The following is a 72,089-nucleotide window of genomic DNA, read 5'->3' as shown; positions in this document are numbered from 1 at the left end:
TACACTGGAGATACACCTGGAGACACAGCAGCGCAGTGCCCTGCTCCTGCTGCACCATGGCTGGGCAACTGTGTGGCAATGCTGTGGACCCCCACCAAAGCACTGCTGGTGCAACCCTCTGCAAGCCTGAGGGCGTGGCCAGAGTTAGCCAGCTCCCTAAGCCACCACAGCCTGAGAATACACCCCCCCCCCAAGAACTGGTATAAAGTTATGCCAGCAAAAACTGAAGCATATCCCATAAGTGCCCATGCAACAGAACAGGCACAGCATCCACCACCACCCTGGCACTCCTGTATGACCTGCCCACAAGCCCTGGGATAGCACAGGATGCTGACTATGGCCACAGCCAATCACACCCCTTCTAACAGTGGCCAACCCCCCTCCCCTGCACCTAATCCCACCCACCCCCTAGCACTACATAAACCTGGACTAGTACACCATGCAGTTCTTTCACATGCACACTTAGAGCACACAGCATTTTACTCTGGTGGCAGGAATTGTACATAGAGGTCAATTAAAACAACAGAGGAGGCACTTAGCACTTACACCCAAGGGGAGAGCACACCTTCTTGTTGAATGTCTCATGTCAGAGCCCTCACAGGAGATCCACACTGAAGGAGCAACCGCACACTCACAGGTGATCAGGAGCAGGGATCTAGCAGACTTGACCCAGGACTCGGAGTTTGCACTCAACTCCCCCTGCCCCCTCACTCACATCCTGGGTACCACCTCAACAATGCAGGCTCTTACCATCAAAGCTATTGATGTGTGTGTAGGGGTGCAACCTGAAGCAACTGCACCCAGCAGTGTGTCCCATATCATGTGGCTGGGCATAGTCCCGGTAAAGTGTACCTAGTAATGCTGGTTATGATGCCAAGTGAAGGATGGAGCACAACACAAGCTTTTGTGTGTAAGCATGTGTGTAATGGAAGGAGCTTGATTTTCTAAATATATATATATATATATATATATCCAACAACATTGACCTGTTTTCTGTTTCTATGCTCACATTAAAACTGCTTCCTTCCCAGTCCTCTTAACGCATGCACAGGTTGCAGTAGCCCCTTGATAGGTTCCTTCTGGACCACTCTACTCCACCTAGAGCCAAACCCAAGTATTATACAAAAGCAAATCACATATTTGAACAGCTCAATAGACCTGAGAGTGACTAGGGCTCCTTGAGTTTTGTCCCCACACTCTCTGCTCTCTGGCCCTGATAGCTAAGATGGCCTTTGCCATCCATAAATAAGAATTAATTGATAGTGACCAAAATATACCAAAGCTAAAAGGTAGCGGCAATAAAAGGTAGTGTGGCAATAAAATAATTGCATATAGAGAAAATCAAAGAGAACTTCTAAGAAGGTAGGTTTTGATTGAAAAATGGACCAATTTGACTTGTGGAATTATGGGATTTTCTATACTGAAAGTTAAGAGCATCTGCAGGATATACTTTACAATGGAAAATTACACCCCCTCCCATTGCAATGTCCCCCTGGCCAGCCTATGGGTATATACTGTACATTACAGGATGACTTGACTAATGAGGACTGGACAATTAGTCACCTGGAAGGAATTGTTGTTTGCTTTACATAGGTGGACAACTGGTTGATGACAAGATTGAGTTAATTCTAGGGAGCCCACTGTCAGAAATGACTGGACAAATGACTATTTCCCTCTCAATTTTTGAGACCCCCCCCCAAGAAATACCAGCCACCTTAGACAGACATTTCAGTAGATAATACCAAAGGGAAATCACTAAGGGTTTGTTATTTGGCCTGAAATATACAGTCTACTGATCTGCAAGCTGCAAAGGTACATTTTAATTACCACTGTGAAAGTGGATGTAAAATCAATAACCTGTTTTATTTCTCTCATTGATATGTATACATACATACTTTAAACCAAGGTTAAACTGAGTTTGCTATCATTAAGTAGTAGGATTAATTCAGGCCATTCTAACTGGGTTAAAGCATCAGAGAATAGCATGACCCCCCAAGCTAAAACTTGCCCCAAAGCTCCTGAAAGAGATCATTTGGCACATTTGCAATCAGATCTTCAATTTTATTGTACAATCTGTGTCAAACCCCTGATATGTAGTTCAAACTACAAGCAACTGTGAGAGCCATTCAATTGCTTATAAAATATGCAAATACATCTTTAACATTTACATGGTTGACCTAAAGGGGCAGATGGGATTCAAAGGAATGTGACCCAATCCCCACACTAAAGATTACAATTCCAAGCAAGGTGGAATCCTTCTGAAAAGTTAGGTTTATGATGAGGCACAATGTTCTCTGTTTTGTGTTAAGCTTCGGAAGTGTGCTTGTCCTTTGCAAGCAATGGGTTCTCTTAAAATCTGCAAAAAATATGTGGAAATCTGTTTTACCATCCAAGTCAGGAGGGATTATTTGGGCACATTTATGGGGCTGGTTACATTAATCTCAGAGCAGAACCCATTAAGCTTCCTGAAGACAATGTGTTGAATCCATTATAGAATTTCCAAACTTGCAGGATGGGTGAGTGATTTTTGCCAATTCCCACGTGGGTGGTAGAGTTCCTATTCTCCCTCATCCTGTTCCTGGATGTCCCCTTTTCCTCAGGGAGCCTCTGGACAAAACTTTTCTGCATGGGCAGATGTTGGTTTTAACATGCCCCCTGCTGTCACACAGCAGATGAGGGGAACTGCTTCATATTTTTTAAAAAGGAGAACTCAAAGCAGTTTGGAACAGTGCCACAGGTGGAAGGAAGGCTCCAGCACTTTTCCCCGAACCTGTTTTCTCTTGTGGAAACTGCACACAAATGGAGTTCCCAGCTCAAACCCATCCAACATATCAGTGAGCTACAACCCATCCTGGAAAATGATACCTCTCTCTCAGAAGCCCTGGGTGGAAGACCTCTCCTTGTCTACAGACAGCCCCCCAACCTTAAACGACTTCTCACTTACAATCATGAATTGGCTAGCAGAGTCACCAGCACAGGTACCAGGCCCTGCAACAGACCCAGATGCCAGCTCTGCCCTTATATCTACCCAGGGAATACAATTACAGGACCCAATGGCATCAACTACACTGTCTCTGGCTCTTACAGCTGCTCATCCTCCAATGTGATATATGCCCTCATGTGCCAACAATGTCCATCTGCTCTGTACATTGGACAAACCAGCCAACCTCTATGCAAAAGAATAAATGGACACAAATCTGACATTAGAAATGGCAACATCCAGAAACCAGTGGGAGAACACTTCAATCTACCAGGACATTCCATCAAAGACTTAAAGGTCACTGTAGTTCAACAGAAACCTTTCAAAAACAAAATCCAACGGGAAGCTGCTGAATTGGAATTCATATGTAAATTTGACTCAGTTAGGCTGGGACTGAATAGGGACTATGAATGGTTATCTCATTATCAGAAGTAACTGATTTCCTTAACAGAAGCAAACTGATCTCCATATCAGAAGCAGCGGTTTGCATCTACTCCTCCCTCCCCTCTCCTCCTCTATATCTGACCAGTTTCTTCTTGCCCTCCATGCATCTGACGAAGAGAACTGTGATTCTCGAAAGCTTATTCTACAATAAAGTTGGTTAGTCTTAAAGGTGCTACTGGACTCTTTGATTTTGCTACTACAGACTAACATGGCTAACTCCTCTGGATCTAGTTCCCCTCATGTGACTACAGGGAGCACATTAAAACCAGTGCCTGCCCATGCAGAAAAATATCATCTGGAGACAACCTCAGGAGCAGCATTTTGGACTGAAAGTATGTCACCCAGCAAGCTTCCATGGCAGAGTGTGGATTTGAACCTGGGTCTTAATTACTACAGATCTTAGGGCCAAGCTACACATGACGAATGAAACTTGAACAGCAAGTGTATTTCTCCCTGTTCACTTGCCCTCCGCTCAATCCACTTGCTGTTCAAGTGTCATTCGTCATGTGTAGCTTGGCCCTGTATTACTACACCACACTGGGTGTTCTTGGGGATCCAAGCTAGTATGTATTTACTTCCCACAAATGGGAAGAATCAATGTACGCCAAAAGCGCCAAAAGCAGGAGAGTACAGTGCCCTATAGCAGTAGTCGTAGCAGTATTCTTAGCCCATGAGTTACAGCCTTTAAGTGCAGTTTCCCACTTCTATGCATATCTTCCAGCTCTAATCAAGTGAAGTAAATTTTCCAATGTATCTCTGCATCCTAAGTCCAACTCGTCCTTCTGTTCTACCTTCTGACATGGATCTTCTTATTTGTATCTGACAAAGTGAGTAGGGATGTGTGCTTCAGTATTTCCAGTTTGAAAATATACCCCCAAAACACCTTAATGGCATTTTCTGGGTATATTCAGGTATATTCAGAAATCCTGGTCTATATCTCAGATATACTAGTATTCTGATCCTGATTATTCTGAAAAAATATTCAGGAATAACCAGGGGTGACATTTTAAAGGTTGCAGATCAATTAAAAACAATTGAGCAAAGCACATAAGCAGTTCAACAAAAGGATTAAACAAAACAGACACAATGATGCAGAACATGTAAACAGGAAGGAGGGTCAGTGAGGGAACATTTGAAACAGATAAGTCTTCACCCACGGGCAGAACAAATACAGAGGGAAATCCTTGGGGAGAGAAATATCCTTGGGGAGAGAATTCCATAATATTTGTGCCACTGCTGAGAAGGCTTTTTTCAGACAGAGAAGGCATCCCCAGAAAGGCTCCTGAGGATGACCACACTGGTTGGGTAGGTTCATATTATGCCATTTGAAAGTGCACTTGAGAACCCTTTGCAGCTATCCCATTCTGCCATATTGTGGTAGGCATTGTTTCAACTTTTCCCTGTTGTGCAGCTAGCAAAGAGGTCACATTCAGATAAACACAAATATGCTTCAAACAGAAGAAAAGTTCCCCTATTTATTTTTAGAGTTTTAAAATGCATTAAAATTTGCATCTGGAGGGGAAACCCACTCATATAATACTTGCTCATGCTTCATCAGTAAAGTAAATTCTGTTTACATTTTACTTGAACTTGGTTCATCACTTACATTTTGCTGTGATGGCTCTTTTAGAAATCTGCAGCTTGGTTATTTCTCAGTTGTTGTCTGCAAAGGGACACAAACAACAAAACATCTGGTGAGCCTGTTATAGGCAGGGGAGAGAAGTACAAGAAGTGTTTGGCAGTGGCAAAATGCCAGCAGTGGATAAATTAGATGGAAGAGACTCTTTCTTTGCATAGATTTCACAAATATAAGATAAACAAGTCACTCCACAGACAGAGAAAAACAACAATTACATGAGTCCATGGTATTGACTATCTAGTTTCACACACTGAAGTCTTTGCTCTGGGCAAAGACTTGATACTCATTATATGGGCAAAGACTTGATACTCATTATATCTCATTGATACTCATTATATACTGGGCAAAGACTTGATACTCATTATATGTCAGCCAGTTAATCAAGGGGATAGTGCTATACCAACATGCAAAGAACAGAGTGGGTTAACTGTAGCTGAATCTTGATGGTGTGCCAGTATTGATCTAACCCTATTAAATACATTTGTAAGAATGGCCACAAACTTGAACAGAGGAGAAGGTGTGTGTGTGTTTGTGTGTAACTGGAATGTATGTGTAAAACTTAACAAAAATGTGTGTTTAATGGTGGGCTGTTAAGTGTTTTTTCCAAGGATACTCATACTAATGTTCCCCACTCAAATTTAACAAGTAGAACTTGAGAAAACAATGGGAAACCCTCTATATGCTCTATTTCCAAAAAGAAATGCTTTGTTGTATTATTGTATCAAAAACATTTTTAAAGAACTAGACACTCTGATTTCCTAGTTGAATTCCACAGAAATGTATTTTATACTATTCTTTTAAAAAATATATATTTATATAATGATTAATAATGAAATTTATTTTATTAATCCTGTTCCTCTTTTGTCTCTCAGATTCTTCCCTTTCAACATCCTGCTAAGGATGTTGTTCGTTTTATATTCCTTGATGGAAAAATCATAGGGATGGGAGAGTGAACATGGGGACTGAAAATAATAAAAGGCATGTTTGTATTTGCTATTGCTACAAACCAGCACATGACCCCCCCAAACAGTGCTGGGATAGGAGGAGTTCCCAGTAGAGATGGGCACGAAATGAACCATGGAACAAAATTCCAGACGGAACAGCTGGTTCAGGTCAAAGAACTGCATGTTCTGTGGGGCCACGTTTTTACAAAACAAATGACTTTTTCCTACCGTTCTGTTGCTGGTTCGGGAAGCCAGACACTTTGGAGCCATTCAATACATCGCCCTGGCAACAGTGGCAGTCTTTTGGTTGCCCCCAATCTGAGGCCTCCATGCTTGATTGGCAGCTGTCAATGCCAACTAGAGAGCTCCCATTCTGGCCCAGCCTGCCAGAAAAAGGGCCAGCCCCTCAAAGTAGCTGCAAGCAGACATTCCAGTTTTTATTACTATGAAGAGAAAATGACAGAAAGGGGGGACCCATGGATCATGGCTTTCCCATGGTTCAATCTCTCTGAAACTGGGGGGGGGAGGTCTTTAGAGGACAGTGAGGACTAGCTCCCCTGCAGATTTGGTGGATTTTGCTTGTAAAATGCCACCCTTATCCAAATTAAAAGCAAAACAATGTGAGTGTAAGCCGGATCCAAGGGCAGAAAGAAGGGAGAGGGAAGCAGAAGCTATTCAAAATCGAAGCTCTGCAATGGCGACTCACTGATTATGACTATGCAACCGTGACTACACCAGTTACCCAACATGTGCACGGACTGGGGCTACAGGACACGGGTTCATCAGGAGTAAAATGGACACGGGCAGGAAGGAACAGACATGATTCTAGACATTCGCATGACCTCCAGTAATTCGTCTTGTTTACTGAAGGGACCCATTCTGGGCTCCCTCGAACTGCGAACCAGTTCGCGAACCGGCTCAAGTTCAGCAAAGTTCGTGGTTCGTGCTCCATGAAACTGAAGGAACCATGAACCATGTGGTTCATTTTTTTCCCGGTTCGTGCCCATGTCTAGTTCCCAGATATGCAAAAAATGGAGCAAACTCAGTTTTGCTCAGCATTCATGTTCAGCCCCAAAGCTCAGCTCTTTATTTTGTCTAGGGAGCCAGTTTGGTGTAGTGGTTAACAGCGTGAGACTCTAATGTAGAGAACCAGGTTTGATTCCCCACTCCTCCACTTGAAGCCAGCTGGGTGACCTTGGGGTAGTCACGGCTTTCTGGAGCTCTCTCAGCTCCACCCACCTCAGAGGGTGTTTTGTTGTGGGAATAATAATGACATACTTTGTAAACTGCTCTGAGTGGGTGTTAAGTCATCCTTAAGGGCGGTATATAAATTGAATGTTGTTGTTGTTGGTAGTAGTAGTCGTAGTCGTAGTCGTAGTAGTAAATTATCTGGGTAATGCCTCATCTGTTAACTTTACAACTGTATCTTGGAATCAAACCACCATGACATTGTTTCCTCAGATATGTCCTGAAAGGTATTACTACATCCACAGAGATCTGCCTGGTCTCAGATCTGTCTGTCTGTCTGTCTGAAGGAACAAGTTTTAATGCTATACTTATCCTTGGTATGTTTATAAATAGTTTTTTTAAAAAAACCTTTATCTTCTTAACCAGGGCTGCTTCTCATTACATTGGTTTTTAAAATATGTATGGAGGGAAATAATAATGTCTGTCTAATCTGGGAATAGGGCCATTTAGGAAAAACAAAACTTTCATCTAAAACGCACATCCAGCAACAAGTGCACATAGACACACACTAATGCACACTTATTTATGTAACACAGTGCAACAACATCCTCTGTACAAGTATTGTGACTCAAAGCAAGTTTCAACCAACACACAGCACCGGATCCAGGCGCATGGGTGCCTGCGGCAAACCTTGCCTGGGTGTTCTGCATGTGCAGAGCACGTGCGCACTCCCGGCGCTGCGTGATGACATCACTTTTGTGATGTCATCACGCAAGGTGGGAGCCATGCCTGCCTGCGCAGCAAACCGGCCGCTCCAGCACCCGGTGAGCTATGGAACTGGCGAAAGCACGGGCGTGCACTGGGGTGGCTGGCTTGCTGCGCTGGTGACTGAGCGCAGGGCTGAGAGGTCCTGTGTGCGCGGGAAGCCAGCCAGCCGCCCCATCGGCGGGACTGGAGAGGGTCTCCCAACCCTGTGCTCAGCCTCCCGGGCAGCTGGCAGCCACGCCCAGCGCCTCCTCTTTGGCGGCACCGGGGGCAGGCTACCTCCCCTGCCCCCCTCAATCTGGCCCTACCAACACAGATTGGTTAATCACTGTAATGGGGGGGGCACATTTACTAAATTTACACATCATCATTCCGTTGATGTGTTCAAGATGACTAGCAAAAATGGTCGAAACCAATTATACAAAATCAATGCACAATATAAGAATCATATGATGACAACAATTTCAGAAAAGTGAGGACTGGTGCCTTTGTCTGCTGCTGGCAAATGTAATAGAGATAGCAAATGAAAAGTTGTCCTCAACTTCCCTCCCCCTGCTGTAATAACTGATGTTCTCTGTGCCAGCTGCAGAAATGCCAAGTAGAGGGCTCTCCTTAGGAAAAGCTATTCATATCCATTCAACTCATTCCACATTCTGCTGTAGCACAGTGATTAAGTGGTTGGGCTGTGAATCAGTGAACTCTGCTAGTTCAAATCCCTCTACTGCCATGAGCTCAGGAGGTGGCCTTAGGTAAGCCACTCCTCTCAGCCCCAGCTCCCCAGCTGTATTGTGAGGATATTAACAACACTAACTTTGTTCACTGCTCTGAGTGGAGCATTAATCTATCTAGAAGAGTGATATATAAGAATAGTTATTCTTAGTTGTTATTATAGTTATTCTCTTATCAGTATGACTAGGTCAGTCTTGAAGATTTGTCATCCTGGAAATGTATCTTATATATTTATTTAAAACTATGTGATATGGGGAACAATGTGATACAAATCCTGTGACAAAATGCTCTGATGGTGATTTAGCTCTAACCAATTACTTGTAACTGGTTCGTATTCAGAACATGAGCATGTTACTTGAGCATGTTACTTCAAGCTGAATGTGTTTTCTGTGTTCTGTACAACTGGTATGATATTGAAAAATATATATTATACTTGTCAAAGGTTATCTTAGTTCCACCCACAATATTGACTCTAATGACCCTTCCGTTCACTGAGGAACACTCCTCACTTAGGGGAAGGGAGTCACTGGATCCAGTCCTCTGCCTTTGAGGAAATGACTAGCCTGAGCCTGAGCTGTTAATTTCCTCTTGGTGCCCATGAAAACAAGATCTACCTACTATAAATTTGCTCCTTCGGTTAAAAATTAAATGTTAGAAAATGCCATGTATTACTACATAATAGAAAAACAACAGAAACTTTTGATACAGTCAGAAAGTAAAAATGAAAAGAGAGAGAGAGAGACAATGAAAGAACGAAAGAAAAAGAAACGATTGAAACCTGAACAGACAAGTATGAATCAATTATTCTTTTTTAAAAAAAGATGTAAAATGAAGTTAAACATATAAGGCACTTCTACATTGTATTAAAATAATGCTGAAATTATAGAGCTGTCATTTGCCGACCTGTCGAGGGTGCCTTTCTTATCACATTGCGATTTAGCATTTCTCTTGGAAGGTTATAGCAATTTTGACATTCAAGTCATTTTGGACAGAAAAGCCATAATATGCACCTGGGGCACCACCTTTCTTTTTAAATTTGTGGTCTTATAAAAATTCCTCAAGAGCCCTCAGGAAAAAGGAGGGGGGAGTGATCCAGTAGCAACAAATATGCCAAGACGTGTGAACACCAGTCCCAAGAGATAAAGTTAGATCACACATGTATCTCAGGAATGACTATAGCTATAAAAATTTCAATAATTTGGTGACACTTGACATGGCAGTAGGCTAATTTACTGCAAATTGCTACATTTTAATGGAAAGAAACATTCAGGGTAGATTCTTGTGTGCCAATACCACATATAATCTGTTGTTTCCTATTATGCATGCAAGGGCAATTTTTACAGTTTGATAGATTCAATACATACAGCCAGGTGCCAATAATATGCCATTCAAAATGCAGGTGAAGGCTGTTTTTCATTGGGATAGTATTAGTGCCCAGCAATATTAAACTGACATATTTTGAGTGTGCAAATGAGTGCATGGTAGATTTGGAGGCCATCTTCCCATATGTAGGAGCAGCAATTCATAAAAGGCAGCAGCTTTCCCATGTTAAATGAGCATAGAAATTCCACCTCAGCTTAAAGAAATAAAAGAACAAAAGTGCCACACCAGCCTAACAAGTATCACATTTTCCTTTATTAATGTAACTGGCCTCAACCTAAACAAAACATTTAAACATAGGATACGTTTGTTAAGTGTTACACATTCCACTTAGCAGCCCTTTGGAAACTTTTTCAGGTCTAATATGTCAGCCTTCTAAGACCTAATTCCATTAACTATTGTGACTCACACCTTGGTCTATAACATTTGAGCTATTACATCTTCCTTGCAGCATATGGTATCTTTAGGTATAGTAGCAGCTACAGTACTGGTTGCTGCTTCATTTGCAGTGTCTTTCTAAGCAGAGTTATATGATATCTACTAAGCCACTGAGGTTCTGATGGCTTAGAAGTGTATGACACTGTTTAGGATGGTACTTGTAGTCTGGCAGGACAAGAATCATGAACTGCAAGGAAGAGCTTAGCCTTACTTGTTGAATGATGCAGAAATTGTATATGTTTGAGTCTATAAAATAGATTTTGTTTGGTGACTCCCTATAAAAATAACTCCCAGTACTGAAAGTATAACCTCCTCCCTGTGTGTTATCACATTCAGGAAGTTTATCTATACAGCATCTTTTCAACCTATACGTGAAGAGGTACTGTCCAGGAAGGATTGTATCATATGCCTCTTCTGCATGTTTAAATTGGTTCAGATCTTACTTTAACCACAGAATGACATGATATCACTTCTGGGTTTTTCTGGAAGTGACATCATAGTGCACATGGTGCTGAGTGCCCCCTGTGTCCCCACCACCCAAGCTCCCACTAGTGCCTTGGCTTGTGCTGTGCTGTAGTGATGGCTGCTGATATGAGGTATATTTCATGTCTTAAGAGTTTTAGGGAATGAAGGAAATATAAACATGCTATCTTGGATGATGTATGTCAAAAACATCAGCTTTCTAAGTGCTGGTGAAAATTTTTAAAAACCTCATCAATTGTCATGGCTTAAAAACAGACTGGGAGACTAAAACGGCCTTGGGAATAGGCATCATAACACCTGCTCTTTCTATCTCCTCACCAGAGATCTGGGGCCAGGGTAGGCAGAACAGCCAGCCAGCTCCCAACTGGCCAGCAGAGGGTCAATACCCTTGCCAAATGCAGCCAAAAATCTGCCAATCAGGAAGGAGGCCTGCTTCCTGGCTCAGCCATTACCTTCTGTGAATTCCAGCCCCTCCCCAGAAGCTATCTGTCCCTGGAAACCATGCAAGTGCACCTGAGTCTCCTTTGGCTTATTGCAACCCGTTCCTAGAGCGATGGCTGATCTGGGAACTGGACCTCTTTCCCTGCCAACCATCTCTTGAATTGCCTTGGGTGGGAGAAGTGGCCCTTTGGGGGCCATTTAGAACCTGACCAGGTATCCCACCTGTCTTAGCTCCAGATCCTCTTTCCTACCATACTCTTGTCCCACCTCCATCACATCTCAGTCAGTAGACGTAAGGGGTGACATCACAGCAGTTGTAACTCATCTTCCCTGGCCCTGGCCCTGGCCCCACCTCTCACAGGCAGACTGTGGCGATAGAGAGAGCAAGACTGAGGCAGCACTAGCTAAGGCTGTTGCTGAGATAAGAAGGATCCCAGAAAATAGCAGAGAATGAGCAGGGGATCTCTGGGGCAAGGAAAGCTCAAAGATGGACAGTCCTATTAGTGGCAGACCAACAAGAATTTTCTCAGTTACCTTTATGGTCATCCCACCCTGAGAAACCCTGTAAGTACAACAATGAGATTTACATGTAGGGTTATCAGATGCAAAAGAGGACAAGGATCCTATGCCTTTAATTCAAGGACTTTCAGTAGCTTTTCTCCATGTTGTATGAAAACCTACACTTGCTAAGGCCATCTTTTGCAAATATTTTTCCTAATATTTATATGCCAGTCGTTTTTTTAAAAAAAAATTCACCAAGGTAGGTTCCAGTAAACAGTACAACAGAAACGTTCAAAAATACTATTTTTAAAAAATCAGTAGAAATAAAATCAATAATCTTTGAACTTAAGTCAGCAAAAAAGATAATTATGAGTCAGTGAAAATGCAGTAAATGAACTCAACAATTAAGGCAGCAAAAGAAAAATAAATACAAGTTTTAGGATCATCAGTAACCTGAAGATGCCTCAGCAAACAAACAAACTGTAAATCTGACATCTAAATCTTGTTAGGCACCTGTTCACCAACCTCACCTCAGGTGAAACAGAATAGATCCTGCAACAAAGACTGTAACTATCAAATATGTTTCTTTGGAATGTGTGGCTCAGGAGTATCTGGTCACCTTAAAAAGGATCAGGTGCACTGAAACATTCTGAAATCCTAATTGTGTAATAAAGCCAAAGACAGGGCTACCACCAAGAACCAGTCCACTGCCCTTGCTCTGAAATTTCAATACCCTGAAAGCAAGTACGTCCACATGGTAGTTATAAACAAAAGGGAAAATTCCTGCTAGGTGCCAGAGAAGGCAGCATTGTATTCAGCATAGATTGATGGTGAACTGATCCAGTTCTGTGAGTGACAAAGGGATACAACCTTTCCCCAAGAAACGTGTCTTGCTTTTATACATTCCTAGGTGAACTCTCAGATTATGGGAGGGATTGTTGTTCCAGGAAGAGCTGGTTTACAGATAAAGGTGGTGCTGTCAGAAGTTCTGAATAGCGCAGAGCTAATTGCTGACCCTAACAGGCCCAATTAGCTGTTACAAGCACTGCAAGACAGCCCATGGGACCAATCCTTTCTTATGCACACAGATTGGAAACTCTCGTTGCATTGGTACCTTGGTTACAAGCTCTGTGGTTACCTTTCAACAAATCAAAAGGGTTTATTAGGAAGAATGACTGCTGCACCAGCTCCAGACAGGAACAGACATATACCTATACATGCTAATCATCAAAAGGAGAAGAGAGACTTCAACTACAACATACTGCTGTATTTTTTTAAAAAAAAATATGCAGCATATTGGGAGGAAAGGACAATGACAAACTGATTTTCTGACTGGTGTGATTTAATTAACTCGAATAATCCTTTACAAAGGCCTAACAGCCACTCCTATTATTGCTTGTAACTACAGAAGTAAGTGCTTCACCTGGCTCTTGAAAATGGGGACTGGGGCTTCTTATGGCATTTGTGTAGGCTTTTTTTAAAAAAAAAATTGCTCAGTCTCATTCAACATCAGCTGCCATCTGGATGAAATTCAGCAGTCCTGACACCTGCATGAAGAATAAGATGCTGATCAGATGGAATGGGCCAGAGCTTTGTCTCAAGAGCCAAAAGAGGGGATTGTTGTTTAACACAATCGCTTAAAAGGTTTATAAATTATGTGCCTTCAGAGCAGCATATGGCTCGCGTGAAATATGGATCAGTAAACTTTTCACTAAACTTGGGGGCTTAGATGCCAGCTTTATAAATGTGCATAAATAAATAAATTTCAGAGACACACTGCAATGAAGATGGGAATGGCTTTCTCAAAATGTTAATAAACATTGTTCAAACCAAAGCGGCATCTTAAGGGTCCCCACAACTCAAATACCAAAAATGTTGCCCCAACCATTTTTTGTGGTCTAAAATAAAGCCACCTGGACCACAGTAGGGACAACCTGAAGGTGGTTTGGTTTATAGATCCTTACTATTTCAACCCCAATACAGCATCAACAGTAATGATAGCTAGGAAGAACATCAGCCTACTGTCCCATAAAGGCATCTCAGATGCAGTTGCTTCCCACCTGCCTGGTTGACAGCTCAAAGAAAGAAAGATTTTTAATGAATTTGAGTTGAAGTGAAGGTAGAGCAAAAGTAACTATTTTAACAACTATTACAGGAAACAGGCACAATCTTGAATTTCTGAGGGTGTTTCCTTTGACTATTCAGAACATGGATTCCTGAGCTGTAAGAAGCAGAATTAAGAGACATTAGGAACCACAGAGAAAAATAGCCTTGGAAAACTGCATGGGTGCACTCTTGCTTTCAGCAGACTGATGTTGCTTCAAGACTAGGACTATGACCACCTTGTTGGTATAACTTCACAATGTTCAGCACTGCATCACTTCTATGATGACATCAGACTACAACATGAGTTTGGTGCATCTGCTTGACTTGACAGTGCATTCCTACAGCTCTGTGTCATTAGAAGGGTGTTATGTGCCACTGAAACAGATGGTGGAAAGCTGTGAGGGCAGTGTGACCAGGAACAATGACACAAACCTACATACTTGATCTATGAGTGAAACATAAGAATGGAACTAGTACACAACACAGAGGCACAGAGCTCACTCAGGATGACATCAGACCTAAGTCAGATCATGTCGCTTAGTGTACCATTAAAACTTTGGTTACCTTTAGCTCTAGAGTGCATTGGAATGAATACCTAATGCTTTTCCTATGCGTTGTTAAACTAATGAAACAATGCAATGAAAAGCAAGTGAAAATCAGAGAAGACCTTTTAAACTACACATGAACTAAATAAAGTATGGTGATTCCTCTTCAGGTAAACTATAGCCATGCTACATTTTGCTCCAGTCATAAACAGTAAAACAGTGGTCAATTGTTAAAGATTGTGTTAAGGAAAATACAGCACTGTATATAAAATGCACAGACAAGCAGAATAGGTTTACACAGTGTTAGTGCAGATAAATGACATGTACAACATATCTAGCAGCCATTTAATTAGATTAATTAGATCAATATAATTAGTAGTGCTATATTACACTATCTAGACTGAGCCCTGCAAAGCACATTGCTTAAAATGGTTTACAGCACTAAAATTCCATAACTGCGCATGCCATATCAATGCTATCACGCATCAATATAACCACTAACACACCATTAATAATGGAAGTTTAAAGGACACTCAGGGGACCCATAAAACACTATCCTTGCAAGGGAAAATTTTGATAACATAGCCTGCAAAATCATTTCACCTGTCAAAAAGTGCTTATTGGAAATTTATACCAAACTGAAGGCTGGTTATGATTATATAGCAAATTAATTTAACAAACAGTTGCAGCAACAGACATAATGAGCAAAACAGAGCAAGTTAACATAGTTTGTCAATGAACGAGCCTCACATTAAAGTTCTGAACATGCTTCATTCCCAAAGTAAATCACTGTAGTCACATACCTCCTTCACTTGAATATTGACCAGATCCATAGTCTGTGAAAGATTCCTGGTTTTAGCAATGTGTGTTCTTTATTCAGTGAAACAAAAGTTAAAAACCTACAAAGTATAAATGGTATAATCAAAATATCCCAGTTATCCACTATCCGCTAGGAAGTTAAATTCAATTTCACTGGCTACACATTTGGAACTACCAGAACGCTCAGATTAGGTGATCTTCTGAACACATTCCAGCATCACATGTCAGTCTGAGTAATGCTACAGAAGAAGAGCACATCTTCACACTTCACATTAATTTAGTCATCAAGAGCCTTGTTGTTTTGCTGCTGTGTGACCTGCTGAGCCCAGTGTTGGTTGTACTCAGCGTGCTTGGAGCTGTGTTTAACTACACTATACTGTGGGATGATGGTGTGTGGCTAGAGCCGCACCCAATGCCCCCTGGAATTAATCTCCAATGTAAACTCCTGCTAGGTAGGACATTGAACTGCTTAGCCAGCAGTGAGGTCTGCTTCTGGCCACCTGTCTGTTTGGCCATTTTAACATTGGGAAACTTTGAAGCCAGCTGGTTAGATGTAGGGGAGGGGGCCGGGTGCTGAGAAACTGGAAGATGGTCCCTGGGAGACGGCTGGAACCAACTACCGGCTGAATGCACATATACGGGAGGAGAGTGGAGGGGGTATGTTGCAAAGGCAGTGGAAACTGAAGCAGACTTCCAGGGTGGGCGATGTTGTTTTGCCCACCAACCAGTAGGATTGTGATTCAGGGTGTAAAGGGGTGGAAGCAGAACTGGAATGGATTTGATGCTACATTTTTGCATTTATTCCACCAGATTGTATTTGTAATTATTTTATCTGTAATTGGGGGTGGGGGGCAATGATGGTTGAATTGTGGGTAGCTACTTTGATCTGGTGTTGTTACTGTCAGGTTCAGAATGCTCTCATGTATGTTCTTGCCTAACCGACTCCATCTTTAATCCTTTCAGTGTTCAAGTGCTTTCTTCACAGGTGCCAAGGTTCCCAGGCAGCTATCTCACAGAGAAGGATTGTTTTGGCTACCGCTGTTCCACCAAGAACCGGCCTTGAGAGACTTTCGCTTTCCTAGCTTCAAAGGGATTGTTTTGAGAACTATGGGGGGAGGTTGGGCCTGCTGGGATCTGTTACTTTGTACCTCATGCTTAGCCTGTCATTGGTAACAATGCACATGTACCATCCTGAATATTGTATTCAGGCCAGTGGACTGTAATGAACTAATTCTTCAGTAAAACCCTTTTGGAAACAATGGACTCTTGTCTGATTGCAGAAGGTAGTCTGGAGTAAGGACATTATCTAGCCACAGCTCTGACATTTTGTTACCAATCATTTTTCCAATGCCTAAGCCAGATCAAACGGACTCCAAAGCAGCCCCTATCAGGGCCCCTTTGTTTGACCCGTATGCCTCTCCCGGCTCTCAAGGATTGGAACCCCGAGGAACCGTACCAAGAGGGAACGGCTCCTCTGTTACCACTATTTACACTATCGCTCCCAGCAGTGTGAATAATCGGCCCAGAGCTACAGCCAAACCACTGTTTTCTATGCCCACTCCTTCGCAGTGGGGCGCAAGACCTCGGGAGACGAGAGAACGAAGGGCCAGCATAATGTTCACGCAATCATCGCTGGACGGCCGACGGAGTTTAGAAGCGATTCCGGAACATATCAGTAGCCAGCCGTGGCTTTACTGGAATAGAACGGCCGAGCAAATGGAGTGGGAGGCGTCCCATCATGGCGTTTTAAGTTGGGATTACACAGGAGTCACCCCGGGAGCGGGGCAAGCGGATGTAAGTGAGCACCATTGGGTGCAACTGCAAAGCAGGACTATTGCGATTGACTCCGGAATTTCTGCGGTCACTGGCTTAGCAAAGGGGATTCTAGCCGCAAGGTCCCAAGAAGAGCAAGTCTTGGAAGACCCCCTACCTGGGCCAAGGGCGACAGCCACGAGACCACATGCTGAGTATGTGCCGACCTCGCAGGCTACGGGAAATACGGAACAAGAGGTAGGGAACTCAGACAGAGTTCAAGTTTTAGAGTCCAGACTAGCGAACATGGAAGAAAGTCTGGCCCATGCGGTCCACCTGCTGTCAGTACTCGTAGTGGGAGATGGACGAGAACCGCCGACGAGCTACCCGGATATCGCTCAAAGTCTGTCTACACTACGAAGTATCATCCCACAGCCCAAGGGACCTATTCAACCATGGCCACAGCAACCCGACGAAACCGGGGATACCGATTCGGAAACAGGAGCTGGGCGGGGACCCGAAGATCCCTGCCCAGAGGACCCCTGTCCCACAGATCCTCGCCCAGACGAGCTAGGCGCTACAGGGGGGCAGGTGCAGGAGAAGTACCGGAGCGCCCGACAGGAGCAGCTTCCCCCATGCAACCACCGCCAACTTCTCAAGAGGAAGTACCAGTAATACCGAGTGGGGTTTCTCCTCTTCTCGTCCCGGTGACGAGTTCCATTGGAGTGGGCACCACTTCTCAACCACTCCCAACACCGGGGCCGAGCGGGACACCAACTCCGAGTCAACCAATCCCTGGAGGCTCCGCCATTCCTCTTCAACCGAGCGGGACACAAACTCCAAGTCAACCAATTCCTAGAGGTACCCCTATTCCTCTCCAACCAGTATCTCCGCATCCACCGCCATTATGGCCGGTGCCCCAAGGACTGACTCCCCTTCCTCGATTGCCAGCGCCCGGTGGGATGGGGCCTCGCGATACGCCGGTCCTACCCACGCCATTCCGGCCACCGCCAGGACAGCCCTCGCCTAGATTACCGGCTCCGAGAGGACACCCACCACGGCCGATTCCAGGGGCCCTTCCTCATCAACCTCGTCCTCAACCACTGCCCCAGCAACCTCCGTTACCGCCACCGCCTGCACCGCAACAGCCCCCACTCAAATACTACCTGCTGCCTGCACCAGCTCCCAGGCAAGAACTTCCCATGGGTTGGGTTAAGCTAGAAGCTACCTTTGATGGAGATCCTTCCAAACTGGGGTTCTTCCTTGTACAAGCAGTACAGTTTTTCAATCGATGGGGACATTTATTTGGAAGTGAGGCCAGTCAAATCGAACACCTTGGATCGAGACTTCAAGGCAAAGCGGCAGACTGGTATGTAGGACTTTATGATATTGGTGCCCCCGAGTTGAATACACTTCAAGGGCTAGTGGACGCGCTCCGAGCCCAATATGAAGATCCCCTAGAAGAAACTAGGGCCCGGACTGAATTGCAGTCTATTCGGCAAGGCAGCATGTCGGCTAGAGACTATGTTACAAAATTCCGACAGCTTGCTGCCAAATGCCCAAGGTATGAGGAATCCACCAAAATCATTTTATTCAAACAAGGATTAAATCCTAAATTGTTGGATACAGCTCTCATGCAAGATAACCCTCCTACGCTGTTAGGATGGATCCAGTTAACTTGCAAAGTAGAAAATCGCATGCTAGAAGTTCGTTTAGTGGAACAACATCAACAGCCCGCGGGCCAAAGGCGCTCCTCAGTTCTCGTTCGAGGAGGCCGAGGGGCTGGATATGCTACTCGCGGAGCGAGAGATGCTAGATGGCAACAAGGTTTGTGCTTGCAGTGTGGCCAAAGTGGTCACTTTGCAGCACAATGTCCGTACCGGCCTGTGCAAAGACCTCCACTCCAACTAAGACGTCCAGCTCCCGCAACCTACTCGGCACCATCGCGCCCAACACCAGCTCCCAGGTCAGCGAGGGGCAGAGGAGCTCCTCGGAAGAACCTCCCCGAGAGAGGGTTAGAGCTGGAGGAAGTTATGGAATATGATTCAACAGCTCTAACCGGGGAGGAGAATCCTGAGAGTCCCACTTCGGGAAATGAAATGGATCTGTCGTAAAAGGACCCAAATGGCAGATCAAACCTCAGTCCATTCCTGCTTTGAACAGACCTCCGGGGTCCATACTTTTCATACCTGTAATATTAGTAAATCCAGATAGAAAAATGCACATCCGCGTGCAAGCACTGATAGATTCGGGCTACTCAAGAGACATTATTGCACCAGCCTTGGTGAATGGATTAGTGCTTCCTGTACAAGAATTGGAAACGCCCATCATTTTTGAGCAAATGGACGGCACTAATATGAACCCAGTCACTACTGAAACCACTCCGGTCGTAACCGGCATGGGGCATCATTGGGAAGTAAAATCGTTCATCATTAGTGCCACTGCCAAATACCCCTTGATCCTGGGAAGCCGGTGGTTGTGCGACCACAACCCCTATATAAACTGGGCAGAAGGAAGCATCACATTCAGCCATAATGCCTGCAAAAGTCACCGTTGAGATAAAAATTGGGGTAACGATTCTACCCACAAAGAATCAGCTCTCCTCACTCAAGAAGAAATTAATCAAATACCTAAACAATATAGAGCCTACATCCAAGCCTTCACAGAGGAAGAGGCCAATACTCTACCTCCACATAGGAGGACAGACTGTGCTGTAGAAATTTTACCGGGCGCCTCACTGCCAAAGGGCCGCCTGTATCCCATGAGCCCCAACGAAAGAGAAGAACTCCGCAATTTCATTGACACTAATCTCCAAAGAGGATTTATACGACCGGCGAACAGCCCGCACGCTGCGCCAGTGCTCTTCGTCAAAAAGAAGGATGGGGGCTTAAGACTGTGCACTGATTTTTGGGGACTTAATGCTGTGTCATCCAGCAACGCATACCCCATCCCGCTCATCAGAGACCTTCTCAACGTCGTGGCTCAAGGTAAGATCCTTACGAAATTAGACTTAAAAGATGCCTACTTCCACGTTCGTATCAAAGCAGGGGATGAATGGAAAACCGCATTTAATACGCCCCTCGGCCAGTTTGAATATTTAGTTATGCCATTCGGCTTAGCTGGGGCCCCATCGGTTTTCATGTCCATGATTAATGAAGTATTACATGAATTTTTGTACAAAGGAGTGGTGGTTTATCTAGATGATGTCTTAATATATTCAGAAACTGAAGAGGAACACGTAGATCTTGTAAAAAAGGTTCTGACCACACTGATGTGTAACAAACTGCCCATCAAACTATTGAAATGTGAATTTCACCAAACAGAACTCACTTATTTGGGCTACTGCATCTCCAAAGATGGTTTAAAAAGGGATCCGGGCAAAGTACAAGCAATCCAAAGTTGGCAAACTCCAGCTACTCGCAAGGAACTACAATCCTTTCTAGGTTTCGCCAACTTTTATAGGGAATTCATTGCCAACTTTGCTCAACTTACACTCCCCCTAACCGAACTGTTAAAAACTAAAGACAAGGGGGACAATGCCAAAAAGCCGAGTGCCAAATTGCCCTGGACACGAGAATCCCAAGAGGCATTCGATCTCCTCAAAATGCAGTTTGTTTCCAAACCCGCCCTCCGACACCCCGATGAAAATCGCCCCTTTGTAGTGCAAGTCGATGCCAGCGACACCGCGATTGGGGGCGTACTTTTACAAAAGGGGGAGGACGGAAAACTCAAGCCCTGTGCCTTCCTATCCCGGAAGTTTTCTGAAGCGGAGAGAAATTGGAACGTATGGGTAAAGGAGGCTTTTGCTGTAAAAGCAGCCCTCACTACCTGGAGGCATTGGTTAGAGGGAGCCCGTCATCCATTCGAGGTTTGGACGGACCATAAGAATTTGGAAGCCCTCCGCAGCCCTCGGAGGCTAAATGCTAAACAGCTGCGCTGGGCAGAATACTTTTCCAAATTCAATTTCACTTTAAACTTCTTGCCGGGCAAAATGAACTTTCTTGCTGATGCCCTATCGCGCATGCCCCAACACAAAAGCAAAAGGGAGGAGACTATAGACACCGTCTTTTCCCCTACACAATTAGGGGGTGTGGTAACAACGCGCAGTTGCACTGCTCATCCCCCTCAACCCGATCAGGGATGGAGGTTAAAGCTGAAAGCTGAAGTGGAAAAGGAGGGGGGAAAGGTGCAAAAAGACAAACTGCAACAATCGAAACAAGGAGAATGGCTTTGGGGGGACCGCTTTTATGTTCCCGACAGTTTAAGAAAAGAAGTCTTGCAGCGCTGTCACGATGCCCCTACAGCAGGACACTATGGTTACTTAAAAACGCTTCATTTAGTACAACGCCAATTTTGGTGGCCAGGCATGCGTAAAGACATTTCCCAATATGTAGCATCCTGTCCCATTTGCCTCAGTGCCAAATCACGCAAGGGCAAACCTCCCGGATTATTACAACCGCTAGAAACACCAAGCAGACCATGGGAAGTAATATCCATGGACTTTATCACTGATTTACCCCCCTCCAAAGGTCACAACTGTATTCTGGTCGTAGTGGATTTATTCTCCAAGCAAGCACACTTTATACCTTGCACCAGTATACCTTCAGCTAGAAAACTGGCGGATATTTTTCTGAAACACATTGTAAAATTACATTCTTTTCCGTCTAAGGTGATCTCGGATCGCGGTGGACAATTCGTTGCCAACTTCTGGCGGGAGCTTTTACAAATGCTAGATATTGAACAAGGTCTAAGTTCAAGCCATCATCCGCAAACCGACGGGCAGTCTGAAAAAACTAATCAAATCCTAGAACAGTTTATTCGCTGCTATATCAATTTCCAACAAGATAATTGGGTCGATTTGCTTCCCCTGGCAGAATTCTCTTACAATAACAGCGTGCACGCCTCAACAGGAGAAACTCCATTCAAAGTCGTTTATGGCTTCCACTTCAAACCCTTCCCATTCGAAGCGCTCCCCCCTCCTACTGCAACTTCCAGAGACGTAACGGAATGGTGGGGGGAAGCTGCTCACCAATGGACTCAAATTAAAAAACATCTCGACAAAGCCAAAGAGGATTACAAACGATACGCCGACCGCCACCGTGCGGCTGATTGGGATTTACAACCCGGCGACCTTGTTTATCTTTCCACGAAAAATTTAAAAGTGACTCAAACCAGCCATAAGCTTGCATTAAAATTTCTTGGACCCTTTCCTATTCGTAAAGTAATCAACAAAGTGACTGTTGCCTTGGATTTACCAAAAACTTTGCGCCACGTACACGATACTTTTCATATTAGTCTGTTAAAAAGAACTCCTCCTGCAGACCAGTGGCACATCCGTGCCCCTCCCATTCCAACATTGATTGATGATCAAACTCATTATGAAGTACAGCAAATTTTGGACTCTAAATTAAAAAGAAATCAGCTATTTTACCTCATCAGGTGGAAAGACTTTGACTCTGGGTTTGATGAGTGGGTGAATTCTGTACATGTTCATGCTCCTAGATTAGTTAAAGCATTCCATTCTCGCTATCCACATAAACCTGGGGGGGGAGAGCATCTTAGAGGGGGCAGAATGTCAGGTTCAGAATGCTCTCATATGTTCTTGCCTAACCGACTCCATCTTTAATCCTTTCAGTGTTCAAGTGCTTTCTTCACAGGTGCCAAGGTTCCCAGGCAGCTATCTCACAGAGAAGGATTGTTTTGGCTACCGCTGTTCCACCAAGAACCGGCCTTGAGAGACTTTTGCTTTCCTAGCTTCAAAGGGATTGTTTTGAGAACTATGGGGGGAGGTTGGGCCTGCTGGGATCTGTTACTTTGTACCTCATGCTTAGCCTGTCATTGGTAACAATGCATATGTACCATCCTGAATATTGTATTCAGGCCAGTGGACTATAATGAACTAATTCCTCAGTAAAACCCTTTTGGAAACAATGGACTCTTGTCTGATTGCAGAAGGTAGTCTGGAGTAAGGACATTATCTAGCCACAGCTCTGACAGTTATCACTATATGTTAATTTGTGGGGTGGGCATTGCAGAGGGCGGTAGATATGAGGGAGGAGACTGGGGTGGGGGTGGGAATCCCAGTACTCTGGGGTCGAGGGAGGTATGGCGGTGGGACACGGGGCTGGAAGGGAAGGCCACGGAGACAGGGCTCAGTGTCATTCCAACCTGCATCCCATCCCAAGGCATGCTGGTTGCAGGACTGGGAGATACAGCTTCCCTCCGGCTCTGGTGTTGTGCAATGCCAGGTCCATCAACAATAAGACCAAAACATTGCAGGATTTTATTGCAGCAGAGGGAGTAGACCTGGTGTGTGTGACTGATACCTGGGTGAAGAAAGGCGAAACAGTCACCTTGAAAGAACTGCCCCCCGCCCCCAGGTTTCTCGGTCCTTCACCAGTCCCGGATGGATGGATGGGGGGGGGTGGCAATACTTATTCGAGAGTCTCTCTCCTTCAGGACTCTCCCTGCTCCAAAGATCCCCAGTATTGATTGTGTTGGCCTAGCGTGGGATGCTGAGGAGAGTTTGGCCATCTACTTGGTGTGCTGACCGCCTAGTGCACCAGTAGCTACCCTGTCGAGCTTGTTAGAGGTGGTATTGGGGTGGGTGTTGAAGCACCCTAGGCTGTTGGTCTTGGGTGATTTAAATGTCCATGTTGATGATGCCGCCTCTTCTCAGGCTGTGGACCTGGTGTCTTCCATGGCAGCACTGGAACTCTTGCAATTTGTTTCAGCTCCTACACATCAAGCAGGCCACACGCTGGATCGGATCTTTGAGGTGGGGATTCAGGTGGACCTGGACGCTATTAAAGCAGTGCCATGGTCGGACTACCATGCCCTGAGGGCTCATTTGGGTATGCCAGCCCCTTCCGGCATAGGTGGCAAGCTAATTTAATTTAAATGTCCATGTTGATGATGCCGCCTCTTCTCAGGCTGTGGACCTGGTGTCTTCCATGGCAGCACTGGAACTCTTGCAATTTGTTTCAGCTCCTACACATCAAGCGGGCCACACGCTGGATTGGTTCTTTGAGGTGGGGATTCAGGTGGACCTGGACGCTATTAAAGCGGTGCCGTGGTCAGACTACCATGTCCTGAGGGCTCATTTGGGTATGCCAGCCCCTTTCGGCATAGGCGGCAAGCTAATTTATGCTCGCCCGCAGAGACATATGGATCCAATTGGTTTCCAGAATGCTCTGTGGGAACCGATGCCCCCTGGCAGTTCATTAGATGATCTGGTAGGGGACTGGCATGACCATCTCTCGAAAGCCATCAACAAAATCGCTCCCTTATGGTACGATAAAATTAAAGTGGACTCTGTGTTTCTGCATCATTATTTTAGCCGAAGTCTCTTCACGGTTTGGCAAAAATATAAAAAATATTTGGATGAAGGTATCCCGATGTGGGTGGTGCCAATGGAAGCTATTGACCCGAGGATAATTTATAATAGGGAACAATGTTTGTCATATAAAGAGGTGTTGAAAATGGAGCAGAATATGATTAATCTTAAAACAGAAAACAAAGTATCCTATTATGGATGGTTCCAATATAGGCAGATTAAAGACTTATATGATTCGTATCGTTTAAAATCGGAATTTAAATGGAAAAACTCGGAATTGGAAGAATGTATACTACAAGAAGGCAAGAAAAAGATTTCTAAAGTTTATAAGATTTTGTTAAAATGGTATACAGAAGACGAAACTGTTAAAGTCCAGATGGTGAAGTGGGCTATAAACTGCAATAGAGACATAACAATGGAGGCATGGGAATACTTATGGAAAAATACATTGAAGATATCGACTTGTACTAATATTAAAGAAAATGTTTACAAGATGATATATAGATGGTACCTAACGCCAAAGAAAATAGCATATGGGAACAACAAAATGTCAGACAAGTGCTGGAAATTTAAAAACCATGAAGGTTCATTATATCACATGTGGTGGACCTGTGAGGTAGCAAAGCAGTTCTGGGGAGATATTATAGAAGCTATGACTGCAATTTTACAAATCCAAATAAATAAGAACCCAGAACTGCTGTTGTTGAATTTGAATTTGGAAGGGATTCCCAGGCAACATAGAACATTACTATTTTATATGACAACAGCGGCGAGAATTTTATACGCTCAGAAGTGGAAGACAAAAGAAGTACCATCTATTGAAAACTGGATACAAAAATTGCTGTACATGGCAGAAATAGACAAAATGACAAGAAAGCTGAGAGAACAGAATCCAGAGGAATTCTTTAATGATTGGGGGAAACTAAAACAGCATTTGGAAAAGAAGTGGGACATAAAGGGAGAATTGTGGGTGTTAGATAACTATTAATTTGGCAGGAGGGAAGAGAAGGGGATCTTTACAGGAGAAGAAGAGATAAGTTAGAAATATATTGTAATTGTTAATTTGATTTTAGATCTTTTAGAGTTTAATATATAATATCTATTTTAGTAGTATATTAGGACAGATAAGAAAAGAAAAAGAGATATAAGTAGTAGATTTAGACAGCGAGTTGGAAAACTGTTGGAAGTCTGAGATAAAGGGGGGAGGGGAAAGGGTGGGGGAATATGGAAATGAGGGTATTAATTTAAAAAAATTGTAATATTAAATTTTACTCATCCAGTAAAAATTTTATAAAAACAAAAAACAAAATCGCTCCCCATCACCCTCTCCATCTCCGTGTCAGACTGGCTCCCTGGTACACGGAGGAGCTATATCAGATGAAGCGGGAACTGAGATGGCTAGAGCGAGTATGGCAGCAAAATGGGGTGAAGAGGCAAGATCATCTTATAGAGCGTTTATGAAGGCCTATGAGGTGGCTGTGAAGACGACGAAGAAGGAGTACTTTGCTGCCTCCATAGCATCTGCAAGCTCATGCCTGGCAAAACTATTTCATGTAGTTCGGTCCTTGGTCTCCCTTTCACAGGGGGACTGCCAAATTAGAAATTCCACTATCAGCTGTGAGGCTTTGGGGAGCTTTTTTGCAGACAAAATCTTGTCTCTCCATCATGACCTGCCTGCCACGATTGATACAGTAAGGGAACTGGACCCCTTGGCTGTCCTCTGGTCCAACTTTGGATTACTTCAGCCTGGTCACCCAGGAGGAAGTGGACAGGATCCTGTGGCTGGTCAGGCCCACTACATGCTCCCTGGACCCTTGCCCATTGTGGCTGGTGAAAGCCAGTGTCGATGTGTTGGGAGCCCAGTTGGAGGATATTATTAATTCATCATTGAGCTCCAGGATTTTTCCCGGGGCCTTGAAGGAAACCACAGTAAGGCCTCTTTTTAAAAAAACATCTTTGGACCCCACTGACCTGTCCAGTTACCGCCCAGTATGGAACTTCCCATTTCTGGGAAAGGTAATTGAGCAGGCAGTGGTGGAACAGCTGCTGGTCTTCCTGGAAGAGACCTCTGTCCTGGACCCATACCAGTCCGGTTTCCGTCCAGGCTATGGGATGGAGACTGTGTTGGCTGCCCTCACAGACAACCTCCGTAAGCACCTGGATCATGGCAGGTCAGCGCTGCTGATTTTGTTGGACCTTTCAGAGGTGTTTGACACGGTCAACCATGAGTTATTAGCCCTCTGCCTTGCCGACATGGGGATTTGAGGGACAGCCTTGCGGTAGCTTGTCTCTTTTCTCCATGGTCGGGAACAGAGGGTGACGCTGAGGGAGAGGTTGTCCACATGCCAGTCTTTGGTGTGTGGTGTCCCTCAGGGGGTGATACAATCTTTATATGCGCCCTTTTGTTCAATCTTTATATGCGCCCCCTCGCCCAGCTGGTGCGGAAGTTTGGACTGGGTTGTCATCAATATGCGGATGACACCCAAAATACAACCCAGTTGTATTTGCTGATGGACAATCGACCTGACTCTGCCCCTGATGCCCTGTTGAGAGCTTTGGAGCCCGTGTTTGGATGGGTGGCACAGAACAGGCTGAAGTTGAATCCCATGAAGAAGGAGGTCCTGTATTTGGGCCGTGGGCTGTCAGAGGTGGGGATCCATCTCCCAGCCTTTGGGAGGGGCACCACTTGTGCCTGTACCATTGGTCAGGAGTTTGGGCATGATCTTGGATTCCTCCTTATCTATGGAGGCCTAGATCATGACGGTTGCCCAGGCTGCTTTTTTCCATCTTCAGCAGGCCAGGCAGCTAGCCCCCTATCTCTCAGCCAGGACCTAACGACAGTGATTCATGCAATGGTCATCTCCAGGTTGGATTACTGTAACTCGCTCTACGCAGGGCTGCCCTTGGGTATGATCTGGAGACTACAGCGGGTCCAGAATGCTGCTGCACGTGTTTTGATAGGTGTTTCTTACAGGACACATATTACACTAATTCTGCATCAGCTCCACTGGCTCCCTGTGGAATTCCAGATTTGGTTCAAGGTGCTGGTTTTGACCTATAAAGCCCGAAACGGACTTGGACCAGCATTCCTGAGGGACTGTTTCTCCCCGTATGTACCCCAGAGAATGCTCTGATCATCTGGAAAACATCTGCTGGTGGTCCCTGGCCCCAGGGAGACTCGGTTGGCCCCAACCTGGTGGAACTCTCTGTCTGAGGACACCCGGGCCCATCAGGATCTCATATCATTTCAGCGGGCCTGTAAGACAGAGATGTTCTGCCAGGCATAGGGTTGAGGCCAGCATGAGATCCTTACTGAGCTTCCGGTCTCCCACCAAGTGTGGGGTTACACAGTGTCCACTGGCCCATTGCCCAACCATGTACTGCCCTTCATGAGCTGACCCATGTATGGGTTACAGTATGCTATCTCTCCACTTAACTCCCCCTGTATGTTGATGGGCAGGAACCTGGAATTGATCCCGTCTTGGGACAGTTATCTGTGGATTTTATGATATGAACTGTTGTTTTTATGAACTGTTGTTTAATTTGTATTGTATTTTATAACAGTTGTACCTTGCCCTGAGGTACCAGGCACTATGTACCTTGCCCTGAGCCCACTTGCAGGAAGGGCATGTTAGAAATGTAAATAACAACGACAATGACAACGACAATGACATAATAATAATAATAATCACATTTATGGACCCAAAATCACAAGGCAACTTAATGAGCCATCCTCCTGTAGTCACAACTTGGGCGGTTTTGGGGTATAGGCCTGAATCCACTGGGGTGAGTTGGGCTGGCTAAGTGGCTCACCCTCCAGGGACATGCCTGGACAGGTACTACCCCTCCTGCCATCCCACAGGCAGGCTGGGAAATGTGTGCCATCAAGCGGGGATGGGGGTGTTTGATGTTGTGGATCCATTTCCCTTATCTTGTGCCAATTCTCTGGTGGCTGTTATCAATAAAGTTGTGGACTATTTTCACCAAGAACAGAGTGTCATGTATTCTTTGCCTGGAACACCAGTCTCACTTAGCCTACATGAATACCATGTGCCATATTTAACAAGATTAACAAACTTTTAAGAAGAAGGTGCCCCATCCCACCTCCAAATTTTAAATGATCAGAATTCCAATGTTAACTGGTCTGTTAACTTATATTTACAAAAAGATCTTTTATCCTTTACCTAAAAGGCTCAAAATCACACACAAAAGGAACCAACCAGATACTATCCAAATACTATTTAAATATTGTATTTCAGCAATACAACAAGGAAGATTTTAAGGCAACAAGGTTCATTCCTTTAGTTCAACTTCTTGATTCCTCAAACTAGGGTGGGGGGGATCTTCAGAAAACTTCATATCACAGATTCCTCAACCCAAGAGGATAAATTCTCCAAAAGCATAAAAACCCTCAAATAAATTCCAGAAAATACTCTGCTAGTCTCTTCTCCAACAGAACCTGTCCCAAAGAACAGAAAGCACAATAAATTCTAACATACCTTACTTTACTTCAGTGCTAACCCTTTACAATACCAGATTGCAATAATCTCACCAATATCCAAGAGCAATATAGCATCAGAATGAGTTGGCCATTGTTTATTTAATTGGAGCAAGTAGCTATATTACACCAGCATTCCTTAAACTCTTATAGAAAAGGAGGTAGCTGACAACCTGTAAAAGAGCAAAGAGTGAGAGCAAAGAAGGGCCACAGGCCTTCTCTCCTGACACCTTGGAGCCCTGTACTTATTTTTATAACTTTTCCAAGATATTCTCCCCTATAGCTTCCTACATCTGCTGATCCAATCCACAAAATTCACATCATAGCTAAATGGTCATACAACTAATTTTGGACTGAAACCAACTTGATGAGGGTCTCCAAGTAAGGACATATAGACCTTGGCAAGAACTCTTTGTGTGGATAGTCAACATTACACATGGAACCTGGCAAAATTCTATGCATACCTATTCACAGTTAGGGGGAAACATACAGATTCCACTCATGTTCTGTTTTTAATGTCAGGTCAAATTGCTGGGTAATATTATCTTTTCTGGCTTTTCCAGTTATTAAAAAGTAGATGAAGGTAAAGGTACCAGTGCAAGCACTAAGTCATTACTGACCCAAGGGGGGACGTCGCATCATGACGTTTTCTTGGCAGACATTTAACGGGGTGGTTTGCCATTGCTTTCCCCAGTCATCTACACTTTACCCCCAGGAAAATGGGAACTCATTTTACCAACCTCGGAAGGATGGAAGGCTGAGTCAACCTTGAGCCAGCTATCTGAACCCAGCTTCTGCCAGGATCGAACTCAGGTTGTGAGCAGAGCTTGGGCTACAGTATTGCAGCTTACCACTCTACACCACTTCACTAAAAAGTACTAGGACTTAAAGGAGTTCTGCCGGGCCTTTGGCTAAGTGCCAGCGGGTGTCCTCCTTCTTGCATCTAAGACCACCACTTCTTCTGGGGCTGCCCTCAGCCATCTGCTACGCCTGTATGCGGACTCCCAATATTTGTTTAAACAGCCTGCTCCTGGACTATTTTAATGACTTTTTAAAAATTATTATTGATTTTATGTTTTTGTGAATTTTAATGTATTTTTTGAATGTTGTTAGCCACCCTGAGCCCATCTGTGGGGAGGGCGGGGTATAAATCAAATCAATCAATTAATTAAAGCCTTAAGTGAATCCTGGGTCAATTTTACTGACTCTTTCACAAGTCATTAAGTTATGTTCAAACAGAATATGCTGTGCATGATACAGTTTCTAGCAAGAACTATCTCATACCTACTGCTCACTAAAAATATCCTTTAAAAATACTTTAATTATTAAAATGAAGATTTTAGGGGACTCATTTGCTGTAGACTAGACATTTATCCCTACAGGAAGCGTGACCAAACTAAACTTGATAACATCAGATTACTTTATCATCAGACCTTCAAATACAACTTAAATATTGGTGACAGTGCTGAGATTTTTATCTGGTAATCAGAATACTTAATTCCTGTTAAACTTGTATAGTTATATTACTTAAAATATTTCTTTTAAGATGTTTAATTTCTCTTAGAAATCTTTCTGTCTCCTCCTGGCTAAAATGGCCCTTTGCCTCAGCTATTGTTCTCTGTTTGCTAACTTTTGACTATCGCAGCATCCTGAGCTCTTTGCCTAAGCCTCTAGAAAACAGTCTCTCATTCTGGGGTCCTTGTCCAGATCAATATGATAGGTCACTGTCAGTCAAATGTAGGACAAAATTCTCATATGAGACAGGCCTTTTAAAAAGGGCCTGAAATGTATAACTGCCAGCTCCAGACGGTAACTGGAGATCTCCCAACATTACATCCCATCATTTCCAGCCAGGACATTTATACATTGGGTCCAGCCATTTGTGTTCAGGAGCCACTGTATGACCCTTGTGGGTTATACAAGATGTAGCAAAGGATTTTAAAAGATGGATTTAAAATAAGTTTAGGCAGACTGCTGTCAACAGCTATTAGCCATGATGGCTAAGTGGGGCCTCCATGTTCAGAGACAGTGTACCTGTGAACACCAGTTACTAGGGGGTAGTAGCCCCTTCTATAGGCTTTCTGGGGTATCTGGTTGGACAGTTTTGGATTTTTGGTGTGTTAATGTATTATAATTTAATTTATTTTGGTAATATTTTATGTATTTCAGAATGATTTACTACATATTTGTCTAAGCCACCTTGAGCCCTTGTAGAAGGAAAGGCATGATAGATAAAAAGGTAGAACAGAACTTGCAGAGCATGACTGTCTAACCTCCCCCTTTCACTGCAGGCCGCTGAACCCCATGACATTTTGTTCCTATGGGTCAAGAGTCAAGAGATCCTCCTCTTCAATGCAAGCAGAGCTTTAGAACAGTCCAGGAGGTATCACCTTTGTGTTTGCATGTAGCAACTTTTCTACAACTGTTGTTTCCATCCATCACAGAAGGTCACTTAGCCTGGAACCCTTCAATGTTTTGGGGAACCACACCCAACATTTTGTGATTGGTGTGCCCTAGGGCAGCCATTTTGTGATTGGCTGCAATTTTCTATCAGTCACTATGTGATTAGCTCCACCATATAGTAGAGATTCGGTGCCCAAATTAAACCTCAAAATTCTAAAGCTAGACAAAGCTAGCAAAGTTGGGGACCCCTTGCTTATTCCATAATGCATTTTATTAGACTTTATTATTATTTTATTAGACTTTATTAGACTTTTATTAGACTCTTTTGTTTTGGCTTCTGCAGATGAACATAGAGAACAGCTATGGGATGCACATCTTAAGACTTCAGTTCTAAGCAACGTGCACATGGCACTGGTCAAAAAATAACCCAATGCCAAAATAAGTGCAGCTGCTGCTTTTCAAGTGGGACTATTGAGGAACAGGGGCTTTCCTCTGCAAAAGGCAAATTGATGCTGACCCAGGTAAATTGGGATGGTTGGAGGTCAACAGCAAGTGTCTTCTATTTTTAATTTATGACCCTTAAATATAATGAAAACTGAGTCCTTTGCAGGCCTGGGACAACAAAAGAACAACAACAAAAAATCTTCCCTTCTGCCCATCTACTGAATCTCCCAGAAGATTGCCTTTGGAAAATGTTAGGTTCTGCTTATGATGAAGCCGCTAATCCCTGTGAGGACACTGCCATTCCCCAGCAGGAGGCCCTCTTCTCAGCAGTGCCATTACAGGGGTTGCCTTTCCCCTTCACATTCTCCTAGGAATAGTGTCTTTATTTAGCGCTCAGGGCACCAGGAAGTCATCTTGCTAGTTTGCCATTCTGGGCACTCATTTTCCACTGAACAAGATTTCAGTTCCAATTTCCCCAACACTGCATGAGATTGACCTGAGCTCTCTTAGAAGCAATTTTTGCTCTTTTTGTTAGCATGACTTTCCATGAGAGCTTTGAACAGCTGGAAAACTTACTGTTAACCATTTCTGAAGGCTTGTGAATCTGAGACACAGGACCTTTGTGTGGTACATCAAATAAGGAATTCAGCACCATGCAAAATATGAATGGCCATAACAGTATTCCATCTCCAGAGCAACCGATTCTTTTCATTTGCACAGCATTTGATTGGAATAAACTTGTTCCCAAAAAAATTTCCAATCTTAATTTTTTCCTATTTATTTGAAATTATAGTTGTACAAAATAAAATTTACCTTCTCTGTGAAAAAATATTTGAGAATAATGGGTATAATCCAGAAGACAATATTTAAAGTTTCTTGATTTCTGTGGGAATAATGGCTCAATCTAATAAACCACATCATTGACCAAGCATATAGTTTCACCCATGAGGCTTGGCTTTCCTAATCATCAAGTGGCAGAAATGATACACGTGTTCTGATTACTTGAGGAATGGAAGCTATTTTCTCTCTCTCTCACTCACTTCTAGCAGTTTATAGATGCTATTACACTCTGTGTGTGTGTGTGTGTGTGTGTAAAGTACTGTCAAGATGCAGCCAACTTATGCTGACCCCTGCGGGGTTTTCAAGGCAAGAGACTAAAATAGATGGCTTGCCTGAGCATAGCAACCATGGTCTTTCTTGGTGGTCTCCCATTCAAGTATTAACCAGAACCAACCCTACTTATCTTTTGAGATCTGACAAAATTAGGCTAGCCTGTGCCATCCAGGTCAGGGTGCTATTATACTAGCAGCTAGAATTAAAGTTTGCACAAATTAAAATATTTATGTTGCTTTGGCCACACACACACACACACACACACACACGTGTGTGTGTGTATGCATGGTTCATCATGGTCCTAATGATTTCACCCCCTACTTTATACATGTAGTTGAAGGCTGTTATGCCAGCATCCGTGCCCATTATAAGAAATGGGATATGAGGCTTTATTGGCTTGCTACCAAGACAGGTAGCTGGCCTATGGTAGCTGGCCTATGGTGAAATGACAGTGTCCATTATATTGGAGACCCACCTCTATGCTGCAAGCTTTTCAGCATGATGACAACTCTCCATAGATCAGCCCATGTTGTTCTACAAGATTGACTGGTCACCTCAGGGCCAAGCAGGAATTTTATAAAAGACACTTAACTCCAGCTGGCCTGAGGTGGAGTCTTTTTTGGCTGCTGAGAACCAAATTTTATACTAGCATAAGTTTTTGAGGACTATAGCCTAGTGTTGAAGATGCAATGGGTTTTCTGTATTTTTTTTATTCAGTTTAAATGTTATATGATTGCATTTAGCCTGTATGTCTAGCATGTTATGGCCCATTGACTTCTTTGTTTTCATACACCCTGCATATCAAGGATAAGGCTGAATGAGCAAAGATGTTCTCAGCCTTCCTTCCCTGCTAGAAAAGCCTCTGGCCACGCCCAGACTGCAACATGTTACGTCAATTGCTGAGCCTTCTCTCATATTCTTATTTGCCAATGTCCAAAGTTGCAGTTCTTGGAAGTAGCAAAAACAACTGTCTTTATGCTTCTGTAATATCTAAATTCTACTCCATAGATTATTTTGATTTAGTTTTTACAGATAGCACATTAAATCATTCTAATGAGCCATTTCTATGCTTACATCAATATGAGGTCATTAGGTGTAAGACTACATCTTTCTTTATTTGTGCCATTATTTCACATTGTAGGTGTCAGAAATGACTTTGATGGTTTTTCATTTTCAAAAATATGAAACAATAGCTCCAAGAGGCAGCAAAGGAAGAAATAGGGGATCAGCTGAAAAACTCAAGAGTGATCATCCTAGTTCTGACACAGACATTCTATATGCCCATAGAAGACTACTATATAATCTGAATGAAATATGTCTACTGATTTCAAGGAAAATAAAATTTTACCTGACATCTGGATGTCTCATCTGCTAAAATACAGGATGGGAGATCATATAAGCATCCATTAGGGGGAATGACCAAATGCACTGACTAAATAAAATGGTATTAATTATGATTGTTAGGAGAAAATGAATATTTGCTACATATCATTTAAGTGTTCCATCAGGAAAGAAAGCTCCAGGATCCTAGCCATTTAATAGAGCAGTGTTTGACGAATACCATTCTGGCAAACCCTTGAAATTTTATTATGAGTCTTTAAGAGAAGATCAGTAATGCTAGAGAAGCGAGGCTGAAAGAGAGCTTTCCCACTTTTCTTTGGCAATGGGTGTGTCTCAGGTTAATGCAGGATGATAGTAATGCCTCACAAGGACTATGTGTATGTGTTAGTAGTATCCTAGCATCAACACTTAGAATCCTCTGCTACAACTTAGGGCTCCATGTGCCTAAGGGCACAGATTGGACCTAGGGATGCCACTGCCTTTTAGTGCCTAACAGGGAAAATTTTCAAAGCTGTGCAGGCCTGATCCTGATTAGGCCCACAGCCAGGGCTGGATTGAGGGGGGCAGGGGGGGGTAGTCTGCCCCCGGCACCACCAGGGAGGGGTGCCGGGAGCAGCTCCCAGCTGCCGGAGCGTGCAGGCGGCAGCATGGGCAGCCACGCTGCCTTTTGCTTGCCCCGCGGGACAGGGGGCGGCTGGCTTTCTGTGCACCCCTTGTCCTGCAGGGCAGGCAAAGGGCAGCGCGGCCGCCCCTGCCATTCGCTTGCCCCGCAGGAGAGGGAGCAGCCAGCCACCCTTGTCCCGCGGGGCAGGTGCATGGTGCGGGCAGCCTCACAGGCTCCCGTGCTGCCTTTCGCTTGCCCCGCAGGACAGGGGGCAGCCGGCTTGCCACGCACCCCCTGTCCTGCAGGGCAGGCAAAAGGCAGCGCGGCCACCCATGCCATTCACTTCCCCCGCAGGAGAGAGGGCAGCATGGCGCGGGCAGCCTTGCAGCCCCCCACACTGCCTTTTGCCTGCCCTGCAGGACAGGGGGCATGCGGCAAGCCGGCCGCCCCCTGTCCCACGGGACAGGCGAAAGACAGCGCGGGGGGCTGCAAATCCTCCCACGCCATTCGCTTGCGGAGAAACAATTGGCACGGGCGGTTTCCCAGCCCCGCACGCTGCCTCTGGTGCCCGCGTGATGATGTCACCAAAATGACGTCATCACACTGCATTGGGAGCATGCGCGCACTGCGCGTGCACACGAGGCCCAGCAATGGTTGCCCCAGGTGCCGGCAATGCTAGATCCGGCCCTGCCCACAGCATAGTGGGACTGGGCACCCTTGTTCTCCCCTGTACTTTTTCCAATGCCAGGGGTGGCCATTTCAGTACTTGAAAAGACATGGGGGGGGCAAGAGTGCTTCATCTCATCATGCTGCAGACCTGATCAAAACTGAACCCTTGCGGCATTTTAATCTCTTCTGTTGGGCAATAAAATAGCAGCAGTCTCCATAGGTCCAGTCTAGGGATGTTATCACATTTATTTATTTATTTATTTATTTATTTATTTATTTATTTATTTATTTATTTATTTATTTATTTATTTATTTATTTATTTATTTATGTGTGTATGTATTTATTTGGTGCAGGGGTTAAGAGTGGCTGGACTCTAATCTGGAGAGCCAGGTTTGATTCCCCATTCTTCCACTTGAAGCCAGCAGGTGACCTTGGGTAAGTCACAGTCCTTCCAGAGCTCTCTCAGCCACACCCACCTCACATGACGATATCCAAAAATAAAGAGGCTTTCCCCGCAAGTAAATGCCAAACAAAAGAAACCCACACCAGGGAAAGATTCAGTGAATAATATTTCTTAAATGCTATACTTAATGCAAAAATAATGATCAACTCTCATACAATATTTTCAAAAGACTTATCATCCAATACACCCTTCAAGGTGATATTCAATGTCCCAGTGTCCAGAGGGGTGAGTTTTGTAAAAAAAACCCGGAGTTCTGCGAGAAGAAGGAATGTCCTTTAGCGACAATTCTCCAATGCAATTAAAATGATATCTTTTGTAGTTGTTTTTTTTTTTCTTTTTTAGGTTGGTGGAGCAGTGAAGATGGAATGGGGCCCCCGAAGGGGTCCCCCCCACCCTACAAGCGGCCAGCAAAGTTAGCTTGTTTCATGTGATGCCCACTTCCTCAGGGGCCAATCAAACAACCACCAGACAAGCAATATTCTATAAATAAATGCAAAATTTTCAAAGATACAGTGCTTTCTGTCCTCATTTAACCTTAAATTTACAGTGACAATTTCAATGAACCAAAGACAATGACTCACCAAAGAATCACCAAAGAAAGTTCCTAGTTTGTGCATCCACTCCGCCTCCCGTCTCAAAAGAACTTTCTGCCTGGATATTTGAGACTCCTTTGGTAGCACAAACAGAACAGTAATCTTAAATTCTGTCTCATTAGCATGGTGGTTAATAAAATGCTCAGTTAATGATGCCTCCATGACCTGATTCCTAATTCTAGAAAGATGTTTTAATATCCGTACATGCACAGGTCGAATAGTGATCCCAACGTACAGTTTACTACATGCACAGCTTATTAAGTACACCACGGAATGAGTTTGGCAAGTGGAAAAATGAGAGAGGTGGATCTTAGTAGGTGTACTTCCTACTTCTAACTCATTCCCTTGCCAAACCAGGGGGTACACCCAGCAGTGTCCACACAGGAAATGTCCCGTTGGTAAAACACTACCCCCAACTCCCACCATATGTTTTGTATGAACCAGAAAATCCTTCAAATTTCTGGTTCGTCTAAATCCTATTCTACAGGGTGCACTGCACCATGGAACGTGGGAGACCAAATGCCAGTGTTTGTTCACTATCCTCTTTATATCATTAGTTAAAGAGGTATATTCCAAAGAATAATGCACTGGGTCAGCACTATCAGCTTTATTTCTTTGGAACAACTGCCTTCTCAATGTCCCATCCGCCTTGTATTGAGCCTCTCTCACAACTGCAGCAGGATAACCTCTATCCAAAAATGCTCTTGCCATCCTCTTACTCTCCCTCCTATAGTCTGTCTGAGAGGACGAATTCCTTTTCAGTCTCAACAACTGCCCATATGGAATATTTTGTCTGAGGTAGAGGGGATGAAATGATTGAAAGTCCAGATAAGAGTTTCTATCAGTCCCCTTTTTAAAGGGTCTGACCCCAATTATTTCATGGTCCGTGCGGTAAGTTACAATGTCCAAAAAGCTGATACAATTCTTACGATGTTCAGCAGTGAATTTAATATTGGTGTCCGGTTGGTTCATCCAGAGTATGAACGAGTCTATCTGTTTTCCACCATGGAACAAAATGTATAGGTCGTCAATAAATCTTCTGTATGTGATGATCCTATCAAAAAAGGGATTCTCGGATGGTGCCAATATCAGTCTGTGCTCCAAATCTGCCATATAAAGACTGGCAATGCTAGGGGCGGCGGCGCACCCCATAGCCACCCCCCTGATTTGAAAATAAAATTGATCTGGAAACTGGAAATAATTTTTCTCCAAAATTAAATCAACCAGTTGTAACAGAAAAGGGGTGCTGGGAACCTGCCATTCCCGCTTATACAGGACTGCCTCAATTGTCATCCCGGCTCCTTCATGGGGGATGGACGCGGGAATAACATGATGTCCAGGTGATATTAACAGCTTGCGATCTGGCAATCATAAGAAAAGTTCTTAAACTCTAGACTAGTTAGCCTCTCAAAACCAAGCAGATGAACTAGAGCAAGGAGAACATGGAGGCTGGTACAGGCAATGGAAATTCTATATTCCTGCCAGTCTGAGAGGGGAGGTCCTAAAGACTTCTCATGATGCCAAGTTAGCTGGGCATTTTGGATACCTCAAAACAGAGGCGCAGAGACAATTTTGGTGGCCTAAAAGGAGGTGTGATGTGTCACAATATGTTCCAGTTGCCAGGTATGCTTAATGGGGAAGAAAAGGGGAGGGAAGCCTCCCGGCTTGCTGTGGCCCCTTGATACTCCAGCTTGACCATGGGCCATGATATCATTGGACGAAGCCAAAGAGGATTACAAAATGCAAGCTGATCGAAAGCGCTCCACCCCTTGGGAGCTGAAGGTGAGAGACAAAGTCTACGTCTCCACCAAAAATCTGCAGGGAGAGCAACCAAGTAAAAAGCTGGGGTGGAAATATTTGGGACCCTTTGAGGTCATCAGAGTAATCAATGATGTAATTGTGGAACTTAAACTGCCTAAGAATTTACAACATATCCACCTTGTGTTTCATTTCAGGCTCTTGAAGAAAGCACCACTGCCTGATGTATGGCATCCGGAACCTGGGGTCCTGCCCCCTCTCATCATGAATGGACAACCTCACCATGAAGTGGAAGCTATCTTGGACTCTAAATTGAAGCGTGGAGAACTGTATTACTTAATTCAATGGGTTTATTTTGACAAGAGTAACGTGGAATGGGTTAAATCATCTGATATTAATGCCCCTCAATTAGTACATCTCACAATAAGTACTCAGAAAAGCCAGGGGCTGGATAGTTCCTTGGGGGGGGGCAGGTGGTTCTTTGTGGGGCAGAATGTCAGATAGGCTGTCAGGCTATCAGCACATCTGCCATGCATCAACTGTGTTGTGTTATCGTATTGTGCTGCAGTGCCTCTGAGCAGGTGCAAAGTGAAACCTGTACTCTGTCTGCTTTATTGCTAACCACTTATCTCTTAGGCAAGGTATTTTGGAGATGAGTTCCTACTGAGGCCTGGGAAAATGACCTTGGACTAAACGCAGAGACTGTGTAGAACTTCTTTCCTTCCTGCTCCCTTCTTCCCAAGCAATGCATGTCAAAACCTTCAATGGCCTCTCCTTCCCATCAAGGGGTGGGGGGGAGCAGAGACAGTATCCTATAACTGACCCTGCTTTACTACCTTTAGGCATTACAGTCAATTCCATTGTCGTAGATCCCTGAAACTAGTATCTTTCCTTAATAAAAACCATCTTTAACTCATAGACCAGAGTGATGCAGTGAAGTGTTTGGGGAAGTAACTGGCAAGACCTGACAGCTATAACATAGGCAGATATTGTTGTTTGTTGAGAGATAGCAGTTCAAAGTAGTGTGTGTATGTGCCGAGTCCACTGGCTGATTTATATCTACAACAAACTATCCTCTTAATTTTCTAGCTCTTAATTCCAATCCCAATGCATCAAAGACCTAATAGATTTTAAGGAATAGATCGGTGCAGAGTGCAATGGAGTCCACTAAATGATTCAGGAAGTAGTGCAGCTGCCATGTGGAGACAGTTTTATGTGACAAATCATTGGTACAGAGAAGCTCCCCATGCAGTTCCTGATATTTTTACCATACTCTATTTTTTTTTCCCATTTCCAATATGGTGAAACTTGCATGAACTGTTTTGAAAGCCCCACAGCTTGTCACATAAACAAGCATCTTCCATATGATGTCAGTTTCATGTGGTCACTGAAAAACAGCTCGTGTTTGAATCCGATCCCTGAAAGTTAGGGGGTTTAGTAATGTATTTTCAGAGGACAATATATTCTGGGAAATCCAGTGATCTGGAATTATTAAAATGGTTGTGATCCTGTGGCCTCCAATACTATAATAACCAAAACTAAATACTAGGAAATGTTGTGCCATGGAAATTAAAATTTAAAAAGGAATAAAACATATGTGTGTAAAGGGCCATCAAGTCACAGCTGTCTTATGGTAAACCCATAGGGTTTTCAAAGCAAGAAATGAACAGGGATGGTTTGCCATTTCCTGGCTCTGCATAGATATCTTGGACTTCCCTTGGTGGTCTCCCATCCAACAACTAACCGGAGATGATGCTGTTTAGCTTTTGAGATTTGGAAAGATCAGGTTAGTCTTGGCCATCCAATTCAGGGTGAGATATAGCATTCCAAAATGCAATTGTATTTACATGCATACGTGTATAATAAATTGGCATGTACCAGTTCTTATTGTTTCTGTAAATTATGGGTTGGAGCGTGTGCTTTTGCTCAAGTGACACCAGCATATTCTGCTGCTGGTGGTGTGTTCCTCCAGATGAGTTGCTTTCTGATGGCTTAGGAAGCCATCAAACTGTCTTGAATTGGAGGAATGTGCCAGTAGAGAAAAATATGTATATACAAGACCTCTATAGCATAGTATATTCTTTTTATCCTGGAAACATATATCTTATGAGTTAGCCACTTTGGGGTATTTAGGGAGGAGAGAAGGAGTTTGGTAGTTTTTGTGCCATTGCCAGCAGGATTCAATACCTGGGAAATTTATCTGTTTGATCATTTTAAGTAGCAATAGAATATTAATAACTTTGTTCTTTTCCTGGTGTCCCTCAGGAAAAAAGGGGGAGAGAGAGCTTAATTATCTATATCTAAATAGGAAGGAACAAAGTATAACATTAGGACTGACTTTTGCACAGATTTTTGGCTACCATCAGGGAACTTTTTTCTAATCTATTGTCTTTCTATTGTAGGGGCTTTGTAATACTTGACACCTTTTCAGTTCTTTAAAAGCACCTGTAAATGTTTAGTGAACTACTTCATTTTGTTAGAGAGACTGCAGTGCATCACCCTGACTTTTAAAGTGTTTTGTGTCTTGCAAACCTTATTTATCTCCTTATGCCTGGGTTCATATAGCCAGAGGGTTGCTGTGGATTAATAAACCACTTACCTGGTTTTCACACTTAAGCATCCATGTGAATCTTGCTTTTTGGTTACAATTTAAAGATATTAGCATTGATCCAGAAGCTCCAGTGACCATCTTTAAACTGCTGTGCTCTGTACACAAGTACTGAAGTTCCATCATTTATGCCCTATGCATATAAGGAACACATATTACCTGCTCTTAGAGAAGACAAGCACCTCTACATCTGAGTTTCAAGTGACTGGGAATACTAAATCTGCGGGACCGCCTCTCCCCATATGAACCCCAGAGGACTCTTCGCTCTAGCAATAAGCATCTATTAAAGATTCCTGGCCCTAGGGAGGCCCACCTGGCATCGACCAGGACCAGGGCTTTTTCAGTCCTGGCCCCAGCCTGGTGGAACGCTCTGGCCAATGAGACCAGGGCCTGGCAAGATTTAGTAACATTTCACCAGGCCTGTAAGATGGAGCTGTTCCGCCAGGCATATGGTTGATGCCGGGTGGTGCCCCCTAGCCGGGAGAGCACAGTATATGCCCGCCGTACTAGTGACACCTCCATCTCTCATACATCCCTGGCAAAATACACTGGAGATGGCTAAATAGGGGGTCGTCTGGATTATGTGCCGCTGTGTTTACATACATACATACACATATATATGTGTGTGTGTATGTGTGTGAATATGTTTACATGTATTTTAATCTATGTATTAGGATGTTTTATCATGAAATATGTTTTTAAACTTGGTTGTGATCTGCCCTGAGCCTGCTGATGTGGGGAGGGCAGAATATAAATTAAATATAAATAAAATAAATAAAAAATAAATGGAACATGGCATAATCACAAATACAATTGAAGGTCTTCCATTGTCACCCACGGACAAGGAAAGTGCCACATGCCCATTCTGTTGAAAGCAACAGGAATCCCATAGGATATTCCAGGCTGTGTGAACAAGCACTATTGAATTCAAAGGGACTTTTGCAAGAGGAGACTAGAAAGAGACATTACAGCCAAAGTAACTGAAAATATACTCAAGGTAGGAGGTGCAATCATCTTGAGTGCTAGTGGCCTTGACTACTGTAACATGCCTTTGAAGATGGCTTGGAAGCTTCAGCTAGTGCAGATTCGGGCTTTTTGGATTTGATGAAACACAAATATGTTAAGCCTGGATTATATCGATGCTGCCAGTATGCTTTTAGCCCCAATTAAATGAGCTAATTTTGACCTTTAAAAAATACATAAGTTTGTACAGCATTCAGAAATTTTGTATTCTAGTATTAAACAAATAGTTTGATTCTTTACGATATATTAGTTTAATTCCTTTTTGTTTCCTTCTTATAATTAGTCAATTTTGTTCATAATGCTCTTTTTGAGATGCATCTATGCCATTCCATCATTGATCGTAGGCTAGTAGATTTCCATTTTGCAGTGATATACATCGTTGCAGCTATTACCAAAGCTATAACCAATTCTGTATTGTCAGTCCTGATGCAGTTTTTAAAATAGCCTAAAACTACTACTTTTGGATATTTTGGTATTTCATAGCCTGTCAGGCGGGGCGGGGGGCGTCGGGGGGAGCGGCGCAGCCGCGACCCCCGGGGGCCCCCGGCCCGCCGGAGGCGGGGCGGGGGGCGTCGGGGGGAGCGGCGCAGCCGCGACCCCCGGGGGCCCCCGGCCCGCCGGAGGCGGGGCGGGGGGCGTCGGGGGGAGCGGCGCAGCCGCGACCCCCGGGGGCCTGGCTGTCTTTGTCTTCGTCTTCGTCTTCGTCTTCGTCTTCGTCTTCGGCAAAGGCAAAGGCAAAGGCAAAGGCAAAGGCAAAGGCAAAGGCAAAGGCAAAGGCAAAGGCAAAGGCAAAGGCAAAGGCAAAGGCAAAGGCAATCTTTAAACCAAAGAGACTCCATTTTAATCTTGTCAGTGTATTAAGTGTTTCTTTTGCAGGCGGGAAGCCTATTGATGGAAGCTTACAGAGAGAAGAGGAATGTTGTGTCTACATATATCTCTCTTCCTGACACCCTTGAGAAACTTTCACTTTTTCACCCTCGGGCCATTTGTTTTGAGAACTGTGGGGGAGGATGGGGCCTTCAGGGAACTATTCATGCTGTACCTCAGCCTTTGCTTGGCATTCGTAACAATTTCCTAGTTCAGCTAAGATCTGTGTATCTTGGAATGTGTACTCTAATGGTTGTTTATCTCCAGTAAAGCCTTTTCAAACCAAGGGACTTTTGTCTTATTGCAAGAGGCAGACTGAGTTGCAACTTTTAGCAAGCCACAGTCTGACATTTTGTTACGAATCACCTCTGTTCCAATGCCTTGGCTGGAGGAGACGGATACCAAGGCCGAGCCCGACAGGGACCCTTTGTTTTATCCTTATGTCTCCAGTACGGAAGGAGTGGAACCTACTACAATAAATCAACCCGTTCTGGGGGGAACGGAGTCTGGTCCTGCTACTGTGTATCCCCTCGTACCCGAGAGAGTTGGTACCCAGGACGTCCAGAGGGACTTGGGAGCTCGACCACAGGTGGCAGCGGAACCCCTGATATCTTTGCCTACACTGAGGCAGTGGGGCTCCAGGCCTAGAGAAATGAGGGAGAGGAGAGCAAGCACGATGTTCTCCAGGTCGCTCATTGACATGAGACGGACGGTCGGGTCGTCAATGAAGGAAGGACCTAGCATCATTTGGGGACAGGGTAAAAGCCAGAACGAGACTAAAGAAAGGCCAGTGCCACAAAAAAGAGGGAGATGTGTTAGAGACACTCCAGAACAATATTTTAGAAATGAAAACTCTGGACTGGCACCCTTTAATTAACCCATTCCATGCCAATATGCTCACGGAACAGCACAAAACAGACGGCAGTTTTCTGCAGACTCGGGACTGAAAGCACACCCAGACCATGTTTTTCGCTTCCCTCCACCCCAAAAATTATCTGTTGGTAGCCTGCGACTTAGCCTCAGGCGAAGAGGAGTTACCTGGCTGGATGCTCCAAGTAACGTTTCTATATCTATTTGGGACACAGCCACAGATGACCAATGATGAGGCAAGTGAGGCAAAGACGAGCCAAGGGAGACAGGCAGCAATAGTCCTTGGCTTCACTGTGGTGCTGCCTCCCGCTGCTTGCTTGTACTTGCATATTAGCCCATTATCTGTTGGATCTCCTCCAGATGAGGCGGGGCGGGGGGCATCGGGGGAAGCGGCAGAGCCGTGACCCCCAGGGGCCCGGCTGTCTTTGTCTTCATCCTCGTCCTCATCCTCATCCGGGGATGGGGATGGGGAATTTTATTTTTGGCAACCTCTTCTACATGCAAAATTTTTTTGGTACAAAGTTGTAATGTTATAAAATGGTAAAAATTTCATAAAATTGTAATTTTACTAACAATCCAACTCAAATAAGTTTATAGATAATTCAAACAGTATTGCTTCTATAAACATATTAGGCATAAATATTAAACATAACTTTTAAACATTAAGTAAAAAGTATTAAATACTCGGTAGAGATGGGTTGAAGGTTTTATCTTAAATCCTGAGCAGCTTGAAACCTTCAAGTGAGAACTGAAAACAAGTTTCTCTGTTTTAGAGAAACTGCTTTTCAGTACAAAATAAACGGGATGTATGTTTTTGTTGTACTCTCCCAACCAGGAGACAGACTCCTCCTAAGAGTTTAATGGCTTCTTTCATTAACAAACGCTAGTCGTTTTCATTACGTGAGGTATAAAAATATAAATGTTTATTTAAATAAAACATAGAAAAATAGAACAGATGAACACAACAAGAATTAAGTTTCCTAACATTTCTTAATGAAATCTAACTCAGTCAGATTAACGATGAAATGCATTCAAGTTACCGCAGCACATATTACAAGGGTAAGTTTCCTGCCTAGATCTTCATGAGATTTCTTTTGGCCAAAACCCTGATCTGCTATTTGGATTACCATTTTTATATATTATCTTATGCAGAAATCTAAGATCTTTTCATATGATAACAAAGATAAATATCAAACCAATCATAATTTAATTCTTTTTTACTATTTCCAATCATGTGACATTCTACCTAGCCAAAAGTACCACTATGCCCAGCTGCAAGATAAGAGATATGGATAGTAAAAATGACAAGAAAAGTTACATGACCAGATCATCCTTGGTCTCTGCTAACAATTACAGAACATGTATCTGATACTGTTCACTATTTTTAATTGGCTGTCAAAGATAAAACACCAGTTATACACCATACTAGAAAAAGAACTACAGTGATGTTCATACAGCGTTATTTAGAATGCATATGTTTCACGAAGTATGTGTTCTAAACCATAATCAGCAGTCTACTGGTTTGAATCCCACTACTGACATGAGCTCAGTAGGTGGCCTTGGGTCAGCCACTCCTCTCAGCCCCAGCTCCATTGTGGGGATAAGAACAACACTAACTTGTTCACTGCTCTGGGTGAGGCACTAATATGTGTAGAAGAGCGGTATATAAGCACAGTTATTATTATTATTTATATTTCCATGACACCATCCCTTGACCTGTGAAATTAAGTATTTTGATAAATATGAAAGTGATACAAAATATAAATGCATTGCATAATGTGTGAGTGTACATATACAAACTTTAAAAATTGTATTGGATAATACCGCAAAGCATGATTACTGAGAAAGCTGCTTTCACTGCTTTCAGTGTGGAGAGCTGCTTGTAGAGCAAAACAACCTGACGAGCTGTCTTCATGCAGAGTACACTTGATTCTCTTGGCTTTCAATTCTGCTTTCGTTCAGCATGGGTAAATCAATGTGTCAGCAGTAAACGTTTGTATCACTCCTCTCTGAATGACCTTTTAAATTTTACTGCCTATCGTGTCAAAGCAATTAAAATTAACAATACAGTTACTAAGCTGCTAAGATCAATTAATGGCTCTTAGGCTTTATCTATTGATCTAGTGACATCTTCAAAACCCACTGGTAACAGACTATACATACTTCTCTTCTATCCACAATATATACACAAGGATTGATTACATATTCTTATCTTCTAAATTACATATTTAAATGGCATATTCTTATCTCCTAAATTAATTAGTCAAACTCTTACATCAAGGATTGGTGACAAGTTGTGGACAGACTATGCTTGGACAGAATGTACACTGAGAATAAATGACATCAAACAAATTGGAAACTAAATAAATCACTTATTTAACAAATAAATTTCTTCTCAAGTCGCTTTAGAAATTAAACAATAGAAACAAACTATGTGGCATTCCTCAAATCCACATGTAGGATGCTATGCAAGTGGTACTTAGAGGGAAATTAATCTCCGTTGCCTCCTGTCATGAAGAGCAAAAAGAAAACATTAGAAATGAAATGATATCTAGAATAAGAAAACTAGAAGATGAACACAAAAAAGGCCACCCAATCTATAAACTTGCTTGCATGAAAATTAGAGGGAAAAAACTCCTCACATTCTATACAAGCTATTAAAGGCACCCAGGAAAAACTCAAACTAATTCTGTAAAATTAGCCGATGTATTTGCTGAATACTACCAAGCCATTTGTACATCAGACAATCCTGACACTAATCATATTTTAAATTATTTATCATCACAGGAAATTTGGAAAAAAAACCTCACAAGAACATAAACAATATCTGGACCAACCAGTCACAACAGAAGATGTTACAGTCACTATCAAATCCTTGAAAAAAATAACAAAGCTTCAGACAGGGATGGATTCCCTGCCAAATTTTTACAAAAAAATACATTCACCTACTTTCAACTCCACTAACTGCCACATGCAACTCTGTTATGTTAGGAGGTAGCATCCCTCTATCTTGGTCAGAGGCTGAAATAGTAGTTACTCCAAAAAAGGACAACCGTATTACAAATACTAAATCTTCTCAACCAATACCCTTACTGAATCAAGACCAAAAGATCTTTACAAGCATATTTGCCAAAACATTGTCTAAATTTAAATAACCAACTACATTCACCTTGACCAGACAATACACGTAACACTTTAACTATAATTAATTTCTGTGAAGCATACAAAACCCCTGCATTACTTCTGGCCTTTGATATAGAGAAGGCATTTGATTAAGTGGAAATACCATATCTAAAACTTTTACTTCAAAAAATGGGTTTGGCGACCAATTCTAAAATGCCATTAATGCTCTTTATCTTTCTCCAAAAGCTACAGTTAGGACTAACAATGTACATTCAATAGATATCCATATAGCAAGGGGAACTTGGCAAGGCTGTCCCCTTTCCCCATTTCTGTTTGCCATAACTATAGACAGGGCCAATGCTACCATTAGACCAACTAGGCAGCCGCCTTGGGCACAGACCTCAAGAGGGGCATAGTTTTATACAGATTACTTTCTTGAAAAAAATGCAACTGAGAAAACCTATTGAGCACCCCCTAAATGGTCCTGTCCACAGACATCAAGCAGCTCAAAAGCTCACCGTAACTTTTTTATTTATTTATTTATTTATTTGATGTATACCCTGCCCTCCTCACAGATGGGCTAAGGGTGGCTAACAACATTAAAAAAACATTAAAATCACAGAAACATAAAATCAATAATATTTTTTTAAAAAATAATTAAAATAGTCCAGGAGCAGGCTATTTAAACAAATATTGGGAGTCCGTATACAGGCATGGCAGATGGCTGAGGGCAGCTCCGGAAGAAATGGAGGTCTTAGATGGAAGAAGAAGGACACTCGCTGGCACTCAGCCAAAGGCCCAGCAGAACATCTCCGTTTTACAAGCCCTGCAAAACTGTAACAGGTCCCACAGGGCCCAGATCTCCAGCGGGAGAGCATTCCACCAGGCCAGGGCCAGGGCAGGAAAAGCCCTCGCCCTGGTTGAGGCCAGATGGATGTCCTTTGGGCCAGGGACCACCAGGAGTTGCTTGTCTGCAGAGCGCAACATCCTGCAGGGGACGTAATGGAAGAGGCGGTCCCGCAGGTATGGAGGTCCCAGTCCATGAAGGGCTTTAAATACCAAGGTTAACACCTTGAACCAGATCTGGAACTCCACTGGAAGCCAGTGCAGCTGGCACAGCACATGATGAATGTGCGCTTGGATGGGCGTTCCGGTAAGGATGCGTGCTGCTGCATTCTGGATCAGCTGTAACTTCCGGGTCAGACCCAAGGGCAGTCCAGGATAGAGTGAGTTGCAGTAGTCTAGCCTGGAGGTGACCGTTGCATGGATTACTGTGGCCAGGTCCTGTGGTGAAAGATAGGGTGCCAGTTGCCTGCCCTGTCGAAGATGAAATAAGGCAGACCTGGCAACAGTCATGACCTGGGCCTCCATTGAAAGTGTAGCATCCAAGGTCACACCCAGACTCCTCACCATCAGGGAAGGTTTCAATTGTACCCCATCAACAGCTGGGAGCCGGTTCCCAGCTCGATTGCCCCATGATCCAGACACAGAACCTCTGTCTTCAGGGGATTCAATTTCAGGTGACTCTGATGTAACCATACCGTCACAGCCTCAAGACCCTTGACCAAGGAATCCAAAGCAAGATCAGACTGGCCATCTGTAATGATTCCAAGTAAATGTGTGCATGTATCTTTAAATGCTTGATGAGATAGGTGAAGAGTGGGGGGTGAAGGAGATGGATGAGTGAGTGATATGTGTCAGGCTATGGCATTCCAGACTTGATAGTCTGTTTCACTCCCTTCTGCAAGAAGACGAGGTCTTTTGATTTCAAAAGGTTTATTGTGAAAGACAGCATTCAAGCCCAGATGCGCATATTCCAGGATTAGAGATCCTGGCCGAGCAAAGCGTTGCTAGGAATAAATCATAGAGCGAAGGTTGTTACATTTCACACTCCCGGAGCCCAGCCTCCCCCCCCCCCCCGAGTTCATACAGCAAAACTTCTCAGAGGTGTGCTGAGCTGGCCAAGGTCGAAACAGCAGATAAGACAGGATCCTTTCCCATGGAATCGGCTCCTTGTAGGTGTTGCCTGGAGGGAAAGAAGTCTGAACACTACACGATTAAATATGGCATTACTTAGGTTAAAACAGTTTCTGACAATATGATTGGTTGAGGACTGAGAGGGTGGGTGGAGTGAATGCAGTTTGAGACTGAGAGTAGAGAGAAAATTTTTAGTCAGAAGAAAGCAGGCTAGCTGTGTGCTGCCTGAATATGTTGAAGTGTTTATGAGAGAAATATAACCTGTGTGGAACCTGAACTGAGCATGTTTATGAAAGGACACTCAGTCAGGGAAAGAGAGGCCAGCTGTGTGAATGAGAGTAAATGAAGTAACTTTAAGAACCGAGAACTACGTTTATGAAACCGATACGCTTCTCGAATAAATAAAAGCTTATTTTTGTTTTGCTATAGCAAAACAGTGTAGCTGTCATTGCTATATCCCATTCCTATCTTCAGGGCCACATAGAACCACGAAGGAGCCTGACGCTTAGGAACGTTACCAAAGGGAAAATTTAAATAAAATATCTTGGAATAAAATATTCCGGGTGGCAGCAGACTACCCAGAGGGTTAAGGGATGGATTAAAAGAAAAATCTACCCTAAAGAAAGTAAAGGTCATAACACCATCCATCAGCAGATAGAGCTGAGCGTCATCCGCATACCAGTGACAACCTAGCCCAAAGCTGCGGGCTAACGGGGCAAGGGGGCACATATAGATGTTAAATAGCATCGGGGAAAGAATCGCCCCCTGAGGGATGCCACATACCAAAGAATGGTAAGCAGACATCTGTTCCCTGAGTGCCACCCTCTGTCCTAGATTGTGAAGGAAGGAATTCAGCCATTGCAGGGCTGTTTCACGAATCCCCACATCGGCAAGGCAACAGGTCAAAAGATTATGATTGACCATGTCAAATGCTGCTGTAAGATCTAAAAGTATCAGCAGTGCCGACCCACTCCGGTCCAGGTGTCGCCGCAGATCATCTGTGAGAGCAACCAGAGCCGTCTCTGTACCATGGCCGGGCCTGAAGCTGGACTGGAATGGATCCAGGATAGAGGCATCACCCAGGTATACCTGCAGCTGTTCCGCTACCGCCCTCTCAATTACTCAAAGTTATCTCAGAAGACTCAGTCAACTTGAGAGGAACAATCCTTAGTGAAACTACTCCTTTTTCGCTCTCCAGAGAGCCAGCTAAAAAGAAGAAAGCAAACAAATTAAGTAACTGCAGACAAAAGTATCTCCTTTTCAAGTACAACACAATTCTCTCTCTCATTGTCTCACAGCAAACATGAGAAGGGGGTGGGAGTAGAAGACACTCTGTTGTGCCAGCCAGGAAAAAGGTGGGGAAATAGCTTCCAATGCTACAAAAAGAAACTTTTCAGCAACTTGAGGAAGCCAAGCAAGAAGTGAGAAGGAAAACAAAAGGGAAAAGGTGGGAAACTGCCTCCAGAGCTAAGAAAAAAACCCACTTCATAGAGCAAACTGTATCCCAGCAACACCAAGAGAAGAGGCAGAGTGGAAAACACTAAAATCTTCACAGCTATTCTGCTGTGTCTGGAAAGAAATGGGCAGAAAGTCAGCTTCATGGCTGCAATAAAAGGGAGGAAAGTAGGGAAATTCTGCTGTAGCAATGCGCATAGCATACTTGCTGCAGAGGAACAAGTGCAGGGAAAAATACCTCTGCACTAGAACCTACAACTATATAGCCAAGCTTTTAAGGTTTCCTCAAAATCTGAAAATCCTTTAAAGAGTTATGATGACCTCGTCCAATCCTTAAGGCCACTTTTGGTAGGTGCTCGAGAGGGAAAACTGGTCAAGACCAATTTGTCATCTAAACCTTGGTTTGATCAAAGCTGTATTTGTGCTAAAAATGCTTTAATCTATGCCTATAAGCTAGCACTGAGAGCTGATGAAAAGACCAGACAAGATGCATATCGTTCTCTTTCATTTTTTAAAAAGAAGTATAAATCACTGGTTGCCCGCTGTAAGAAAGAACATACCAGAAAACGGTGGGCCAATATAATTGAAGCAGCTACGAGCAAAAAAAAATGTATGATGATCCTATTCAACCCCCTCCTGCCCTAACAATAGAAAATCTGGCCAAATGCCCCCCCAGTTCATGCCGAAGAGGTAAAAGCTTATATTAGCCAGTTAAAGAATGCAAAAGCCCCTGGGCTTGATGGAATATCTCCAGAATTACTAAAAACAAATAAGGACTGGTGGGAAACTTTCCTAGCCTCCCTATTTACTTATATTGATGAAACCGGCTACATCCCCAATGATTGGGGAATGGCTATAGTAGTCCCCTTCCATAAGAAGGGAAAGAAGGAGGATCCATCCAATTATAGACCAATCAGCTTACTAAGCATTGTAAGCAAGTTGTCTACAAAACATCTGCTGAAGAAATTTTTAGACTGGCTAGAACAGGAGGATATAATTGCTGATGAGCAAGCTGGGTTTAGAGCTGGCAGGTCAACAATAGATCACTGCCTAGTAATGCAACACCTTGTAGAGAAATACGCTACAGGAGACCAAGCATCACTTTACCGGGCATTTGTTGATTTAAAAGCAGCTTTTGACACAGTCTCTAGAAATAGACTTTGGAGGAAACTGCAGGCCTCCTCTATTGATAGGCGACTGCTGTCCCTTTTGGGGGCTATGCACAAGCAAACTGCCCTGAGTAAGGTGCAGCCGAATTGGGCATTTGACTGACCCCATTCAAACTTACAGGCAGGTGTGCCTTCTAGCCGCCTTTCTGTTTATCTTCTACATCAACAATTTGGTAAACCTTTTGAATGCCCCTGGATTGCACCCTCCCAAATTAGCAAATAGGCACATTCACGTACTGCTCTATGCAGATGATGCTGTATTACTTTCTAGGACCCCCATAGGGCTGAAACGAGCCCTAAAAAAATTCTCCCAATTCTGTGATACTGAACACCTTCTAACTAATTACCAAAAAAATAAGATCCTGGCTTTCGGTAAAAATCCAAAGATCAGACGATGGGAGCTTCAGGGGCATCAGTTAGAACAACTTACCAGCTTCAAATATTTGGGTGTAGTTTTGCAAGCCTCAGGTACCAAAACAACACATAGCAGCTTCATTGCTGATGTGGGAGAAAAAACAGCACACGGTATACTGAAATTCTATCGATCACAAGGGGGGCAGTATGTACCGGCTGCACTCAGATTGTTTAAAGCCAAACCATTGGCCCAATTAGTATACGGATCATTCTTGGGGCTGCCATCCTCCTCTTTCTCTCAACTTGAGAGAGTGCACTCCAATTTCCTTAGAGCTCTATTACAAGTGCCCGAATGCATGCCTAACTCATGGGTTAGACTGGAAACAGGAATGTTAAGGGTAGAGGCCAGAATCACCATCCTTTCAATTTTCAAATGGCTGTCAGGACGTCTAAATCTGCAAGGTCTGCTCCCTCTGTTATTCCAAGACAATCCAATTGGCAAAAGGCGACTCTAAAATCCCTGGGAAAAGTGGGTCTTTCCCCTCAAAGTTTGCTAGTCATGGGGTTAGACCGAGCAAAATCACTCATTAAGCAGAGAGTGACAGACATTGAAAGACAACCATTTTCTTAGAGCACCAGGTTTTATTTCTTCAGATACTACTAAATATATTGCCGCTCCTGCAGCCTATTTTTACTTTCTTGAATCCAGTAACTCCAGAAGGGCATTTGCTTTAGCTAGAAGTTCAACTCTACCCTCTGCTGTTCTGGAAGGAAAGTTTAAAGCTGTCCATTACTCTCTTAGGCTTTGCTCCTATCCCCTAAGAGAAATTGACTCAATGGAGCACATCTTCTTCAACTGCCCAAGTCATAGTAAAATTAGAGCGGAAACCATCAGTCCATTAGTAGAAAGATTCCCTGGAAGTTCAAATAAAATCGATTATCTTTTGTCTGATCGGAATCACCAGACACCATGTCAAGTAGCAAGATTCTGTGCCCAGGTCTACAAGCAACGTAAATCACACAAGGCAGCTTAAACAACTAATTTATGATGATCTTATTTTTTTACTCTTATATTTATTCATCGTTCTTCCCCGGTATCCAGTCTCAACTGCTTTTAAACTGATATGCAAATGGTTTTATATGTACTGGTCACAGACTGTAATAATAAACTTGACTTGACTACCTCTGCACTAAGAACAGCAGAAATACCTGAACCTACTTCATGGGGTGAAATATCCTAGCTACCACCAGAAGAAGCTGAGAAATGGAGAAAAGCGGAGGGTGTGGTGTCGGTGTTGAAGAGAATGATAGCACAGTGAAAGAGCTCCGTCTCTCCCCTGCCTGAAATTTAAAATTTATGTTGAAAAGGTAAAGTAAAAAAATATTTACCCTTCCAACGTAAAGATACACTAAGAGATCCGAAAGGCAGATTCATATTTATTAAAGGCACTATAGAAAACCAAACTTACACATTTGGCTCAATTTATGCCCCAAACCAAGAAAGCCTAATGAAATTCTAAAACAAAGTTCACATGTATCACTTAGTATAATTTGCTCTAAACCATATTTTCATGACAAACCCACAGAAACAGCAGCAACATAATCTAAGAGTATAATGGAGAGCAACAAATAGAAACAGAAGGATTAAAAGTATCCTACTCACTAGGTTGGAGGCAAGTTCTGACGACAACAGGGCCAACAACAAAGATTCTCAGGTCAAACTCCATGGTCAAGTAACAGATTCCAAAATCAAAGACTGTGACCCACCAAGGCTCAGGCAGCCAGAACCGAAGAACTCACCAACAGCCAAGTCCAGAATACCACAATTGTGACTAGCTAATCCCATGCTAGCGGCGGCCTTATAAAGGGAGTTTCTCCTACAGGTGAGGCTGGGTTCATTAAGCTTCTTTCTCCAAGTTGGCTCATCTCTGCTACTCAGGAGGAGTAGATCAGATCCTGTACTGGCTCTCCTGACATTTCCTCAGCAGGGGGAAGGCCGTGGGCTGCCAGGCATGCGCTCCTGTGCTTGGTCCATGCCTCTGCCCTTACCCTCAGCCTTCGCTGCTCCTGGGGTTCTTTGGGAGACAGTGGCAGTTCTGGCAGCAGGCAGGTCCATGCTAAGGCCGCCTGGCTTGATGACACTGTGGTTGTTGTCAGGGCTTGTCGCTGTCACTGCTGGGCGGGGCCCCAACTGGGCCGGCCCTGGCATCAGAGGGGCACCAGGGATACTGCAGGACCCTGCTCTGTGGAAGGAGGGGCGGTATACATCACCCAGACTCCCTCTCAGTCCACTCGCTGGCCTGCTCAACCTGGCCTGCTTACCCTCTGTGTCCTCCATCGCCTCCTCCTTCCAGAACTCTCCCCCAAGCCTCCACTCTTGCATTGCACTGCTCTCACTCCACATCATCACTCCTTACTCACACCCACCACCTCAGAGCCCTTCCCAGCCACCCTTTATAGGGCTTCCTGTCTCCACCCCGCCCTCCTTCCAGGCTTGTTCCCTCTCCTGACCAGGCCCAGCTGTGCGTTCCTCCACTAATCCCTTCTGGGCTCCTTTGCCTTGCTGGCAGGGTGGGGTTGAGTGTGAGCCATCCCCAGCTGAGGGCTCCTTGGCCTTGCTCACGAGGGGCTGCTTCTTTCTCCAAGTTGGCTCATCTCTGCTACTCAGGAGGAGTAGATCAGATCCTGTACTGGCTCTCCTGACATTTCCTCAGCAGGGGGAAGGCCGTGGGCTGCCAGGCATGCACTCCTGTGCTTGGTCCATGCCTCTGCCCTTACCCTCAGCCTTCGCTGCTCCTGGGGTTCTTTGGGAGACAGTGGCAGTTCTGGCAGCAGGCAGGTCCATGCTAAGGCCGCCTGGCTTGATGACACTGTGGTTGTTGTCAGGGCTTGTTGCTGTCGCTGCTGGGCGGGGCCCCAACTGGGCCGGCCCTGGCATCAGAGGGGCACCAGGGATACTGCAGGACCCTGCTCTGTGGAAGGAGGGGCGGTATACATCACCCAGACTCCCTCTCAGTCCACTCGCTGGCCTGCTCAACCTGGCCTGCTTACCCTCTGTGTCCTCCATCGCCTCCTCCTTCCAGAACTCTCCCCCAAGCCTCCACTCTTGCATTGCACTGCTCTCACTCCACATCATCACTCCTTACTCACACCCACCACCTCAGAGCCCTTCCCAGCCACCCTTTATAGGGCTTCCTGTCTCCACCCCGCCCTCCTTCCAGGCTTGTTCCCTCTCCTGACCAGGCCCAGCTGTGCGTTCCTCCACTAATCCCTTCTGGGCTCCTTTGCCTTGCTGGCAGGGTGGGGTTGAGTGTGAGCCATCCCCAGCTGAGGGCTCCTTGGCCTTGCTCACGAGGGGCTGCCCCAGCCAGCCTCTGAGCTACTGAGCTTGCCTGGCCTTGCTCATGAGGAGCTGCCTTAGCCGGCTTCCGTGCTGCCTGCTCGGCAATGCTGGGCGGGGCTACCCATCTCCTCCCCCAGAATGCCTGTGGCAGCCCCCCCTGGAGAGGCTTGGCTTCTAGCAACTCCTGAGCCAGGCTGCTGTCTTCTAGCCATGGCATGGCCCTGGGCTGTCTCAAGCTGCTGCAGCAGGGGTAGCTGGCTGGGCTGCTGGGATCAGCCACAGCTGCACCATGTTGGCTGGCTACTGGGCTTCTCTGGCTGAGCTGATTACAGAAGGTGGGCCCAGCTGCAGCCCCTTGGCTGGCTGCCCAGCTCTTCCCACAGAGTGCCCTCAGCAGCTCCACCTGGAGGGGCTGGCTTCTGAACGTCTCCTGAGCCAGGTTGCCATCTTCAAGCTGGGGTGGATGCTGGGGCGTGGCTCTGAGTTGCTGTGGCTGCCTTTCCCCCTTTGCAGGTAAGGGCCCCGTTTGGGCTGCTGCTGGGTCCCAGTTATTCCTGCCTCTGCCCCCTCCCTCTGGTGTAGGCAGGTTCTGGCCCTGGCTGCTGGCTGAGGTGGCAGGACTGCTGTCTCCTGGCTGCCTCCCCCTGCTTCCTCTTGCTGAGGCCGGGGGCTGTGCCTCAGACCCCGGACAGTTGTCAACCCTCCTGGAGATCCCCACAAATTACAACTGATCTCCAAATGACAGGTTTTAACATTCTGTGAAACATGGAGGCTTCTTAGGCTGGCCTATGTGGAATTATACCCCACATAGGTACTACCTGACAATTGATGCCAACCCACCTAGAGAACTCCGAGAGTTACAAATTACACCCCACTGAGGACCCTCCATGTTATGATTGCCGTACCTGGAGATCTCCTTCCATTTCAGATGAACTCCATATGTCCTATTTTACCTAAATTGGAGACAATGGTGGTATTGGCACCAGCACATGTGCTTGGTGTCAGGCCACAATCTTTGGCTGCGAATGTGGCCTGTCTCCAAGCACCCAGTATTAGACATGGCTTTGAATAAGGAAGTGGTGAAAATATAAGCCCTCTGAAACCCAAAACAATCTTTGGATCACCCCAAATCACACACCCCTGAACTCCAGAGACTGTCCCCTACAAGAGGACATGTGCTGGTGCTGATCCAGTCTCGGGTTCTAGACCTAAGGCCTCGAATGTGGCCTGTTTCCAAACACCGTGTATTAGACATGGCTTTGAATAAGCAAGTGGTGAAAATATAAGCCCCCTGAAACCCAAATAATGTTAGGATCACCCCAACTCACACACCCCTGAACTCCAGAGACTGTCCCCTAAAAGAGGACATGTGCTGGTGCTGATCCAGTCTCTGGTTCTGGACCTAAGGCCTCGAATGTGGCCTCCCTCCAAGCACCCTATATTAGACTTGGCTTTGAATAAGGAAGTGGTGAAAATATAAGCCCCCTGAAACCCCAAGTTGACAACTACTGTAAGGAGGTGCTTCAGACACCCAGTTGCCAATACCCAATACCACCATTGTCTCCAATTTAGGTAAAATAGGACATATGGAGTTCAGCTGAAATGGAAGGTGATCTCCAGGTACGGCAATCATAATATGGAGGGTCCTCAGTGGGGTATAATTTGTAACTCTCGGAGTTCTCTAGGTGGGTTGGCATCAATTGTCAGGTAGTACCTATGTGGGGTATAATTCCACATAGGCCAGCCTAAGAAGCCCCCATGTCTCGGAGAATGTTAAAACCTGTCATTTGGAGATCAGTTGTAATTTGTGGGGATCTCCAGGAGGGTTGACAACCACAGTGTCATCAAGCCAGGCGGCCTTAGCATGGACCTGCCTGCTGCCAGAACTGCCACTGTCTCCCAAAGAACCCCTTGTAAAGATTTATTCCTAGCAACGCTTTGCTCGGCCAGGATCTCTAATCCTGGAATATGCGCATCTGGGCTTGAATGCTGTCTTTCACAATAAACCTTTTGAAATCAAAAGACCTCGTCTTCTTGCAGAAGGGAGTGAAACAGACTATCAAGTCTGGAATGCCATAGCCTGACACATATCACTCACTCATCCATCTCCTTCACCCCCCACTCTTCACCTATCTCATCAAGCATTTAAAGATACATGCACACATTTACTTGGAATCATTACAGATGGCCAGTCTGATCTTGCTTTGGATTCCTTGGTCAAGGGTCTTGAGGCTGTGACGGTATGGTTACATCAGAGTCACCTGAAATTGAATCCCCTGAAGACAGAGGTTCTGTGTCTGGATCATGGGGCAATCGAGCTGGGAACCGGCTCCCAGCTGTTGATGGGGTACAATTGAAACCTTCCCTGATGGTGAGGAGTCTGGGTGTGACCTTGGATGCTACACTTTCAATGGAGGCCCAGGTCATGACTGTTGCCAGGTCTGCCTTATTTCATCTTCGACAGGGCAGGCAACTGGCACCCTATCTTTCACCACAGGACCTGGCCACAGTAATCCATGCAACGGTCACCTCCAGGCTAGACTACTGCAACTCACTCTATCCTGGACTGCCCTTGGGTCTGACCCGGAAGTTACAGCTGATCCAGAATGCAGCGGCACGCATCCTTACCGGAACGCCCATCCAAGCGCACATTCATCATGTGCTGTGCCAGCTGCACTGGCTTCCAGTGGAGTTCCAGATCTGGTTCAAGGTGTTAACCTTGGTATTTAAAGCCCTTCATGGACTGGGACCTCCATACCTGCGGGACCGCCTCTTCCATTACGTCCCCTGCAGGATGTTGCGCTCTGCAGACAAGCAACTCCTGGTGGTCCCTGGCCCAAAGGACATCCATCTGGCCTCAACCAGGGCGAGGGCTTTTCCTGCCCTGGCCCTGGCCTGGTGGAATGCTCTCCCGCTGGAGATCTGGGCCCTGTGGGACCTGTTACAGTTTTTCAGGGCTTGTAAAACGGAGATGTTCTGCTGGGCCTTTGGCTGAGTGCCAGCGAGTGTCCTTCTTCTTCCATCTAAGACCTCCATTTCTTCCGGAGCTGCCCTCAGCCATCTGCCATGCCTGTATACGGACTCCCAATATTTGTTTAAATAGCCTGCTCCTGGACTATTTTAATTATTTTTTTAAAAAATATTATTGATTTTATGTTTCTGTGATTTTAATGTTTTTTTAATGTTGTTAGCCACCCTTAGCCCATCTGTGAGGAGGGCAGGGTATACATCAAATAAATAAATAAATAAATAAAAAAGTTACGGTGAGCTTTTGAGCTGCTTGATGTCTGTGGACAGGACCATTTAGGGGGTGCTCAATAGGTTTTCTCAGTTGCATTTTTTTCAAGAAAGTAATCTGTATAAAACTATGCCCCTCTTGAGGTCTGTGCCCAAGGCGGCTGCCTAGTTGGTCTAATGGTAGCATTGGCCCTGTCTATAGTTATGGCAAACAGAAATGGGGAAAGGGGACAGCCTTGCCAAGTTCCCCTTGCTATATGGATATCTATTGAATGTACATTGTTAGTCCTAACTGTAGCTTTTGGAGAAAGATAAAGAGCATTAATGGCATTTTAGAATTGGTCGCCAAACCCATTTTTTGAAGTAAAAGTTTTAGATATGGTATTTCCACTTAATCAAATGCCTTCTCTATATCAAAGGCCAGAAGTAATGCAGGGGTTTTGTATGCTTCACAGAAATTAATTATAGTTAAAGTGTTACGTGTATTGTCTGGTCAAGGTGAATGTAGTTGGTTATTTAAATTTAGACAATGTTTTGGCAAATATGCTTGTAAAGATCTTTTGGTCTTGATTCAGTAAGGGTATTGGTTGAGAAGATTTAGTATTTGTAATACGGTTGTCCTTTTTTGGAGTAACTACTATTTCAGCCTCTGACCAAGATAGAGGGATGCTACCTCCTAACATAACAGAGTTGCATGTGGCAGTTAGTGGAGTTGAAAGTAGGTGAATGTATTTTTTTGTAAAAATTTGGCAGGGAATCCATCCCTGTCTGAAGCTTTGTTATTTTTTTCAAGGATTTGATAGTGACTGTAACATCTTCTGTTGTGACTGGTTGGTCCAGATATTGTTTATGTTCTTGTGAGGTTTTTTTTCCAAATTTCCTGTGATGATAAATAATTTAAAATATGATTAGTGTCAGGATTGTCTGATGTACAAATGGCTTGGTAGTATTCAGCAAATACATCGGCTAATTTTACAGAATTAGTTTGAGTTTTTCCTGGGTGCCTTTAATAGCTTGTATAGAATGTGAGGAGTTTTTTCCCTCTAATTTTCATGCAAGCAAGTTTATAGATTGGGTGGCCTTTTTTGTGTTCATCTTCTAGTTTTCTTATTCTAGATATCATTTCATTTCTAATGTTTTCTTTTTGCTCTTCATGACAGGAGGCAACGGAGATTAATTTCCCTCTAAGTACCACTTGCATAGCATCCTACATGTGGATTTGAGGAATGCCACATAGTTTGTTTCTATTGTTTAATTTCTAAAGCGACTTGAGAAGAAATTTATTTGTTAAATAAGTGATTTATTTAGTTTCCAATTTGTTTGATGTCATTTATTCTCAGTGTACATTCTGTCCAAGCATAGTCTGTCCACAACTTGTCACCAATCCTTGATGTAAGAGTTTGACTAATTAATTTAGGAGATAAGAATATGCCATTTAAATATGTAATTTAGAAGATAAGAATATGTAATCAATCCTTGTGTATATATTGTGGATAGAAGAGAAGTATGTATAGTCTGTTACCAGTGGGTTTTGAAGATGTCACTAGATCAATAGATAAAGCCTAAGAGCCATTAATTGATCTTAGCAGCTTAGTAACTGTATTGTTAATTTTAATTGCTTTGACACGATAGGCAGTAAAATTTAAAAGGTCATTCAGAGAGGAGTGATACAAACGTTTACTGCTGACACATTGATTTACCCATGCTGAACGAAAGCAGAATTGAAAGCCAAGAGAATCAAGTGTACTCTGCATGAAGACAGCTCGTCAGGTTGTTTTGCTCTACAAGCAGCTCTCCACACTGAAAGCAGTGAAAGCAGCTTTCTCAGTAATCATGCTTTGCGGTATTATCCAATATTTATCAAAATACTTAATTTCACAGGTCAAGGGATGGTGTCATGGAAATGATGCCTAATATGATTATAGGAATTAGGAATTTATGCCTAATATGATTATAGAAGCATTACTGTTTGAATTATCTATAAACTTATTTGAGTTGGATTGTTAGTAAAATTACAATTTTATGACATTTTTACCTTTTTATAACATTACAACTTTGTACCAAAAAAGTTTTGCATGTAGAAGAGGTTGCCAAAAATAAAATTCCCCATCCCCCATCCCCAGACACACAGACACACAGAGTGACAAAGACAGCCAGGCCCCCGGGGGTCGCGGCTGCACCGCTCCCCCCGACGCCCCCCGTCCCGCCTCTGCCATCAGTTATCAAAGTCAGTTCAAGGTCTTGACTGTGATATGGCCTTGGCCTGGCATATCGGTAGGACAACCTCTTCCTCTATGTTCCACCACAGCAGCTTTGCTCACCCGATCAGGGCTGTCTTCAGATACCGTCAAGGAGGGAGGGAGAAAGCTGCCATTTGTCTACTGAATGTAAAGCCTTTGTCCTTCACATATGTGAGAAGCTGTTCTCTTCCACATATGTGACAGGGGGAGGTAACCCCCCCCCCAATCCTTGCCTTTTGAGTGCTGACATCTACAATGGATGCCGTGGCTCCATTTTGGGGGGTTCACCAACCCACACTTTACAAACCAGTGGGTGACAAAGACATCATTTGTGCATGTTATCTACCTACCTCTTTGTGGCTGCATGGCAGACAGATGTTTGGGATATAAACTTCCCTGTGTCCCAAATACCTGGTTCCAGGTCACAGTGTTAGCAAATATGAATGCTGTGGTGTCACAGGATGGCATTGTCAACGATATCAAAAGGCACTAAGAAGTACAGGAAAACAAACAAGGATGCAGTTTCCAAATAAGAGGATCAGTGTAGGGCATTCGTCAGGGCAACAAATGATCTTAGTCTGCCATGATGAGGGCAACAATCAGACTGAAATGGATCATCTTTATGACGTGGCAACGGGGTTGGACAGGGTTGCCAAAGAAGCCATGGGAAATGGTTCTTCACCATTGGTCCCATCCCTCTTCCATCAACACTGCCTCATCTGGAGGAGATCCAACAGATAATGGGCTAATATGCAAGTACAAGCCAGCAGCAGGAGGCAGCACCACAGTGAAGCCAAGGACTATTGCTGCCTGTCTCCCTCGGCTCGTCTTTGCCTCACTTGCCTCATCATTGGTCATCTGTGGCTGGTGTCTCTGATCAAGAGGGATCACTGATGGGGCAACTGAGGCAAAGGCAAGCCAAGTGAGGAGGATAGGCAGCAGCTGCAGCACCAGGCTTTTCTGCACCACTAGACCACTGGCTGATTCTTGCCTAGCCAGTCTTATTGGCCCTCCTGGCTGCTTGGGCACTGACGTCTGTGTGTGTTGTGTGCAGACAAGTGGTACCCCAGACCACCATCCCATAGGAAACTTTCTCCTAGGGGCCATAATGGCAAACCTGATCTTGCTTAGAAGCCCTTTATCTGTTACATTCTAGAGTATGATATTTGCTGCTTCACCATCCTCAGCCTCCCCAGTCTTACAGTTGCTGACTCCTGCTTGTGCCAGCAGATTTAGGGGTAATATCAGAGGATGGTGTGGTTTAGGAAGGAAAGGAACCTCGGTGGCATATGATGTCATAGAGTCCTCCCTCCAAAGCAGCTATTCCAGGGGAGTTGATCTCTCTTATCTGGAGATCAGCTGTAATTCCAGGAGAACTCCAGGCTCTATCTGGAGGTTGCAACCTTAACCAGTCTCCTTCTCTTCAAATCAGCTCTGCTGTTCCCTCCTGTATGCTTGAACCGTCTCTCCAAGCACCTGCTGACACTTTAGTCAAAACCCTCTTCAGATACCAATACTTCATGCAGCTTTCCAACCAAGCTGTCACGAATTTTTGCATCACTGATTTTGTTCACATTAATCCACTGTTCACTGTACAAACACACACACCCTTCGCATCATTTTTGCACTCACCTTCATTTTGACCCTCTAACTGAATTGGTCTATGGGAAGCAATCCTTAAAGTGGATTCCTTTTTTTGGTTTATTATATATATTAATCGGACATCTCTTAATTTTTTTTCAAATAATTAAACAAATAAATTACTGAAAAAATAGGACATATTTTTTTATTGTTACTTGGAGCATCCAGCCAGGTAACTCCTCTTCGCCTGAGGCTAAGTCCCAGGCTACCAACAGATAATTGTTGGGGTGGAGGGAAGTGAAAAACATGGTCTGGGTGTGCTTTCAGTCCCGAGTCTGCAGAAAACTGCAGTCTGTTTTGTGCTGTTCCGTGAGCATATTGGCATAGAAAGGGTTAATTGAAGGGTGCCAGTCCAGAGTTTTCATTTCTAAAATATTGTTCTGGAGTATCTCTAACACATCCCACTGTTTTTTGTAGCACTGGCGTTTCTTTAGTACCTGTTCCGGGCTGTTTTGTGCTGTTCCGGGAGCTTTTTGGCATGGAAAGGGTTAATTGAAGGGTGCCAGTCCAGAGTTTTCATTTCTAAAATATTGTTCTGGAGTGTCTCTAACACATCCCACTGTTTTTTGTGGCACTGGCGTTTCTTTAGTGCCCGCTCCGGGCTGTTTTGTGCTGTTCCGGGAGCTTTTTGGCATGGAACGGGTTAATAAAAGCGGGGCAGTCCAGAGTTTTCATTTCTAAAATATTGTTCTGGAGTGTCTCTAACACATCCCACTGTTTTTTGTGGCACTGGCATTTCTTTAGTGCCCGTTCCGGGCTGTTTTGTGCTGTTCCGGGAGCTTTTTTGGCATGGAACGGGTTAATAAAAGGGTGCCAGTCCAGAGTTTTCATTTCTAAAATATTGTTCTGGAGTGTCTCTAACACATCCCCCTCTTTTTTGTGGCACTGGCATTTCTTTAGTGCCCGTTCCGGCCTGTTCCATCTCATTCAGGCTTTTACCCTGTCCCTGGATTTTCAATCAGATAATCCATTGGACAGTTCTGTTACTATTATGCTTGTCTTCTTTTTCTTGTTTGTTTTCTGCCTTTTTCCCTTCTTTTTAATTGAATGTTACATTTCTTTTTATTATTGTAAAGTTCTTTAAGATGCTGACAGGCAGCACAGAAATATTTTAAACAAATAAATAGCTAGCATGTGTGATTGGCTCCCTGCCAAGCCTCTGTTAACAATGCTTTATAGTTCACTGGAATTCCTACTCAAAAGAAGAAATTTTCCTGTCTTTTATAACAGGACAAAGACTTCTAGGAGTCATCCCTTGACTAGACAATATTATACAAAAAGCAGAACAGAAAAATAGAAATTACTACCATCACCAGACCTATGTGGTGATTTCCTAAACAGGAGTTTTCAAACGTGTAACTGTTCTTATTGAAACATGTCTGGTGGACCTAACGTGGTGTAGTTCCAACAAATTCACAACATGAGAAATAAGCCCTTATCTGAATACTTATCATGTAAGCATTGTTTGGCAATTCATTCAGATAGTCATAATGGCTGCAATTTTAGAGATACTTGTTCATGTACCTTTCAGTGCTTGCCAGCATGGAGATCTAATGGGCATGTGCTGCAGCTGGGTGGTCATTTGGCTGCTTCAGCACTTGCTTGAATCTCCATTGAATGCATTAATGAAATGAGTGAAAAAGTATTCATTCACCACATGCTGAATGGCCAGCTCAGCAGGCAGCAAAGTAATCAAGAATTGCTTTGTCACATGACCAGCTGCACTGTCTGTCTGTTGGCCCTCACACTTGGGCTGAATTAACCTGTGTGAGAATTCTTTATATTTGTTTTGTGAGCAAATAGCTGTGAGGAATTCTAATGACACTGGTGTGTGTGATAGAGTAAACTTGCCAAAACAGCTGTTACACAAACACTTCCTCCAAACCATAATAGCACTGTGAGTAAACAATTGTTCAGTGTTGAAAACACCTTTAAATTGGGGAAAGGTTTGATGGGGGACGTTTGAAATAGCAAAGTTTCATGCTAGGTACCCATCTAAAATAAAAATTTTAAACTATAAACTAGCTCAGAATACAAATTCCCATAGCTGGTATAATCAGCTGAAACACTGTTAGGCATATTTTTTCTAGAAAAGCTATATTGAATATAAGATAGTGAACCATAAATACTGGATAATGTTTGGGCATTTTTGTCAGCGGTCATGGGTCCTGGTTCATTCCCTACAGTACAATATACTGGATATTATACTAAGAGCATCCAACATGGTTTTCCATCACTCAGAATTGCTACTATTTAAAGCAGAACATGTAAATGAAATATTTTACATAGCAAAGCTAACTTTTGGAATGGTATAATGCAGCTCTCTGATTGACTGCCCTCTCTAGTACTATTGAAGGTGAGAGTCTTTTAACTTAGGTTAATGAAAAATATCAATCCTGGCTTTACTGAGGTATGTTATAATAATTCAGAGCATAGAGAAAAAGATTAGCCAATCACCAAACCAAAGCAACAGAAAAAGAAAGAATACAACAAAAGTTGCTTTGAACATCTGTTTATGAATAGCTCTGTTTTTTTGCTCTGATTGCATGTTTGAAGTCCACTTTCCATAAATTATCTAATAATTGCATGTATAATATTTGTTTTGCATGCTAAGAGGGGAAAATAAAAGTAAACAAGCTATTTTCTCTAGAGCTAAAGCTAGTAGTCATGGTAATGTATAAAGCATTCAAGTGGCTTTGGATAACAGATTATTCCAGAGGACATTATTCCTTAAGCAGTACAAATGGACCCAATTCACATACCCAGAAATATAGTTGTCAAGAAGCTACCATGGGAAATCTGGGAGATGGTCTCAGGTTCTCTCAGTCATTTTGAAGACCGTTCTGCTCGACAGTCTTTCCCTGTAATTATCAAAAGAGAGTCTTATAGGGAGTGAGAAACTACTCTGTGCCTAATATGGAGCAGCATTCTTTATATCCACAAGACAGTCAGTACAGACTGTCATGAAACAGTGTGAGTTTACAGAAAAATCTAATTGCTTAATTAGCATGAATAATTTGAAAATGCATTGTTTGTTATAAGTGCACTTGTGATTTTATTAATAAAAAAGAAATCTACTCTATTTGTACTAGGGGTGCACATAATGAAATTCCCAAGCCGGAGATATACATGGAAATCATTGATTTAACACCAATCCTAGAGGCTTGGGAATTACAAAACCTCGGTCCAATGCATACCAGCCATGCAGCATGAGCAAGTGTTTTTCTTTGATTCTACTCATTTTCTGGACAATGGCATTTTCCCCTTCCAGTCAGATACTTGCAAGGGAGGACCACAAAGCACTCCCAGCCAATCCCAGTCAATCATAAGCTGTAGACAGTTGCCTTCTCCTTTTCCCCTGCTTTTGTGGGGATTTGTCTCTGGAAGTATAAATCCTGGAGGTAGAATTGGAACATTTGGTCCAATTCACTTTAAAGTTGAATGGAGAGTTTTTAACAGAAAGGCAAAAGTTTTTATTGTCAGAAAATCACTGTAAGAATAGGAAATGAAATGAATGCAGAGAGGTTTGTTTGTTTGTTTTAAAGTTGATGCCCATCTGAACTCTCTTGCAGGAATCAGTGGAGAGAGAAGTGTGGCCATGCAGAGAGGGACCTATTTTATAATAATAATAACATTCAATTTATAAATCGACCTTCAGGACAACTTCACGCCCACTCAGAGCGGTTTACGAAGTGTTATTATCCTCACAACCATCACCCCATGAGGTGAGTGAAGCTGAGAGAGTTCCAAGAAGTTGTGACTGACCCAAGGTCACCCAGCTGGCTTCAAGCGGAGGAGTGAGGATTCAAACTCGGTTCTCCAGATTAGAGTCCTGCTGCTCTTTACCACTACACCAAACTGGCTGTCTCTTTGGGGGTTTATAAAATTGACTCCCTCTGTTCACTCTGCTTAAAACTTAGTGAGTCTTTAGATTAGAGGGAGGACTATGCAAATTTGGTACCGTTATCTTTATAAACAGTTACCCTAGACACTTAAATAGATCCCTCATTGAAACTAATGGTCCCAAAGAAAAACCACATCAATTTGAATCCTGAACCATTAACATCCTGCCCAGAAATAAAAAATCATGGTAACAGTCCCCCGCAAAGTCCAGATCAGAAATTGTAATGAAAAGTTTCTTGGTGCACACCCTTGTTTACTACTTTTTTCCTTCCCAGGTACTCCAAAAATACAATTTTCAGTCCATAGTTTCAGGTGGGTAGCTGTGCTGGTCTTTAGTAGAGGAGCAAGAATTGGGTCCAGTAGCACCTTAAAAACCAACTAGATTTCCAGAGTATGGGCTTGCAAGATTCAGAAGACCTAGTTGGGCTTTAAGGCGCTACTGGACCCAAATCTTAACTTCCAGTCCAGATCATACTACATCTGAAATAAAGAGGTGGTCAATCAGCTACACTGGTGTTACAAATTAATTTCTGGTCTTCAAAACTTTTGCATGGACACAATGTACAAACAAACAAGGCAGCTGATGATGTTTGCCTTTTCTAGTGTCTAAAAGCATATGTCTAGTGGCATCTTAAAAACTAACAGCATTTATTTCAATAGGAGCTTTCATAAGTTTCTGTCCATGTTGTTAGACATGTGACATACGTGTCAATGATATGCAATGATATGTATGTGACATATGTGTCAGTGATATGCAGCATTTCATTCTAATGGTGTCTATTTGGTTGAAAACTCCTATTCTTTTGCTAATAGGGTATTTTCACATTTCAGGATTGCAGTAGCATCACCTCATAAATGCTTGGGCAGGGAACTTAGACTGATGGAGCCATTAAAATGAGCACTGGGTCACCTGAAAAAGCAGGGTCAACCCAAAATTGGGTTGGAAACTAGCTTGAAATGGCTCTTAATAATGCAGTTCCTTCCAAGAATGTCTGAAGTTGCACCGCTACTACTGCTTGAGCACCTTACCTAAAAAGAGCTGGTCACAAGTTCAACCAACTGATAGTTAATACTTTAAACATTATGGCACTTGTTTCATGTACCTAGGCAACAGCTCTTGTTGGGCCATTTCATCTTTTTGAAAAGATGAAATGTTGTTTCATAATGTGGCTCTTGCTGAAATATTCTAGATGAAGCTTGCCCAACTACTGCAAACAGCTTGACACTGGGTTTAACACACTTGGATACATTTTGTAGCATATCAAAGAGACCAATTCAGATTAAAAGATACCTATAGAACTTGGCCGACAGACCACTGCTTACATGTAACCTGCAATTGCCAATAGCACAGCTGGAAAGAAGCAACAACCAAAAGGTTTCAATAGACTTCTATGGCGACTTCAGGTAAATTAGCATTTCATCATGATGAAAAAAAAATGCCTGTAAAGCAATCCATTGTTTTCTAGGCTTGGCCAGGAAGACTGGGGCTGGATCCAGCTAGCATTTCTACTTATGAACCAGGGAGTAGTGGGTATCCTTCGACTATCAAAAGAGTTATACTGCCGGTCACGAGAACCGCACAGTCAAAAGCGATGCAATTAGCAGCTGTAGTATGAGGGGGAATTGGGTGAGAAGAGCTAGTTGGATCCAACGCTGGGTCTACCAGAAAGAGTAACCATTTCCAGTTCCTTGCTGAGGATCCAAAAGTGCATCAAATCTATCAAAATGCATAGTCAACATGGCTTAGTTAACTATTCAGTTTAATCCACCTGTTAAAATCAAATTCTATAATTCCAGAATACTTATTATGTCCTGGGCAGAGCTCAGACTATCCCAAGCATGTTCTTCAAATGAACAAGTGTGAAACAGGATTTTAACTTCTTTTGAGCAAGTATGCTAGAAGAGTTCAGTGATGCAGAGAGTAAAGCACAGACCTTGGAAACAGATGGCTTAATACATGATAATAAATCTTGTATCAGAACTGCTATGTTGTACTTCAGATAAACATATTTTTGTTGCAAGCTGAAAACAACATTTTTCTCCTCAAATGCATACAAGCACGAACTTTCAACTTCTGAGAAATCTTCTTCAGCATGCCCAAGAACAGGAGTCACTTTTTTTTCAAAACACATTAATTGTCAAGTCGTTTTCTCCATGTTCAGAGTTGGAAACCATAATTCAGCAAACAGAATGTATAAGTTGAGTAATTGCTAATAAAACCTTCATTTCTACTACAAGCAGTACTGGTAATATTTTCCGACAATCTGATGAGGAAAAGAGGAAGCAGACTATGGTCCTTTGACTCCACAAGCGCTTGGGGAGAAGGGCAACAATGAACACAATGTTGCAATAATCATATGGACTTTAACAGTATCATTAGAACTATCAACCGAGCTTAAGCTGAATTAAGATGAATGTTCAAATGATTGTTATTATTATATCATGAGAATATCATACCATACAAGTGAGAAAGTGGAGATGGTTTATCAGAAACAAGGTTAAATCTTTTTAGGAGAAATGTTGCGTTAGCTAATCTTTCTATGGATTGAGATTTTCATTTTTACAACACAAGATTAAAAATAATTCCTTGTACAAACTGAGAATTTCCTTATGTGTCCAGTATCAGTAAATTAATTTAATTCAGTCCATTCCACAAAATGCATCACTCAGATGCAAAAGAGCATCTGTTTTTCTCTAGCAGCAGCAACATCTGTTGTTTCTAGAATTCAGTCTACAAAGACTAAATGCTATGCAGCCCCTGAGAGGTCAGGTCAGGATGCCTTTCAATAAGTACAGAGTTAGCCGTTGCCATTTTTGTATGTGAGGTATTATGTGAGATATTAGGGATGCTGAGGACTTTGTGGCAAACAGGTTCAGTAGGTAAACATATTATGTTTGAACTTTGAGAGCTATGATCCCTCATAAGTAGAGATGGGCACGAACAGCAATACGAACAAAAAAAAAGCTACAAACAGCCCAATCTGCTGTTCACAAACAAGCTCTTCGTGAGGCCCCGTTCTAAACGAACAAGTGGCCGTTGCAAGCCTCGTTCGTTGCTTTCGTCAGCCGTTCATCAAGCCAGACAGTCTGGCACCTGCAAATCAATTCCCTTGGCAACATAGGCAGGGATTGTCTGAACTCTGTCTGAACTTCTGCTGTTGTCCTGGAAACCCCAATCTAAGCCCAACTTAGCTTGATAGGCAGGTCTTCCTTCCAAGTGTGAAGCTCCAAATTTGTTACAAGGGAGCAAAGAGCAGGGGGAGGGGGGTCTTCTGTAACCATGGGAACACCAATCTCATCCCTCCAAACCCTGTTAGGCAGTTCTGACTGCCAACCACAGACCTCCTGTTTTGCTCTATGGGACATTGATTATAAAAGGCACCATGCTCCGAGCTCTGGCTTTCAGTTTCAGCTGACAGTGGAGTGGGAGACAGCTGCTGTTGGCATTTTGAGAGACAGAGAGAGTGCATTGGAGCTTGAGTTTTTGTGTGTGTGGTGGGATAGGGATCTACCCCTTCAGGTTCCAGGGCTGCTGCCAGGCTCTGGGGCCAAGCTTTTATTTATTATTGGTACCTTTCCTGGTGCCTGCTCAGGTCAGGTTTCTAGGAGTGGTGCGGTAGGGATCTTGACCAAACTTGGATGATGGCTGGAGGAGAGTCTGCTGGTCCCCATGAACATCCAACCATGAACATGTTTGTGAACAGGTCATGTTCGTAAATGTTTGTGAGTCCCTGATCGTGGATGGCAACAAACAACGAACATCGTGTTCAGGGTTTTTTTTCTGTTCATGCCCATCTCTGCTCATAAGACAAGCCTCAGATCTCTTTGACTCACTGTATTCAAGTTGAACAATTACTAAATAGCTTTGCAGTTGTGCAGTATCTGTGGTGGTGGAGTTTCATTTTCTTTCCTTGTAGAGATGTGTTTGTATCTGTGCAGTAGGTGGTAACATTAATACCCTCTTCCCAGATCATAGATGGTCAGGTCATTAAATGACATAGGAGATGAACTACTTCTCCTAAGGCTGGGTAAAAAGACATGCATGAAGTGATCTTGATAACATGAACTGAAAAGAACTCAAAACAGTAGCTTTTTTAAAAAAATACAGTGTTTACATTCACTGGCTAATTGGTTGATTTGTTCATTATTGGTATGATTAGCTTCTGAGTTGTGTGTAGGGTTACCAACCCAAACCTGCAAACTAGTGTGAGGATTTAGGGGTTGGGATATGGTTGTGAGCATCCAACACCCTGCACAATGCAGGAAATTTACAACTACCCCCCCCAACTGCCCCAGTGTCCCGCCCCCCACTCCATGCCCAGAAGATGGCAAAACACCTCCAGGATCCCTAGTCAAACTGGCCTGACCTGTTGTGCAGCAGTGACAGGTCTACAGGGAAGGGGACAAACTAGAAATCTCATTAGGCTATATGACAATATTCATGAATGAAACACTGCAAATTGTGCTGTTTGTTTATTCATTCATTCGATTTCTAGCCTGCCCTCCCCATGAACGGCTTCAGTAAAATGCTCAATGAGTATTAAAACATATAAATACATTTTAAAACCAGAAAATACCACAAATACATACAAAACAGCATTTAGGATGGCGGGTCCCCTCCAATTTCCCCAATCATAGTATTAAACAAAGCAGAACAGAAGAGGTGGGGTGAGGCCACAGTTTGTAATAATCTGTACTGTATTGTGCTATACTGTTTGAAAAGTAACCTACTGAAGAGACTTAGCCTGCAAACAGGTGAACATTCGGTGAAACATTGGCACCTATTTCTGACCACCTAACAGAACATGAGCTAAACTGGTGGATGTTGCAGCAGCCCCAATGATGTAAGGCAGTTATCATCTAAGAACTGCGGTAAAAGCAAATGAATATTCTTTTTCTTCTTTTGGTGCACAATCCTAAAAAGAAGGAGGCATAGACTGGAAGAGACTGTGCTTCAGAAAATACAATGACTTTGTTGAAGTAATAAAGCTCAATTCCTAAATAGAAGGGCACTTAGGAACTTCAGGTACCTTGTGCTCCATGGACAAAATCAGGATATATATGTATATATATATATATATATCCTGATACATAATCCTGATACATACATAATTATGAATTCAAGGGATAGAAAGTTAAATAGGAATGCTCCAATGAAGACTGTATACTTTACATCAAGAAAATAATAACTCTGTACTGATCTGAAGCTAATGAGTTGAATCCAGTTAGACTTTCTGTAGGTGAAAAGGAGACAAGAGATCCCCTCTGATCATCAGAAAAGCTATGCTGGGGATCATGGGATGACCTGCATGGACCAATGCCACATCAGTTGGGGGCGGTAGTAGGGAAGCGAAATATATAATATAAAAAATATAAGCAGATTTAATCCAATCTTATTTATTTATGTATCGAACAAGATGGAATAAAGAAAAACCCATATGGAGGATTAACATATAATTCTACAATAGAAAGCTAAAATGATTTACAAGTGTGTTCTTTGAATATTCTAAGAAACATTAGCAAAAATACATCCTACCAACAGACTTTTTTAAAAGGGAACACAATGGTAGATTGTGATAAGAAAGAAGACCTACAAAGGGCATTTTTCATATTGATAAACTAGCTTGATGCCTGTGCTTTGCTATGGTATTTAACTACTTTAAATCCAGGTAAAATATTTATGAGTATGTAGCATTTTTTGGTTGGGGGGGGGGGTGAGTTGGTTTTGTAGTATAATAGCATAGTACCTGAGCTTCAAAAAAGGTGTTTGAATAAAGTGAAGTGCATTGATGCTGAAAACCAATGAAATTAATTTCAAAATGTAACATTTATTGAAGAGATTTTTAAAAGGAAAAAGTTGTAGTGCAAGAAATAAAGTGAAAAATATGCACAACTTTTTTTT

Source organism: Eublepharis macularius, chromosome 7 (genome assembly GCF_028583425.1).
Source record: "Eublepharis macularius isolate TG4126 chromosome 7, MPM_Emac_v1.0, whole genome shotgun sequence".
In the NCBI taxonomy this organism is placed as follows: Eukaryota; Metazoa; Chordata; class Lepidosauria; order Squamata; family Eublepharidae; genus Eublepharis; species Eublepharis macularius.
Note: the sequence above shows the minus strand (reverse complement) of the source record.